This window comes from Arachis hypogaea, chromosome 15 (assembly GCF_003086295.3).
Source record: "Arachis hypogaea cultivar Tifrunner chromosome 15, arahy.Tifrunner.gnm2.J5K5, whole genome shotgun sequence".
NCBI classification, from domain to species: domain Eukaryota; kingdom Viridiplantae; phylum Streptophyta; class Magnoliopsida; order Fabales; family Fabaceae; genus Arachis; species Arachis hypogaea.
Window position 1 is genome coordinate 9,896,122 of NC_092050.1, and position 72,089 is coordinate 9,968,210.

A 72,089-nucleotide genomic window follows, 5' to 3' on the forward strand; every position below is an offset into this window, starting at 1 on the left:
TGTATGTCCTTGAAACCTCCATCACAACAAATAATCCATTTCCTACTCATACAATAAACACCACTCATTCAACACCCATTACACCTTTCAATTTATGGCATTTTCGTTTAGGACATCTTTCTGGACAAAAATTAAAATTTTTACATAAACAATTTCCCTTTATTTCTATGCCTCATGATGAGCCTTGTGATGTTTGTCATTTTTCCAAGCAAAAGAAACTTTCATTCTCTCCAAGTTTTAATAAAACTAATATAATTTTTGAATTATTGCATTTTGATATATGGGATCGTTTCGACAAAATTCAATCCATAATCATAAATATTTTTTAACTATTGTTGATGATTTCAGTCGTTTCACTTGGGTAGTTTTATTGCAATCAAAAAGCGAAGTACAAAACCATGTCAAGAATTTTATTGCATTGGTCGAAACGCAATTTAACTCCAAAGTTAAGTATATACGTTCCGACAATGAATCGGAATTTCTCTTACATGATTTCTTTTCTTCAAAGGGCATAATTCATCAACGTAGTTGTGTTGAAACACCTGAACAAAATGGGAGAGTGGAACGTAAGCACCAACATATTTTAAATGTGGCTCGTGCTCTCATATTTCAATTTAATTTACCTCTATCATTTTGGTCCTATGCTATCAATCATGCAGTTTATCTAATTAACCGAGTCCCTTCTTCTGTAAATAATTTTAAAACTCCTTTTGAAATTTTATTTAATAAGTCTCCTAATTATAATGATATAAAGGTTTTTGGTTGCTTATGCTATGTATCAACTCTCATGGCTAATCGTTCTAAATTTGATCCAAGGGCAAAGAAAGCTGTTTTTCTTGGTTTTAAGAATGGAATTAAAGGGGACGTCGTTTACACTTTGGAAAATAAAAAGTTTGAAATGTACAGAAACATTGTTTTCTATGAAATGGTAATACCTTTTGCCACTAGTACTAAATCTATTTTAAACATACCAAACCCACACATGTCCGAAACAGAAACACCAACCGAACAACCCATTTTCCTTCCCATTTGGGCCTGAACCATTACCCATTAACCCACCCATACTTCATCCTCAACATAATACACCTCAGTTCATCTCTTCCCCTCCTTCACAATCCTTAACCTCGTCTCCTGCTTCCTAATCAGACATAAACTCTCCTACATCGTTCTCAACCATTCATCCTACCATCCGTCACAGTCTCTGTCAAAGACATCCCCCCCAATCATCTCGCTGACTACATTTGCGGCTCTTCTCTCACTACTCCAACTCCATCATCTTCAACTTGTAGGTATCCTATTTCTTCTGTTCTGTCTCTGACCTCTCTTTCCCCTTCTCATCAAAAATTCATTTTATCCTTGCATTCTGAAATTGAACCAAAGTCTTTTCAAGACGCTAATAAATATTCTCATTGGCGCAATGCTATGAAAGATGAACTTGTTGCTCTGGATTTGAACCAAACTTGGTCTGTTGTTGATTGTTCTCCTGGTGTAAAACCCATTGGCTGTAGATGGGTGTATCCGATCAAGCGTTGTCCCGATGGTTCTGTGGAACGCTATAAGGCTCGTCTTGTAGCAAAAGGATTCACACAAACAGAAGGGGTGGATTTCTTGGAAACTTTTTCTCCGGTAGTAAAACCAGCTACAATTTGACTTGTATTAGCTCTGGCTTCCATGAAGAGGTGGCCTATCTATCAACTAGATGTTAACAATGCTTTTTTGCATGGAGATTCTGAAGATGTATACATGACTTTGCCTCCTGGAATCAGTTTTAGTCATCCAAATCAGTGTTGTAAACTGCTGAAATCACTGTACGATTTGCGCCAATCAAGTCGTATGTGGTATGAAAAACTATCCAAACTTTTAATTTCTTGTGGGTATCAGCAGACTCTATCTAATTATAGTCTTTTTGTCAAATTTATTGGTGCTGAAGTTTCCGTCTTATTGGTGTATGTTAATGATATTGTTCTCACTGGCAATTCTATTTCTGAGATGGCTACCATTAAATCTATTTTAAATCAGCATTTCAAAATCAAAGATTTGGGTACCCTTAAATACTTTTTGGGTATTGAAGTTGCTCATTCTGCTCAAGAAATTTCTTTATCTCAAAGAAAGTATTGTGTTGATTTATTGGAAGATTCTGGCTTGTTGGGTGCTAAACCAGCATCTGTTTCCATGGACAGTTCTACAAAGCTACATCTGATTTATGGTCGTCTTGTTGGCCGCCTCCTCTACCTTACTACTACCCGGCCTGACATTACATATGCTACACAGCAGCTTAGCCAATTCATGGTTTCTCCTACTGAATCCCATTTTTGTGCAGCAAATCGAGTTTTGAGATACTTGAAGTCTAACCCAGGCAGAGGTCTTTTCTTTTCCCGTGACTCTTCTGTTAATATATGTGGATTCAGCGATTCTGATAGGGCGGGTTGTCCAGATACTCGTCGTTCTTTAACTGGTTATTGTTTCTTTTTGGGAAAATCTCTGATCTCTTGGAAAATAAAGAAGCAATCCACTGTTGCCATGTCTTCAACAGAAGCAGAATATAAGGCTCTTGCAAACAGCACCTATGAGCTCCAATGGTTGATCAATATGCTGCATTTTCTTCAAATTCCAACTGATCGCACTCCTATTTTTTTTTGTGATAATCAGAGTGCTCTACACATTGCAGCAAATCCTATTTTTCATGAGCGAATTAAACACTTGGAAGTTGATTGTCATGTGGTCCGTCAAAAGGCTCAAGCTGGAATGATGAAACTTCTTCCTATCTTTACTAAGCCATTGTCCCCTCATCTCTTTCATCTTAATCTATCAAAACTAGGAGTTCTTGATATTTTTCATCCTCCAGCTTGTGGGGCGTATTAGAACAATAACAAGTAGTTGTGTTAGAGTAATAAATAAGTAGTTGAGAGTTAGTAGTTGGTAGCTAAATATTTATGAGGTTAGTTCAAAATATGCTTATAAATAGCATGACTCTTTTTTTTTTTTACCGAAGATATAGAGACTCGAACCCGCAACCTCTTAATTGAGTATGGGGAGATTATGCCATTTAAGCTATTGCTTCTTGTCAACGAGTAATAGCTCAAATGGCATAGTCTCCTCATACTTAATTAAGAGGTTGCGGATTCGAGTTTTCTATCTTTAGTAAAAAAAAAAAACATGACTCTTTATCGTGTAAACAACAACTTTAATATATATATTTTATTTTCATATTTTTATTTTCTTGTTAGGCTTCTTTGTAATGGAATATAAGAGAGGTTGTAGTTACTAGCAAGTTGTTACCCTTCTCATGGTTATGTTTGCATGAAAATGTACATTACAAAGCTAGACTACCTCCGGGCCCGAAGAAGTTTTATAAAGCCTCCACGGGCAGGGAAGAGAGTTTGGCATTGAAGAGATTTTGTCACAGTGACTTGAGCTTCAAGAAACACAGAGAGTTCGAACAAGATCGGAAAATTAGCAGTCGGAGTTTTGTGATTGAATGAAAAACAGAAACTTGCATTACTCAAAGGAGGTGATGCACAAAGTATTCATATCAGAATTCTAACTAATCTAAGTTCACACCCTTAGCACATTATATATATTGGCTGAACTCAACTGACTACCCTTCCCTAAAACAGAAACATAACCTCTCTAAGCTAACAGTTAATGAATCTTGTTTTTCTTGCTCAACTAATTAATTCTTGAACAATTTCTTTATCTACACTTGTCTTCACCAAAACCATAAGAACAAATTATAGTCTCTCCCCTGAACCAAAGGAAGGTGTGAACAAATTTTTGTTGTACTCTTATTACAAATTGATTTAATATTATTCAAATGAAAAACTACATGATATATCTTTAAGATGAAAAATATAAAATTATTATCATTGCTTTAAGCTTTAAACTTAATTTACTACAAATCAAACTTTCTAATTAAATCATTATTCCTATACGTGTTACTTTCTTCTTGGCTAGTCAATATATAGCTATAGCCCCCATAGCCATCTATTAGTAGCTATTGTAAACATAACCTTTTGAATTCTCACCTATTTTTCTTCTCCAAAATCCAAATATATCCTTATGGCCAAATCCGTTTGAAAAGTATACCGTCTGATATAGTCAGATTTATTAATGGTTCTTAATGAAAATTGAAACAATAATCTTACGAGAAGTCAGGCAACGTTTGGTTTGAAAGATACAGGTTCAGAGACACGTACACATTAATACATGTTTATTATTTGTTTGTTAAGACACAAATTTTTTATGAACACATTAGTATATAAATATACACATAATATAGGATAATTTACATAAATAAATTATTTATTTCTCAAATTTACGTAATTGCATTGTTTTAAATATGAAGACGTAAATACATTGTTTTATATATATATAGAAACCGCTATTACCAGTAGCGGTTTACCGAAACACATAATCCGCTGTAACCAGCAGGCAGATTACATGTGAATGGGAGAACACAGAAACTGCTAGAGGGCTAAAGGCTGTCGCGGTTTCTGTTTGTTGATGCTTGGCCATAAACTGTTACTGCAGGCAGCGGTTTAGTTGAGTATATATTTTTTGCAATCATATGATTTATATGGATAAAAAATGAAGTAATTTTTAAAGAAAAAATGTATACTTTAGTGAATTTTTTACTAAAAATAAATTATTTTATCATTCATGAGTTTTAGATGGGATGAAGATAAAAAAAAATTAGTCTTAGTTTATATATTTTAGTACTTTATGAGTATTCACTCTTTGATTTGCTATTTAGTCTCATCTTAATAATAAATATAAATAAAAAATTATTATATACATATTTATATTTTCTATTTTATTCATCAAAATTATGATGCTATCACTATTATTTATCCAATGAATCAACTATAAAATACAAATAGTTTTTATTTTTTAAAATCTTAGAAAATATAAATGCAATGACCTTTTGAGTTATATGACTAAAGTTTAAAGATGATTTTTTAAATACATATTAATTGATAAAATTTTATATTCTTATGAATTATTTTTATAAATTAAAAAAATAAAATTACTAATATCTATCAGAATAATTATACCTCTCTATCAACATAGATTTAATAAATATATAAAAATTTATATTTTAAAATTTAAAATTTAAAATTTAAAATTTAAAATTAATTTTATTTTAATCTTTTAAATATTTAAATAAAATATAATTTTAACAAAAGGCTTCTACAATTACAGAAAATATATATTTTTTGGTCTTGGTTTATAAATTTTAAAAGAGATGAGAATAAAAAAAATTAGTCTTAGTTTATATAATTTAATATTTTGAGTATTGTATTTTTTTATTTGTAATTTGGTCTCACTTTTAATAATAAATACAAATAAAAAATTTATTACATGCATATTTATATTTTTTAAATTATACTATGAAATGATAAATTACATTTTTTATTTATGATATTATTTAAATAGTATATACCATTAATTATTTGTTTTGTAATTATTTTTTTAGATAAATATTAGTTTTACTATTTGTTTTCATACTCAACGATAAACCGTTGCTGCCTCCAGCGGTTTACGCACATGTCCCAATACACATAAACCGTTACTGTCAGTAGCAGTTTATGGCCAAGCATCAATAAATAGAAACCGCGACCGCCTCTAGCGATTTCTGTGTTTTCCATTCACATGTAATCCCTATAGCGAATTATGTGTTTTGGTAAACTGCTACTGCTACTATATGAAACAATGTATTTGCGTCTTCATATTTAAAACAATGTAATTACGTAAATTTGAGGGACAAACAATTTATTTATGTAAATTACCCTTATTATGTAAGTAGTGTATTTTTAATATGTTGAGACAATTAATTAAACATAATTTTTTATACTTTATTCTTTATTAACTTTTACACAATTAATTTTTATACTTTTATTTTTTTATCAATCTTTGAAATTTTTATCTCTTATAATTTTTTTTATTTTTATCTTTTATTAACTTTTACAAAATATAGACTTTTTTCTAATTTTATTATGTCTTATTCAATATTTTACCAAATATAATATATATACGCCGTGTTCATATCTTTAGTGTTTATGTTTTTATGTCTCTGTCTTAAGAAAGACATAAACCTAACGCCGCCTCATTGAATATTGCATCAACTATCATGTCATCTCACAACACATGTTAATTTTTCAATTAAAAAAAATTTAAAAATTAAAAAATTTTATTAATAATAATCTTAACTTATAACAGCAGTTGAATTATCTGGTTATGTTCAGGATTCCATAAATAAGACCCTTCATCTATATAGAAACGAACACATGAGATCCAACTATCTAAAGTAACATGGAATCTGAATCCTACTTCTTATTAGTGCTTATTATCATTATATTCTTACTGTTAATGCTCATCATGCATGTTCTTAATTATAACCTCACTCAGAAACTGCCACCTGGCCCAAGAAAGTTACCCATCATTGGGAACCTTCACCAGCTTGCAGCAGCAGGTTCACTTCCACCCCGTTCTTTCAGAGAACTAGCCAAAAAATATGGACCCATCATGCACCTCAAGCTCGGTGAAAACCCTACGGTGGTTATATCCTCCCCGGAGCTTGCCATGGAGATACTCAAAACCCATGACTCGTGTTTTCTGAAGCGCCCACGTATTCTTGCTGCTGAGAGTTTCAGCTTTGGTTCTTCAGATATTGCTTTCGCTCCGTGCGGTGAAATGTGGAGACAACTGAGAAAGATATGTACGTTGGAGCTTCTAAGTGTTGAAAGGGTTCGGTCTCTCTCTCGTGTCAGAGAAGAAGAGTCAGTTAAATTCATCGAATCGATTCGGGAGTCCTCAGGTTCAGCAGTGAATCTCAAAACCATGATTTTTTCGTTGATAAGTGCTTCTGTTTACAGATCTGCATTTGGAAAGATACCCGAAGACAAGAATGAGATTGACGAGTTTGTAAGTCTGATAAGGAAGGCGATAGAAATGGGGAGTGGGTTTTATTTGTGTGATTTGTTTCCTTCCGTCAAGCCTCTGTATTATGTGACTGGGATGAAGTTCAAAGTGGAGAGGATGAAGAAGAAGCTTGAGAAGATCTTCGAGAACATAATTACGGAGCATCAGCACAAGCAAGTGAACGTTGGTGGTGATAATGCAAAGGAGGAGGAAGATCTTGTTGATGTTCTTTTGAGACTCCACAAAAATAGCAGTACCACTCACCAGTTTCACATAACAACCAACACCATCAAAGCTGTGATTATGGTTAGTTAGTAAAGGTTTAATTACCTTGTAATTTCGTCAAATTTACAATTAGATCTTAATACTTTTTTCCTTTCGATTCTGTGTTAAAGAATATTCTTTTCAAAATATAATTGGTCATCAAAATGGTTTGTTTATTGTTCAGGACATATTTGCTGCTGGAACTGATACTTCAGCATCAACGTTAGAGTGGGCTATGTCTGAAATGGTTAGGAATCCAAGAGTGATGGCGAAGTCACAAGCGGAGGTAAGAGAAGCATTTAGAGGAAAGCAAAGAATCCATGAAAGTGATGTGGATAAACTAAGTTACTTAAAGTCAGTGATAAAAGAAACACTGAGGTTACACCCACCTACACCTTTGTTGATCCCTAGAGAATGCACAGAGAGAAACACGATTGGAGGGTATGAAATAGGTGTGGGGACAAGAGTAATGGTGAACGCGTGGGCCATGGGAAGAGACCCAGAGTATTGGCATGATGCAGAGAAGTTTATCCCAGAGAGGTTTGATGGCAATTGTTCTATTGGTTTCAGAAGGACTAGCTTTGAGTATTTACCATTTGGTGCTGGAAGGAGAATATGCCCTGGCATAGCATTTGGTTTAGCCACCATTATGTTCCCTTTGGCTCTCTTACTCTATCACTTCAACTGGGAACTCCCTAGTGCCATGAAACCTGAGGATTTGGACATGACTGAACACTTTGGATTAGCAATGGAAAGGAAAAATGACTTGTGCTTGATTCCTTCTCTTGTTATGTAATAAATAAGAACCAAGTTTATATCCGCGGTCAAGAAATAAAATATTTAGAATAAAGTCATAAACCATCTAAATCGATAGTTCTGGTTTTCAATAAATTTTTAGAATTATTCTTATAGTATACTCAATATTTTTTAAAATATTCAATAAAATATTTTTTGTTGAATATATATACTCAAATATTTATTATTAAACCTTTCTTTTTGTTTTCAATGGTATCTCCCAACCAGACAAGTTACGGATTAATTCGCAGCGGTATTGAACTCCATGTCTCCATTTAAGAGTTTATTGCTAGCTAATGGGTTGCTGCATGCATAAGGCGAGATTTGAAGTCTCAAACGAACTAGTGAGCTAACTATTAGACTAACCCAATTTGGTTATTATTGAACTTCTTTATTTATTGGACTTTGATGTGGCCCGGTAGTAAACTCAAGCCTAACAAAAAAAAAGAGTAAAATGGTTCTGAATTAATCCAATCCTATCACAGAGACACCCAGTGTCTTGTTCCAAGTCCTCAAAAAAAAAAAAAAAAAAAACACCCAGTGTCTTGTTCCAGATGCGCGCACACCAGGTGTTTGATTCTTTGCCTCACCCAGTTAATGACCATGCGGTTCAGGATCTTGTTCTTCTGCAAGGTTAACCTCGCCAACAGGTTAACCCTGCAATTGCAACAAGTTCGTTCCTATGCCCGCAATCCCTTTCCCAACAGAGTCTCTCACTACCTCTACCGTGCCAAGCTCATTGACTCCATTCGACTCTCTCTGCGCTCGAGCAACCCCAACTCACTCTCCACTCTCCTGAACGATCGTCTTCTTGATTCCTTCGTTATCACTCAGGCCCTGCGTTCTGCTCCTTCCGCCGACTCTGCTATCTCTTTTCTCAATGCCCTTCAGGAAAGTCCCCGTTTTTCGCATACCCAACACACCCTTCATGCTCTTGCTACTGTTCTTGCCAGGTCTGGTCGAACCTCTGAGCTCAACTCCCTCATTGATGCTATTCGTGCCAAACAGTTCGGCAATGTTAAGATCAGCTTCATGAATCTCATGAACTGGCATGCTGCTGCTGGGGACCTTGATTCTGTTCTTGCTGTTTGGGATGAGTATAGGCTTGCCAACAACCGTGTCTGCACCGAGTCTTATAACATTGTCATGGCTCTTTCTGCGCAAATGGGGAAGGACTATGAAGTTGTAAGATCATTCTATAGGATGATTGATGAAGGATTGCTTCCTAATTGCAGAAGCTATAGTATAGTAATTGAGCACCTTGTAAAATCTGGAAAAGTATTGGAAGCATTGGAGGTTTTTAAAATGCTGCCTTCAATGAGGATCAAACGCACTTTGAAACAGTACACTGTTCTGATTGACTGTTTCATTGCCTGCAAACGGTTTGATGAAGTGAAAACCTTGCTTGATGAAATGCAAATTGATGGAATACTGCCAAGTCGAGCAATGTGTTTGTTACTTCAGAAGATGCAGGAGGAAGGATTTCTCAAGGAGAGTGACTTATTGTTCAGGGAAACTCTGCAAGATGAAAGAATAAAGAATGTGATATATTCTGTAGAAAGATGTGTTGATGATGAGGAAGAGGATGAGGATGAAAATGTAAGCCATGCTAGTCAATGTGATCATACTGATGAGGTTCAGTTAAAACCATGGATGGATCCACATGCTTTGGCTAGTGCCTTACAGAATTGGAGTCCTGATGAGGTATCGGCACTTGAGGGTGCAAACTTTGTGTGGACAACCAGGTTGGTCTGCAAGATACTTAGAAGTTTCAAGTCACCAGAAACCGCATGGAATTTCTTCTGTTGGGTTGCTTGTCAACCGGGTTTCACACATGATATATACACAGTACAAAGAATTATGACCCTTCTAGCACGCCATGGTCGTACTGAATTGGTTGATAGACTCATCTCCAAAATCAGAATGGAGGAAATGAGACTGCCATTCAGCACCATCAGGCTAATCATCGAATTTTATGGGATTTCAAAAAATGCTGATGCTGCTCTAAAGGTTTTCAATGATGTTCGAATACTTTGTGGGCCCATATCAAAATCTAATCTGATGCTTTTGTATTCTTCTCTCTTAAGAACATTAACCAAATGTGGAAGGAATTCCGATGCCCTGGATATACTCGATCAGATGATCTTGAATGATATTTGCCCTGATATGCAAACCTTTTCAGGACTAATGCACTATTTTTCGAACCTTGGGGATATAAAAACAGTGCAGAGACTCTTTGCAATGGTTAGGCAGAGTGGTGTGGAGCCAGATGCTTATCTCTATAAGGTGCTTATCCAAGGTTACTGCAAGTCAAAAAGAGCTGCACTAGCATGGAGGCTATTTGAAGATATGAGGAATTCAGGTCTGATGCCTGATTCTGCCACAAAAGAATTGCTAGTGAAAAGCCTCTGGAAAGAAGGGAGACGAAGAGAAGCTGCAGCTATTGAAGAGAGTTGTGAGGAAGTAAATGTGGTACTTCCGCATGCATTGCGTGGTCATGAATGGACTGTCAGCTCTGCTGATCTCTCGAAAGTTTATAATCTTTATTCCGATTGTTTTGCTTCAAATGGTGGCTAGAGTTATAGACGGGGTCTGATATGATAGATTTTTGGTTTCTTCGTTTATCAAACTTCAGCACACACTCTAACAGGTATGAAACATACAGAATCCCTTAACTTGGGATTTGAAGGGAGGAGGTGGTAAGGGATGCAAAATATTGTTTAAAATTTCAGTTTTCAGTAAATATTTGTGTTCTGCAAACTTGTTTTGACCAGAGCATCAGTTAATATTCAAAAGTGAGCCCTTGTTGTACTGGCTAGTGTAGGTTTCTTTGTATGTAATTACTTATTAGTCAAGTGCCTGAAATTAACTTTGCTTAATCATAATTAATGAATGACTAGTTGATATGTGGAGAACCACATTCAAACACGGTTGCTGACTTTTAAATTTGTAGTACATTATTTGTTGCAATTTTTATTGACGTTGATTATCATGTTGCAAGTTTCTTTTGCTTATCTTTCTCTTAACAGTAGTAGCTAGATTACAGAATCTCTTATTCTATTGTTTTCGATTAGATTAGATGGAATCACGTATATGAACCGACACCGTGAAGCATGAAAGCCGCACTCAAATATTCAAGAAGGCTATTTCAAAAATATGAAACCAGGGAAAAAATGCAAGTGTAAAATAATGCTTATGAAAAATTGTATGCAGTGTAGGTAGTAATTCTTATAAAATTCATTAGACCCGAATACTTTTAGCACGTATAAATCTTGTGGAGACACTACATTTTAAGGCGTGGTCTAGTGATAGATAGACATGGAATTGGCATCAGAATTTTCTCTTATGATGTCTCAAATTGGAGATTCTTTGCATATAAGTTAAAAATGACCATCCTGGAATCTTCATTGGCATTTTATTATACTCTGCTGTGCGCATGAATAGCATACTATTGATATATGTAAAGTCAATGTTTTCCTTAACATATAATCTTAGACTTACTTGGAAATTTGATATCACTGCATAAATAATTAGGAATAGATATGGTAAAACAGTATACCAATAACTCTTCTGTTAAACCAAAGGGTATTTTATTGACAAAGAATCCTCCATATCACCAAAAATCCTGAGTGTCTTTGACTTCTGATAATAAAAGTTTCCTTTATGTTCTTTCCCTCCTTCTCAACTTCAGAAAAATGGCTTTCTTTCTACCCTCTCTCTCAAGTAGTATTTTTCTTGTATTCATGTTCTCCATCACCAGCATCCCAACTCAATCACAACAGGTTAATGGAACAGACTTTTCATGCCCAGTGGATTCACCTTCTTCCTGTGGAACATATGTGACATACATCGCTAAATCTCCAAACTTCTTGAGCCTTTCTAACATATCTGACATATTTGACACCAGCCCTTTATCCATTGCAAGAGCAAGTAACATAAAGAATGAGGGTGACAAGCTGGTTCCAGGCCAAGTCTTACTGATACCTGTCACTTGTGGTTGCACTCAAAACCAATCTTTCGCCAATATCACCTATGAGCTAAGGCAGGGTGATATGTACGACTTTGTCTCAAAAACAACATATGAGAATCTCACAAATTGGCGTGCTGTCAACGATTCAAACCCAGATTTGAATCCAGTTCTGCTGCCAGTAGGTGTGAAAGTATTGTTCCCTTTATTCTGCAGGTGCCCTTCTAAGAAGCAGTTACAAAAAGGGATAGAATATATGATCACCTATGTGTGGCAGAACAATGACAATGTTTCCTCTGTAGCAGCCAAGTTTGGTGCATCGGCAGTGGACATATTGTCCGAAAACAACTATGGTGGAAACTTCACAGCTGCAACCTATCTTCCGGTTTTGATTCCTGTGACGAAGTTGCCGGTTCTTACTCAACCCGAGCCTTCACATGGAAGAAAGAGAAGCATTCAAATCCCTGTTATAATCAGTATTAGCCTGGGGTTCACCCTTGTTGTTGCTGTTATAGTAATATCAATGGTTTATGCTTATCTTTATCAGAGAAAGAGGACTTTGAATAGGAGAGACTCATCTGCTGGGACAGCAGATAAGCTACTCTCTGGAGTCTCAGGCTACGTGAGTAAGCCAACCGTGTATGAAGCCAATGAGGTTATCAAAGCCACCATGAATCTCAGCGAACAGTGCAAGCTTGGGGGCACAGTTTACAAGGCCAAAATAGAAGGGCAGGTCTTGGCAGTGAAAAAAGTGAATCAAGTAGTTTCTGAGGAGCTGAATATTCTGCAGAAGGTGAATCATGGAAACCTGGTGAAACTGATGGGTGTATCTTCAGACAGTGATGGAAACCATTTCCTGGTTTATGAGTATGCTGATAACGGGTCCCTTGATGGGTGGCTCTTCTCCAAGTTGTCTTTGAAGGCCTCGCTTACATGGTATCAGAGGATTAACATAGCATTGGATGTTGCCATGGGTCTGCAATACTTGCATGAGCACACTTATCCAAGAATAGTCCATAGGGACATCACAACAAGTAACATCCTTCTTGACTCCAACTTCAAGGCCAAGATAGGGAACTTCTCCATGGTCAGAACTACTACAAATCCCATGATTTCCAAGATCGATGTCTTTGCTTTCGGGGTTGTTCTGATTGAGTTGCTTACAGGCAGGAAAGCCATGACAACAAAGGCAGATGGTGAGGTAGTAATGCTGTGGAAGGATATTAGGAAGATGTTTGAAGTGGAAGATGAAAAGGAAAAGGAGGAATGTCTGAGAAGATGGATGGATCCTAAGCTAGAGTGCCTTTACCCTGTGGATTATGCTCTCAGCTTGGCCACGTTGGCCGCGAATTGCACGGCGGATGTATCATTGTCTAGACCAACCATGGCAGAAGTTGTTCTTGGCCTCTCCCTTCTCACTCAACCATCTCAAGCTGCACTAGAGAGATCATTGACTTCTTCTGCGTTGGAAGCAGAGGTTACTCATGTGGCTACTCCCATAGCAGCACGTTAATTGGTGACGAAAGTAATTCAGTTTCTCAGGTTCAAGAGAGTGTTTTCTTCACATGACTACTGCCTATAAGCTTTGTTAATAAGTGTCCAAGTTTATTGTCGCTTTAAAGTTTCTTTGTTTCATCCCTTATATTCTTTATCTGTTTGTAGTCGAGGAATGACTGCTTATTTCTCTCAAGTTGACATATATGATATATATAACAAAAAGAATATTTTGAGTTTCCTTTCTCGTAATCAATAACTAGCGGCTAGCCACATTAATAACAACTATCTGTGTTTTTTGAACTAGTAATGTTTAGCTTTGATTACATTGTTTGGTTCACATAATTAAACACTATTAGAAAGTTACAACGATGTAAATTTGTTACTGAATCTCAAGAATCCATTTCAAGTCATGGTAATACACTGCCACATGCTCAACATTGAACATGTTTAAGACATGTCTTACATTTCCTTGAAGACAGATATATGAAATAAATTCTTATTCAAGCATTTCATCCATCTATATAACATACATGCTTATATCTAAAGAAACCTTGCTTAACACACGCACTGACGAACTAAAAAGTCTATATAGCACATTGATAAATGACATAGAGGCCATTATTAACACATCAAAAGCTTTGGGATGCTGAGATGCTCACTGAGGTTTCCCAATTCAATGAAGAGTTCAATATTCTGGACAGAGATGCAACAATCTCCTGCATCTGTGGTCTATTTTCTGGCTCTTTCTCTACACAATTATGAATCATTCCAATCACAACCGTAGCAAGTTCTGATGGATAATTCCCATGAAGAGAAGCATACATAAACTCCTTCACCCTCTCCTTGCCACTTTCCTCACTAAGAATAACACTCAAAACATTTGAAAACCCCTTATTGTTATTGTCATCTTCATTCAAGATTTCAGCAACCTCTTTTCCAGTGAGGATTTCTAGCACCAGAACTCCAAATGCATACACATCAATCTTTGTGGATACAACACCATTCTCCAAATACTCAGGAGCCATGTAACCCCTTGTCCCTACAATATGCCTTGTCATTGGAAATTGACCATTTTCTCCTTCCACAGACCTTGCAAGGCTAAAGTTTGCAACCTTTGCCCTTAACTCACTGTCCAAAAGAATGTTGCTACACTTGAGATCCTTGTGAATATATGAAGGAGAAGTGAAGCTGTGAAGATAGTCAAGTCCTGTAGCCACATCCAAAGCAATCTGAATCCTCTGCCTCCAACTTAGAAACTCGCCATCAACGTTGTCCATGTAGATCCAATCACTCAAGGCTCCATTAGCAGCATACTCATAAACAAGATACCTGTGTTGTCGCACCGGAACAGGCATGAGCATTAGATTATGATACGATATATAATTGCAACAATTTTATCCATAAAAAGTAGTATACTTAAGAGACAAGTTACCATTGGCCTTGGTAGAAGCTGACACCGGAGAGGCGTATAACATTGGAATGGTTGACTTTATTCAGAACTTGAATCTCCTTTGAGATATCTCCTTCTACCTTCTTGATTGCAGCAAGATCACCATTGATAACTCCGCGATAAACCGATCCTTTGATCAAGCAACTTGTGCTAAAGTTGTCCGTTGCACGCTGCAGTTCCTCAAAATCATACACTTTGAAAGATTGAGCCATGCTAGCTATGATCTCTGACAATTTTCCAGATTCTTGCTCCATTATCTTCCCTTCTGGTTTCTCAATTGCCTCAAAACTCTTAGAAACTGCAACAACCTCTTGATTCCTTTTAGTTTTGCGAGTGTGTGTGAAGAAAATGACAGCACAAGTAACAAATATTAAGGCAAAGCCACCAACAACTCCAACAACAACATAAACCCATGTTTTCTTTGAGCTTTTATCTGTTGAACTAGAATCAGAAGAAGAAGGTGGTTGAGATGATGGCGAAGAAGCTTGAAGTTTGAGGGGCTTATCATGAAGAGGGACTAGCATAGTGGTAAAGGGATAGATGACAGAACTCATAGTAAGGGAATTAGCATCAAGAGTGATCTGAGTAGTGACGTTGAACATTTGACTAATGAAAGAAACAGAATCACCCCAATCAACAAGGTAACTCAAGAGGTACCTAACACCTTTGAGAGTTTGATTCTTTGTGGGACAAGCACATCTAAGAGGAACAGCAAGTTGTCTTCCAGGGTATAGGTTAGAAAGGTTAGCATTCTGGTGCATCATAGCTTGACACGTGGTGAGTCCTTGGAAGGTGTTGTTGGCAATTAAGAAGTAGGTTTCAGCATTGTGGTAAACATAGGATGTGTTTGATTGGTAATACTCGGAGGCACAGGAGCAGTTAACGGGAACAATGACAAGCGTGTTTGGTTCGAAGGTGTCGTTTAAAGAAACGGAGTTGATGAGAGCGAGTTGTGAAGGGTCAGAGTTTAACAGAGAAGAGATTGTAGAGACAGAACTGTAGAGTGGTTGGGATCTGAATGTGAGGTAAGCTTGGCAACTGTGGTTTAAACCGTTGCAAGTGTAGCCTCGGATTGATTTTGCGTTACCCCTTCGAGGACATGCTACTGTCCCTAAACCAATGTAAGGTTGCTGTCCCTTTATCAGAGACAAGTTGGTGATGGTGATGATGATGATGAAGAGAAAAAAGAGACGCATTATTGCAGAGGACTTGAATTGAAGGAAGGACACAAATTGAGGAGATAGATAGTTGCAGAGACTGGAGAGGAGAGGATTAATTGAGTAGTGTTTGGTTAGTGTTTTTCTTGTTCAAATACAATGAAATCACTCTGTCTCAAAAATTTATGCAGATGAAAAAAGACAATATATAGTTATATTTTTAATATTCTTCTTTAATTAAGGATTTTTTTGAATTTGTTTTATTTTTGTATAATTTTTTTATTTATCTTATATTATTTTTTTACTTTAGAATTCACCAATAATTAAATTCTAGACCTTTCAGACATAGAATTCTGATACTATATTATGAAATTACTCATTCTAAAAACTTAAATAAACAAGAAGAGATAATATAAATAATTATATTTTTAACAAAAAATTATTATTTTAATTATTTGATTCAATAATGGTCATAGTTTAAAAGGAACACAACTTCGGAGAAGATACATTTAGTCTAGTGATAGCTTCTTGAGGTTGAATAAGAGGTTAAAATATTCTGCATCTGGTTGAATTTAGGCATTGTTTATGACCAGATATCATCATTCGGATACATATGTATCTCAAATTCTCAATGCATGCTTGCATTGCAAGTCTTCTCGTTTACTTGACTCTATGCCTTATCACTTTGTAGGATTAAGGATTATTATTCTATTCAAACTAAATAAACACTCTGTTATACACGAAAACTTATGTCTTTTGTGATATAGGTCGAGGTTCAAATAATTTAATCTTAATCATATTTACAATGATGCAACATTGTATATATCATATGAAAAAATGTGTAATTGATTGGCGGTGCAGTAAACAACTAAGTGCTGGAGCTTGATTAGTAACTATAGTTCAATAAATAACTATAGTAGTGGACATTAATTATTAATTACTGCACAACTCAAACGAGTGTACCTCATCATACTTCAAACGAATTTTGTTATTGAGACGTCCATATCGAAATTTTATTTCATTAACCAAATCGGAGGTCACATTTCAGTTACATACTTTTCATCCAACAAATAAAATAATATAATCACTTCATTTCATAACTACTCTAGAAAACGATACTAAAAGGAATCCAAGTCAACACGCTACATCGGAATTTAGAGGAGTGTTTTTAGTTTATCCATGTAAAAAAAGAAACAAATATGTAGCTTCCATTTAAAAAAGAGACAAGAATTGAGAGATAAATATTAAGAAATTTAGATTAAATTAAATTTTTATATTATATTTATTATAAAATATATAAAATTGGGTTATATTTTAATATTTTATTTAATTTAAATTAAATATGAGAATAAAATAAAAATATTTATTAAAATATTTTAATTATTAAAAAATATTATTTAAAATTTTAATTTTTGTTTTTAAAATTTTCAATTTATTATATTTTTTTTATAAATACTAAAAAAATTAAAATTTTATATTTTAAATTAAAATTTTAATTTTAATTTTTAATCATCAAATATAATACTAAATCTCAATATTTTAGTTTGAATTTGGATTTGTAAAAACAAACACTACCGAAAAGAATTTCTCATCACTATATGGTTTATATGTTATTTTATTGGAGATATCTTGTAAAGAACATATAATAGTTCTCCAACACTATTTATTCCATATTAAAATTCAAACTAATCTAATATGTTAATGAATCATCCTAGCTATTTATTAATATTTGTGCCACTTCGAAGCAAATTCCCTGTGAGCATGATTTTATATATGTTTTTAAGTGAAAAAATCGTGAGTGAGGAAGGGCAACACTACAACATTATCTATTTGTCAACCGGTCAACTGGTCAACTTCATTGCAAAGTCGTTAATTAAGTCGTGTAAAAAAAACTGAAATTAAGACTTACAAACAAACTAAATTAAATTTTTATATTATATTTAATATAAAAGATACTGAATTAATTTATATATTATATTATATTTAATTTAAAATAAATATAAAAATTAAGAAGCAAAATTAAAATTTAAAAATTTAAATAAAATATTTAAAAAAATATTATTAAAATTTTAGTTTTTATTTTAAAAAATTTTAATTTTTATATTTTTATTTTTTAAAATATTAAAATAATTAAAATTTTATATTCCAGTATTAAAATTGGAAAAGTATAAGTAGACAATGAAAATAGTAAACAATATGAATAATAGATGTATCGGATGTTTAATTCACTAGGTATGCGGATGGTTATCTTAATATTAAGATTTAGGTGAGTAATTTAGAGTGTAGTGTGTTTTTACTTTATTGGGCCAATTTTAGAATCCATTATTCACATTGTTCACAAAAACCATTGTCTACCTAACAAAATCTATTAAAATTTTATCAAACACAATACTAAGACTTAGTTTGATAAAATTTTTTGAAGAGATACTTGTACTTTAACTTTTAAAAATACAAACTCTTCATTTTGTGTTTAGTAAATAAAAAGGACCATATTTTTATATTTATAGCTTTTAAAAGATCGAAATACTTTTGAAAGTATCTAAGGTAAAATTTTTCAAAATTAATTTGTAATTTTTAAAATTTAAAAGTCTAATATAATTTTATATATTAACTAATTTTTAAATTTAACGCTTAAATTTATGTCTTTTATAATATTTTTAAATTTTAAAAATTATTTTATCAATCATAATTGTATTACTTATATTTATTAAATTTTTTTAAATTTAATTTATCAAATATAAATACTACACTTCTTTAAAAAACAAAAACTTTGCCAAATTATGTCTAAATTCTAATCTCTCGTTCTCACGCTACCTCAGTTCACACTTGAATGATTGATATGTAGTAAAGTTCACAGCGGTACGTATACTACACTTAGGTTCTTGGCTTCATAGTCAAAATCAATAACAGTACTTAAAAAACGTAAGAGAATGCGACAACCATTCCATCCAATTTGTCAAAGAGACGCGTATGTATAAATACACCGCAATAATATACCTTGGGAGCTTGCAAGTATGGCTTTCCGCGTTCCATCCACTTTCGCTGTTTCGCATAGCATGCAATTCGCACATATTTATGATGCATTTAGTTTTTAAAATAAGACAAAATAAAACACTACAAATAAAACACAAAGAACAAGATACATCTATGCATTTGGTTCTCATAATTGAGTCGAGCAATACTATTTTTATTGCCTTCTCCTAAAAGTAAAAATATATTGAGCTGAACTAAACTTTAGCTTTAACAAATTTAATCTATATTATAAATAGGTAATTTAAGTCTAACTATATTATTTTTTATGTGTTTTTCTTTTCGAATTTAAATCCAACTTGTTTAAAGTTAAATAATTTGACGAGTCTATTTAAAAACATGTTTTGTAAATTAGAAATTAAAACAATAAATTCAAAATTTTTAAATTAATATTAAATATATTCAAAAATTTATAATATAATTTATAAAATATAATTTATTTATATATCAATTATTAGTCACATATCATAAATATATTTACAATTTATGAAATTTTTTAAATAAAAAAATTACAATCTTAATTAGTCTTAACTATTAATTTTTTTAATTTTATTTTGTGTTTAAGTTAATAGTTGAAAGTTTAAGATAAGAATAATTTATTTTTATAAAAAAATATTTTGACGAGTCGGTCCAACCAACTTTGTAGAATTTTTTTTAAACTACAATTTAATTTTTTAACTAATAAATTTTACAAAAAACTCAAACTTGACTTATATAATAAAATAAGCCGAGTCACGAACCTTTGTCGAATAGCCCGACACACTTTCACTCCTATCTTCTACAAAATGGATGTTTTTGTAGTACATTTAAAGTATATCTCGTTACATTAAGGAGAGAGATGTCGTCCTGTCTATTTCATAAAAAAAGTATACACCAGACTCCAATAAATATTAGACGGGATAAATATTTGTAAAAAGTGCTTCGATGCTAAGTTAACAATAATTTAAAAAAAAATGAGAGTGACTTAAATGAGTATTAGATTTTTAAATATCTTTTATTTTCTATTTTATTTACCTTATATATAGACTATCATCTAATGGTATAATCATTATGTGGTGTAATTCAGTTTTTAAATTATATGTAACAATTTCAATAACAACTACTAAATATAATGTTGATTTTTTCAATTGATCTTTGATTGATTCTTTGAGATATTAGTAAATACATGTGTAAAGATCAGTGATATTATGCTAGAAGTTTTAAAGTTTATTTTGACTATTTCCATAAATTATAAAATATAACCGACGAATTATAAATATAACGATCAAATTATGCGTAATAATATTAGTGGTAGTTATTTATAAATCATAAAAATTCTAATACTTTTTTTCAACTTAATCTTCGAATTATAGATTTTTTTTTTTTTTACTAAAGATATGAGACTCGAATCCACAACCTTTTAATTGAGTATGGAGAGACTATACTATTTGAACTATTACTCACTGGCATCTTCGAATTATAGGTTGTGATGGCCAAATTACAACGCCTATATTAGGATGAAATACCTAAAGCAATATTATAAACAAGAAAAATATTTCTAAAGCCTTTCCGGAGCTAGCTAAGACTTATTATATATGGCCCAACTTGGCAAACTATTTCGGTTAGGCCACAAGAACACTTTAATTTGCCATTGCTCCAAGTCCAAAAAAAAAAATTGCCATTGCTAAATTACCTGTCAGGCAGTCCATGGTTTGCTCCCTTATAGCAGTTGGGCAACTATTTAAAAGAAAAGGAAATCACAATTCAGATCCCAAAACAATGAGGCATTGTCATTGATCCTTAATATATTTAATATAAAAATTATGCTAGGTAACCAATAATTTTTTTGATTAATATAAATAATTACTAATTAAATAAAAACACACTACACTTTTAAATTATCCATCTAAATCTTAATATTAGAATAACCATTCGTACACTTTATGAAATGAACATTTGATATATCTATTATTCATATTATTTAGTATTTTCATTGTTACCTATACTTTTCCTTTAATATAATCAGTTAAAAAAGTGGGTCTAATCACTTTATAGCATTAAGTAATTGAGTACATTTCTCTTCCGTAATATATGTAAATTATAAGGTACTTATAAATTAGTCCTCAATTCATCATAACTCACAAGGCTCATTGAATACATTTCAGAGAGGAATTCAGCAAATAGATTTGTTGTTGGTAATGTGAGGTAAATTACAGAGAGTAATTTAGCAAATAGATTTTTTGTTGGTGCATCGTAGTACGCCAGAGGATTTTGTCAAAAATCTAACAGACTTAGCATCAAGAACCTTAAAACGTTGTTCCTCACTATAATTGGGTTTTGGCACACGTCCTCCTTCTGTTGCCGTGAAAGACGCTCCATTTTCAAAAACATCCCCTACTGAATGGAATTCCCATCTGTCCCCATTTTCGTTACTGCCTTTTCTCCATGTCACCTGCACTTACAACACACAGTAATTTATTATTGCTTATCTTGTAAATTGAATTGAACTTACTAGAACTAATTATTTACCTCCTTGTTCCCGGATTTGGGTGCTATGAAGAGGTTAGATTGGCTTTTGAGACTGGGTTCTTTGCTTCCACCAATAGCATATTGCATCCATCCCTGGTAAAGATTGTTCGCTACATGTGCATATCCATGACGGATCCTATTTTATTACAAATTAATTAATCGATATGATCTTATATATTTTATATATATATATATTATTCATCTTATTAATTATGTACTTAATTACCTTGGCATGCGTTGGTTGCAATTCGGTCCAAAATGATTGTAGACAACGGTAACTTTCATGTTCCGGTCTCTAATATATCCATCGTCATGGCCAAGAAGCATAACCTTATCTTGGTTTCGGAACCAGTTGTTAGAGATAGTGACATCAGTGGAACCTCGTGTAACATCAAGAAGACCATCTTCGCAATCATGAAGTGTATTATGATCAATCCAAATCTTTGAGGCAGTGACTAGTCTGATTGCATCGCCATCAACTTGACCCAATGAAATTACCTTTCCATTTGGACCCACCACCAACCCAGGAGCTTGTGATTTACAATGATGGATTCGAATGCTGTGGATTATTACATTCGTTGCCTTCGAAAAAACACAAAATAATTAATTAAGCCTTGATGAATGCATGTCAATTAAATTAATGGCTGGCTTTGGTTGGTTAATTACCTTAAAGATCATGAAGCATGCATTATTAGCAACGTGGACATTGGTGCCACGACCATCAATGGCGGTAAAGCTACTAATGAGAAGGGGTTTGGCCAATGTGATTTTCATGTCGCTTTTAAATGTAATCCAAACTTTTTGTTGAATCATAGAAGCTCCATATCGCAAGGTACCAGGCTTAGGGTTTATGGGGTCATCACTAGGGTCAGTAACTTCATAATAGACGAGGTCATTGCCAATGTTGTTCATCATCTTGCCCGCATAGCCAATGGAGCAGTTGGCGAGTTGCGATCGATGGCTCCTCCATTGGGGATTCAATCTCCAACATTGATCAATCACATTCATTTTCATGCCAGTTATTTTGGATTGCTTGGCGCAAGAAATAGGGTTTGCAGTGAAAAGGGTGGCAATCACAATGGCCAAAAGGATAGTAGCCATGTTGATTGTGTGTTGGATATAATGAATATGTTTAGGAGAAGGAGAAGTAGGGAATATCTTAAAATGTTTGCTAGTTTTATTTGGAGTAGTACATATAGTAGCATAAGGAATTGATTATATATATAAGTTAGGGTGGTGAGGAATTGCTCCAAGTTTGTTGAAGCTGTTGTGCGAAGCAACGGCCAAAGGAATGTCGGATGTGAGAGACAGAGCCATGAATAGTAATTGGGGAAGGTCAGGCTCGCCTAACTAGGTATTATAGTGTAAATTAGCTACGCTTAACTTCAATTACCACTGTTAGCTAAATTTGAGCAATAACGAACTATGTTAATGGAATTAAAGGACCAAGGTCTTCTATCTAACTAGAAGAAAGTTGTAGTATAGTACTTTCACATTTTTGTCGTTATATATGAATGGAAAATATAGACTCTATGAAACATTTCGTTTTAATTCAGAAAAATAAATAAATATTTAATCATTAATTTCTAATTTGTCCTAGTTTATTTTGGTAGGTAAAAGTAAGGTATAAAATTTATGATAAAAATGTTATTTGCATGTAAAAATCAGTCACAATGTATTTATATATAAACGTATTATTTAACTTATTTTTAATATATATTTTATATTAGTGATTAATTTTATTATAAATGTAGTATAGTTATATTTATGATATATACAACATTTTTAAATAAATAAAAATTTACATACAGTTATTTTAATATAAAATTAATAATTAAAAATTATTAAATAATAATTTAGTTAAATATATTAAATTATTTTATAATTTTTAACTATCAATTTTATATATATACAAATTTTGACCGTTTAAATATTAAACTAAAAATATGACGTTTAATTATTCAAATAACTACCACACTTGCATTTGGTCTCGCAATATATAAACAAAAAATCATAATTATACAAAAAGATATATATAGTTATTTGTTGAATTTTTTACATATATTATTAGTAATATCAAAAATATTATTTATATATTAAATTAAAATTATTTATTAAAATTAATCATCAATATATTTATATATAAATATATATAATTTAATTTATTTTTAAAATATATTTATATTTTAATATATATTTTATACTAATAATTAATTTTTGTGATTAATTTTTACTGTACATATACATATAGTTTGATTGCAGTAATATTGACTATATTGGAATCATATGGTGTATATATATTGAACTATTATTAGCCACGCCACTAGCCTCCATTTATGATTATATTGTACAAAATAAAGGACATATATAGGTGTTTATTTAATTTTTACATAAATACATAGAGACATATATACACGCATATATATATAATTGAAATCATATGGGGTATATATATATTTTGAGCTATTATTATTCACTGGCCTCCATATTTAGTATTTACACACATATAACGATAAAAGGGCGATGAGAACAGAAGAGTGATGATGTAAGACGAAAAAGTAATTAATTAGGATATCATCATCATGTGGTGAAACTCGTTGAAATCAAGGACACCGTTATGATCAGTGTCGAAGGCAGCAATCATGGCGACTCAATCATCATATGAGCTTTCAAGACCAAGTCGCTGCAGCATCCGTTGCAAACCCTTCGGGGTGATACTACCTGACGATGACGATGAAACCTCCGTGTTTTCCTTCTCCCACGCGAACATCTCAAAAGCTTTCCTCAGATCATCATCGTTGTTCATGCTCATGAGCTTCATGAAATCCTCAAAGTCCAACAAATGGTCGCCATCGGAGTCCAGGTCTTGGATGAGCCCTTGAGCTTCGTCGGGGGACAAGTAGTCTCCAATGGATCCGAAATAGGACCTGAGCTCAAAGGCAGAGATTTTTCCATCTCCGTTAGCATCAAAGTGACGGAAAACCTCCCTCATGGCTTCATTTTCTGTGTCTCTAGTAGTAGTTGGAGTTGTGCTTAGGTTTAGCGCCGTTAATGATGTTCGGTGGAGGCTACTACTACTTTTCTTGGAGAACCACTTGGATGGTTTCAGAATTCTTCTACTACTCTCGGCTGTTGCCATATAACTTGGAATTAAAGAAACTAAACTAGAGCTTTACTTTGAGGAGACTATTAGCTACAAATTGCATTCCTGACCAGAAAAGCAATCGTCCCTATATATATAGATATATAGATAAAATAGATGTCTCGACAAAGATTACGCAACTTTGCTACATAGTGGGATCGAAGGAAACTGCATGGTTCCTTCCTGCGGAGGTCCCACTAATAATTAATAATAAGTGGTGGATATATATGGATACAAAAATGTTAGGTAACAAAATTAAATATCAATAAAAAATTGTCAAAATTTATTATTTTTTATTTTATTTAATGTATTTTATAATAAATAAATATTAAATAAAATAAATTTAAATTATTTGAACTAATTATTTTTTGTTTTTCTTATATTATATATATGGATATTTTCTGAAATTTAGTATGATTATGTTATATGTTATGGTAATTATCTAAAATTAAAGTTATTTTTTTATAATTTAATAATTTTTTTAAGTAATATTTTAAAAAAATACTATTTAATAATAAAAATATATTATTTTAATTTTAGTTGTATTTTTAAAATATTATAATTATTGTATCATAATTATACTAAAAATTATTATTAAAAATGTTATTTGTATTTTAAAAAATAATTATTATATATTTATATATAAAATATATAATTAAATTTATTTTTAATATATATTTTATATTTTAATATGTATTATATATTAATAATTAATTTTAATAATTAATTTTACTGTATATATAAAAGATTTAATGTGGATAAGGATTACCCTTCGTCAACTACACTACACTAGTCTTCGTATTTGGTCTAACCCAATTACCGCTGCATGCTGATAGTTTTTAAGCCAACATTTTTGTTTTTGTTTCTACCAGACACAATAGAACAAGATAAAACAAGAGTTGAGATGGAACACATTTCGAAAAAATAAGGAAGATAATATTTTAATTTACTGAAATAGTTTCATGATATCATCCATTGTTAAAAACTTTTTCTTTAATTTCAAATTGTTTGCCCATGGAATTTTTTTTCCATAATATCTTCTAATGATACGGAAATAAAAGATAAATAAGAAAATAAGGATTCAAACGGAATAAAAAGATATATTGAAATTAAAATAAGAACAAAAAAGATAAGTTGAAATTGAGTACAAAGAGAATCACTCTACTTTCTATCCAATTTCTTGACGCAACAAGAAAGGGACTCCTCAACCTAACTTGTCAACGCCATAGTTTGGAAATTGAATCGAAGGGACTCCTCAACCTTCTATTCAATTCCCCGATGTAACAAGAGAGGGACTCCTCAACCTCAATTGTCCACACCATGGTTTCATCACGAAACCAAAAAGGGGTTTTCAAACCTCTAAAAATTCTATTCTACGACTACAATAGCTAAAGAGGTATTTATAACCTCTTATTAGGTTAAAACAAAGAAAACCCTAAAGCCCATAAACATAAGGCCCAATCTAGTAATTAAATAAACAAAATCAAAATACATTAAATAAAATATTCTAAAAATGTAAACTAAAATATCTTCTAAATAACTCTTGAACTCTTCATATCACGAACATTTGTAGCACGTATCATTCTCCTCCTCTTCAAAAAAGATTCGTCCTCGAATCTTGTAGGTGGAAAAAAATAATATATGAAAAGGACAATAATTACAAGGAAGATATTCTTTTTTTTTTTTGTTTTTTTTCACTTTATGCTTTTTTTTTTTAAACAATAATGAAATGCAAACGAAAACAAGAACTTAAAGAAAGACGCAACATACACTGGACTCTTTTTTTTATGATAAAAGAAGAACAAATATAGATTAATAAGAATTAATCTAATACCTGAGCTCTGATACCAAATGATACGGAAATAAAAGATAAATAAGAAAATAAGGATTCAAACGGAATAAAAAGATATATTGAAATTAAAATAAGAACAAAAAAGATAAGTTGAAATTGAGTACAAAGAGAATCACTCTACTTTCTATCCAATTTCTTGACGCAACAAGAAAGGGACTCCTCAACCTAACTTGTCAACGCCATAGTTTGGAAATTGAATCGAAGGGACTCCTCAACCTTCTATTCAATTCCCCGATGTAACAAGAGAGGGACTCCTCAACCTCAATTGTCCACACCATGGTTTCATCACGAAACCAAAAAGGGGTTTTCAAACCTCTAAAAATTCTATTCTACGACTACAATAGCTAAAGAGGTATTTATAACCTCTTATTAGGTTAAAACAAAGAAAACCCTAAAGCCCATAAACATAAGGCCCAATCTAGTAATTAAATAAACAAAATCAAAATACATTAAATAAAATATTCTAAAAATGTAAACTAAAATATCTTCTAAATAACTCTTGAACTCTTCATATCACGAACATTTGTAGCACGTATCATCTAATATGACAAGATTAAATTAAAAATTAATTTACTTTGAATCAAGATTTTTATTTAAGGGTTAAAAAGATAGTCTCTTTTTAGGAAGAGTCATTCCGATGAACAATAATTTTACTGTGAATTCCAATACTAAAAATAGAGTATACGTACAAATAGATCTTTAAAAAAATTTTATATTAGATGTTTTTGTCTCAAATTTTTTTTATTATATTAAAATTTTTTAATTTTATAAAAATAAAATATATAAATTTTATGATAAAAATTTATATATTTTATTTTTATAAAAATTAAAAATCTCAATGTAATAAAAAAATTTAACACGAAAACGTTAAACTTTCCTTAAAAAATCTGTTTGAATATATTTCCTGTATATTTGGCCCACGGTTTTTATTTCTGTCAGAACCAAAAATTTCAGGCTGAAGTTTCGAAGCAGTTCTCAATGGGCCTGGGACGGTGACATTTTGGCGGTGTTTGTTTATTGAGATAGGATAGTTATGTTATTAAATAGAAAGTATTTATTACTGTTATTTTTTTTATTTTTATTTTTTTTATTCGTTATTTTATTGGATAACTAATCAATTCAACTCTTTCTTCAAAAAAAAAAGGGGGATAACAACAAGAAAATATCTTTCACAACCACTCTTTCTAAATTTGGCATCTAATTGAATTGGAGAAATAAAATAAGAGAATCTATGTCATGAATTATCAAAAATAAATACAAGTCAGTCTATGGGAGTCACAATTTAATTGATCTTCAGTTTGTAATCCGAAACTAATATTGAATATATATTAATTAATAACATGTGGAGAACCTTTATTTTATACTATAAAAATTTATTAGACTTGTTACGGCCTGGCCCAAACTCACGCGGGTTAACCCGACCCGAGTTCCTGCCGGCCCAATAGTACGCCCTTCATCCGACCCGGACACGCGTCCCGTACGGCTTGCACGCGGCCATGAGACAGCGTCTTCGAGGGAATGGGCCTGACCACCGAAAGGGCCCACTACTGACATGTATATAAGGGGGAGACTGGCTCTCCCCCCAAGGTACGTCACATTCTTACACTATTCCCCCCCCCCCCACTTGCGCACATTCTGACAAGGGCGTCGGAGTGTCTTTGCAGGTGGTCCCCCTCCTCTACACGCGAAGTGCTCGGGACCTCGTATGCCCGGAACTAGGGAAGCACGACCAGACGAGCCTCTCCACCATACCCAGCATTGACCCCGGGTCCCAACCCGAACCGCTCGGTACCCGACCTACCGAACATTGGCGCCGTCTGTGGGGAACGCTCATGGATTTCGTGCTGGTCCAGACTGGGACAGGTTCCGAGGTAGCGCCTCCCATACTCGGGGGAGGCGCCGTCGCGACGGAATCCCGGCAACAGCAACGGTCACCCCCGAGGGATGCGACACAGACTCACGAGAGACGCCCCTTCGGGGGGACGGGTGACAACCACGCCAGGATAATGCAAGAACTACGCCATAGAATGCAGGATTTAGAGCGCCGGCTAGCAGAAAGAGAGCGCGACCAACGCTCCCCAGAACGGAGCCCCACCCGTTTTCGTTCGAGGAGCCGCTCGAGGCGCACGCCGAGCCCCCAGTAAGAGTCAGAGAGCACTGGGGGGCGAGTACGCCCCAGAAGGAGAAGTCGCGACCCCATCATCTACGCCCGACACGAAAGGCGGCGCGCGTCAAACAGGGGCGACGAGGAAGCCCACCGCGAGAACAATGAGTCGAGAAGAACTGCCCGAGGACCCGTCATAATAGGAGTGACCCCTTTCCACCGCTCTGTACTCGAGGTCCGACTACCAAAACACTTCGACAAACCGACAGACATGAAATATGACGGAACGCAAGACCCCCTGGAACACTTGACGGCCTTTGAGGCCAGGATGAACCTAGAAGGGGTGGGAGATGAGGTCAGATGCCGCGCCTTCCCAGTCACCTTAGCGGGCCCAGCAATACGGTGGTTTAACAACCTCCCGCAAGGCTCGGTGACCCAATTTTCCGACATCAGCCACGCCTTCTTGGCTCAGTTCACAACCAGGATTGTCAAAGCCAAACACCCAATTAATTTGCTGGGGGTAACACAGAGACCCGGAGAGCCGACCAGGAAGTACCTGGACCGTTTTAATGACGAGTGCTTGGAAATTGACGGTCTGACGGACTCGGTGGCAAGTTTGTGTTTAACGAACGGACTCTCGAATGAGGACTTCAGGAAACACCTCACCACAAAGCCCGTCTGGACAATGCAAGAGATCCAGTGCGTGGCCAAAGAATACATTAACGACGAGGAAGTCAGCCGGGTTGTGGCTGCCAATAAACGGCAGCCCGCCTACAACCAATCCCGGCACTTCGAAGCCAAAGAAAGACCAAAGGAACACGCCAGGGACGGCGGTCCGAGTAAACCACCCAAACCGTTCCCCCGAGTTGGGAAGTTCACCAACTACACCCCCCTCACGGCATCGATCACTGAAGTTTACCAACAGATAGCAGGAAAGGGGATACTGTCGAAGCCCCAACCACTGAAGGACAGGACGGGAGGAAACAAGAACCTCTACTGCGAGTATCACAAGGGTTACGGGCACAAGACCCAAGACTGCTTTGACCTAAAGGATGCCCTCGAGCAAGCTATCAGGGATGGCAAACTCGCCGACTTCTCCCACCTTATAAGAGAACCAAGGAGACGCAACCGGGACAACGACAACGAAGACAGATCCCGACCAACAAGACGACGGCAAGAACCAGAGGGTGACGACCACGGTCTCACGGTGGTAAACGTGGTGACGGCCAGGAATACCGCCCCGAGGTCGAAATCGGCGCAGAAGAAAGATGCCAAGGTCCTAGCGGTCTCCACCTCACCTGTTAGAAGTCTTAAGGGTCTCCCACCTATCTCTTTCGGCCCGGAGGACCAATGGTTTGACGAGGTGCCGGAAAGTCCGCCCACGTGGTAGGGTTTAGGAGACCACTTCATCAAGCCGGACGGAATCATCACACTCCCGACCTCTGTGGGACAAGGGCAGAGACGGAGGACAATCATGGCAGACTTTGTAATATTACGAGATTCGACGGCTTATAACATCATCCTGGGGAGAAAGACCATTAACGACCTGGGGGCAGCTATCAGTACGAAACTACTGGTGATGAAGTTCATCACTGATGATGGATCTGTGGGATCCCTCCGGGGCGACTTGGAAACGGCGGTCGCTTGCGACCACGCCAGCCTCTCTCTCAGGAAAAAATCCAAGGAAGCGTCTGGGGTTTTCCTGGCCGACCTGGACGCCAGGGTAGACGACAAACCCAGACCAGAGCCAGAAGGAGACTTGGAAAAGTTCAGAGTCGGCGAGGAGGACAATAAATTCACATTCATAAACAGAAACCTCCCGCACGAAATAAAGGAGCCTTTGATGGAGATGATCAAGGCTAATGCCGACCTCTTTGCCTGGACACCCGCCGACATGCCAGGGATAGACCCCCAGCTCATGTCGCATCACCTGGCCGTAAAGGCAGGAGCCAAACCAGTGGCCCAGAGAAGGAGGAAAATGTCGCAGGAAAGGGCGGACGAGGTAGCCAAGCAAACGGCCAGCCTCTTAGAAGCGGGATTCATTCGGGAACTGGACTACTCGACTTGGTTGTCGAATGTGGTTCTGGTTAAAAAACACAACGGGAGGTGGAGAATGTGTGTGGACTACTCTGACCTCAACAAGGCTTGTCCCAAGGACTGCTACCCCCTACCTAATATTGATGCGCTTGTCGACGCGGCGGCAGGGTACAGATACCTGAGCTTCATGGATGCCTACTCAGGGTACAATCAGATACCGATGCACCGACCCGACGAGGAAAAAACGGCGTTCATAACGCCAGGGGGCATCTATTGTTATAAGGTAATGCCGTTCGGTCTAAAAAATGCCGGAGCCACATACCAAAGGTTGATGAACAAGATATTCAGCAAACTCATGGGCAAAACAGTAGAAGTCTATGTGGATGACATACTAGCAAAGACCGCACGACCGGACGATCTCCTGGACGACCTTAACGGCGTCTTCTCGTCCCTACGACAACACGGCATGAGGCTTAACCTGCTTAAATGCGCGTTCGCCATGGAGGCCGGAAAGTTCCTTGGCTTCATGATCACTCAGAGAGGAGTGGAAGCCAATCCGGAAAAATGCCAAGCGGTCCTTCAAATGAAGAGTCCGGGTTGCCTCAAAGACGTCCAGAGACTTGCCGGGAGATTGACAGCTTTGTCCCGCTTCCTCGGCGCATCGGCGGCAAGGGCCCTACCTTTCTTCAATTTAATGAGAAAGGGAATGACATTCGAATGGACCCCAGCATGCGAAGAGGCATTCAACCACTTCAAGCAAATCTTGGCGGCACCACCAGTCCTCGGGAAACCCAGAGCCGGAGAACCGCTCTACCTCTACCTATCAGTAACCGAGGAAGCGCTCGCCGCGGTCCTCGTTACAGAAGAAGCAAAGACACAACAACCCGTCTACTTCGTGAGCAGGGCACTCCAGGGACCAGAGCTGAGGTATAGCAAACTGGAAAGACTGGCGCTGGCGCTCCTAGTGTCCTCCCGAAGGTTAAGACAATACTTCCAGAGTCACCGTATAGTTGTGAGGACAGATCAGGCGATTCGGCAAATACTGCAAAAACCTGATTTGGCTGGTAGGATGATGACCTGGGCCATCGAGCTCTCACAATATGACCTACAGTATGAGCCTCGACACGCAATCAAAGCCCAGGCGATGGCAGACTTCTTGGTGGAGGTAACGGGCGACCCTCCCGAGGAAACGGGCACACGGTGGAGGCTTCATGTGGACGGAGCCTCCAACCAAACGTCCGGAGGAGCATGGGTCATCTTGGAAAGCCCAGCAGGGGTCATCTATGAGCAATCGACCAAGTTCGAGTTCCCAGTGTCGAACAACCAAGCAGAATATGAGGCTCTCCTAGGCGGACTAATGCTGGCTCGGGAAGTCGGGGCGACGAGGGTCGAAGTATGCAGCGACTCCCAAGTCGTCACCTCGCAGATAAACGGAAGCTACCAAGCCCGGGACCCCCTCCTCCAAAAGTACTTGGAAAAGGTTAAGCAAATGACAAGCCAGTTCCAGGAGGTCATCATCCAGCACGTTCCAAGAGAAAAGAACACACGAGCAGACCTTTTGTCGAAGCTTGCGAGCACAAAGCCGGGATCGGGTAACCGGTCGCTCATCCAGGGTATGGTGAAGGAACCAACGGTCGCCCTCCACCTGACGGAGTCGAGCCCCTCATGGCTGGACCCCATTACCAACTTCCTGGAACTCGGCAAGTTGCCTGAAGATGAGAAAGCAGCCAAAGCTTTAAGAAGGGAGGCGGCCAGATACGCAATCATACAGGGACAACTATTCAAAAAGGGACTCAGCCAGCCCCTGTTGAAGTGTTTGCATCCCGACCAAACGGACTACGTGCTTAGAGAAGTCCACGAAGGGTGTTGCGGACACCACATCGGGGGCAAAGCCCTAGCAAGGAAGCTCATCCGAGCAGGATACTACTGGCCAACAATGATGAAGGATTCAAAGGAATTTGTCAGAAAATGCACGAAGTGTCAACAAAACGCCAACTTCCACAAGGCACCAGCCTCCGAGCTAAGCTCGCTAACGACTGATGACAAGTCATCTTAGCCCATTTTAGCTAGTCTTTTTCTTTTGTTTTCATTAGAATTATGCACTTTCTTGAGCTACAAGCAAGCTAATTGAGTAGATTTTCATGTTTCCCTTGATTGAACCAACCATATGTGAATTCATGCCATTTCATGAGGTTTTGAACTATATTTGTTGCATATTGTGGAAGATTGAATACCTCATGATTTTGAGCAAAACTTTGATTAGTTTGGTTGATCAATGATAGGTGAAGAAGGCTTGGAGAAAGGTTGAAGCAAAGAGGAATGGCTAGGAGTGAAGAGAGGACAATGGAATAAGTGAAAATTGAACCGGGTTGCATGAAGTTAGCCCCAACGTTAGCCCCCTAACTTGGAGGCTAACGTTGGGCATATGAATCACTCTTTGGAAGTAGCCAACGTTAGCTCCAACGTTAGCCCCCTAACTTGGAGGCTAACGTTGGAACTTGAGAGTTTCTCCCTGGGCTACCAACGTTTGCGCCAACGTTAGCCCCCTAACTTGGAGGCTAACGTTGGCACTTAAATCACAATGGGGGAGTAGGCAACGTTTGCGCCAACGTTAGCCCCCTAACGTGGAGGCTAACGTTGGCACCAATCACACCAAGCAAGGCCAACGTTAGGGTCAAAGTTAGACCCCTAACGTTGGCGCCAACGTCTAAACCAGAAGAATGTGGTTTGCTGATATGAAAAGTTAGGGTCAAAGTTAGACCCCTAACTTTGACCCTAACGTTGAAGACCAACGTTGGCTAACTCCATTTCCGGTTCAATTGGTTCACTTCGGTTCTTCTTCAATCTTCAAGAGCAATCAACCAAGGCCTCTTTCAACCCAATTCCACCAAGAACAAAGGCCCAACTCAAGGCTTGAAGATCATTTTGGAAAGTGTATAAATAGGATAGAATTCAATTTGTTTAGAGAGCTTTTTCGGGAGAGTTTTCTTTTAGAGCTTTCTTTTTAGAATTTTCATAATAGTTTTCGAAGAGCTTTTGAACTTGAGTGAACTTTAATTTCTTGCTTTCATTGCTTTCAATTTCATTTGACTTTTGTCTTGGATCTTGGATTGGAGAATTGAAGAAATTCTGTTTCAATCTCAATCTTGGATCTCTCTGTTTCCTTTACTGTTAATTGAATTAGCATTTCTGTTTCTGTTACTTGATCTTCATCTCTTTTCTTTGCAATTTACAATTTCCTTGCTATTGTTCTTGTGGGATCTAGGAAGGCATTGAGATCTAGACTTGGTTTTCTAGTCTCTGGGTCCTGAGATCTAAATTCTCATTTCAATTCTCTGTTTAATGCTTTCATTGTTCATTTACTTTGCTGTTATAAGATCCGGTTCAATCCCAACTCCCTTTTCCTCTTCTGTTTGATGCAATTTAGTTTTCCCTTGTTTAAATTCTGCAAATCCTCATCCCAATCCCCTTTACTTTTCAAGCAATTTACATTTCTTGCACTTTAAGATTCTGCAATTTACATTTCTTGCACTTTAAGTTTCTGTCATTTAATTTCTTGTCCTTTAAGTTTCAGCAATTTACTTTCCCGCTCTCTTTAATTTCATGCAATTTACATTCTGCAAATCACAAATCACCCAACCAACACTTGATTCGCTTGACTAAATCAACCACTAAACTAAAATTGCTCAATCCTTCAATCCCTGTGGGATCGACCTCACTTCCGTGAGTTTTTATTACTTGATACGACCCGGTACACTTGCCGGTTAGTTTTGGGTGTTTTGGTAGAAATTCGTTTCTCATCAAAATATCTCATCAAGTTTTTGGCGCCGTTGCCGGGGATTGAATAGATTGACAATGATTAAGTGAGGTGGTGATCTAGATCAAGCATTTTTTCTTTTCTGTTTCTTTAATTTTTGACTTGCACACTAACTGTTTGAGACTTTGTCTCTACTAACCCCCACTGCACTCAAGCTACAGAATGCTCTGTGCATCTTTGCTGTTTTGGTTGTATGACATGAACTAAGAGAGAGTTCTCCATCTCTGGAATTTCTGAAGAAGGGCACCAAGAAATGGAGGAGACAGTAAGGAAGTCCATAGTGAGAGGAGAAAAGCTGAGGCACTATGATTTTCAGCCTCCATGATCAAAGAATGAAGGATGTCAAGCTAGTGACAATAAAGAAGCGCTTTGTTGGGAGGCAACCCAACCTGAGGTAGTTTTCTTTTCATAGCTATTTTAATAAAAAGGTTAATTAGTTTTATCTATATTGCAAGAAGCTAAGTTTGGTGTTGCACACCAAAACAATCTAAGGGAGAATGAAAGATTCTAAGTTTGGTGTTTCACCAAAATCCCATCATAAAACACATTCTCAATTTCTGCATAATGCTGGCTTCAAGCATGTTGTATAAACTAGTTAACTATTCTGCTGTTTCCTAGTTTTCAGTTTTGTCATTTTTGAAAAAGAAAAAGAGTTTTACACATGGTTAATCTAATGCATTGGCAAGGTACTAAGTTTGGTGTGCCCACACCAAAGTAAGTACAAAAGCCACAAATAAATCATGCAAGCTAACCATTTTTCAAGTGCTTGGGGAACAAGCAACTTTCAATATCATTGCAGAGGTCCATACAAACTGTTGGAAGGATTAAGCATCATCAACCAAAGAAACAAAAGATGAACATGAAGGCCAGCAATGATGATGATGAGAAGAAGGAAAGAAAGTAAACTTCAACAGGTTGTATTGTTAAGTCATTGTTTTGCATTAAATATTGCTGTGATTGAGAGTTGGATTGTATCCTGATCTACCCTGCCTGTCTGCATAGTATAGTTTCTTTTCTATTTACCCCTGCCTGCATACATAGTATAATTTCTTTCTTTATAATTCAATAAGCAAGATGTTTGATCATTCACAACATTCTTATCTTCAAAACTTGTTTGCACTCAATTTCCAAGAAATGCATCACATGAAAGTTCTTTGAAAAGAAGGATTGAGGAATTAAACAATTTTGAGGCAAGCAAAAGATTAGGAGAAGTGGTGGTTCTGGTTATACGATTTTGTACTGAGGTTGCATGCTTGTGAAAACTTGCATGGGAGCTCATAGGCGGGACATGAAGTTCAAAGAAGTATTGTGGAGATTCTCAAAAATCTATTGATCCAAGAAGCAGCAAACAAAACAAAAGAAAGAAAAGAAAATACAAAAACAAAAAGAACATGGTCCAAGGCTCTGAGCATCAATTACTAGGCAGAAAAGAAAGAAGAAACAATGACTCAAAGAGTTGTTAGCCTAGTAAAATGCTTGTGGTTGAAGTGTGTCAAGGAAAGAGGCTTGAGCAAGTAAATCCTTAGGGGTGCTTTAACACCTAATACCTTAAAACCAACTGGTTTAGGAGTATTGATTGAAAGCTTATCTAAAGAGCCGCTTTGAGACATGATACTTAGAGTCGAGACCAAGGCACAGAAACTATAAGCTGCTTCAAGGTGATTACACATAAAGAGATCTCCATGGTACCATTTGGATGAAAATCCTAAGACCTACGACTCCCAATATGTAAGGACTAGTGAGCACTGAAACCCTTGCATGAGCATATGATTTAGAGTTCACCCCACTGATACTTGATCACTTCACTCACTGCACTTTACAAGTGTTCCTCAATCCATCTTAATTGAAAGAACCTTGGAGCATAAATCTATTTCTTGCTTGGGGACAAGCAAGCTTTAAGTTTGGTGTTGTGATGACAAGTCATCTTAGCCCATTTTAGCTAGTCTTTTTCTTTAGTTTTCACTAGAATTATGCACTTTCTTGAGCTACAAGCAAGCTAATTGAGTAGATTTTCATGTTTCCCTTGATTGAACCAACCATATGTGAATTCATGCCATTTCATGAGGTTTTGTGCTATATTTGTTGCATATTGTGGAAGATTGAATACCTCATGATTTTGAGCAAAGCTTTGATTAGTTTGGTTGATCAATGATAGGTGAAGAAGGCTTGGAGAAAGGTTGAAGTAAAGAGGAATGGCTAGGAGTGAAGAGAGGACAAGGGAATAAGTGAAAATTGAACCGGGTTGCATGAAGTTAGCCCCAACGTTAGCCCCCTAACTTGGAGGCTAACGTTGGGCATGAAAATCACTCCCTGGGCTCCCACGTTTGAGCCAACGTTAGCCCCCTAACTTGGAGGCTAACGTTGGCACATGACATTGCAAAGAGGTGGCCAACGTTTGAGCCAACGTTAGCCCCCTAACTTGGAGGCTAACGTTGGAACTTGAGAGTTTCTCCCCTGGGCACTAACGTTGGCACTTGAATCACAAAGGAGGAAGGCCAACGTTTGCGCCAACGTTAGCCCCCTAACTTGGAGGCTAACGTTGGCGCCACTAGCAATAAGCATTGCCAACGTTAGGGTCAAAGTTAGACCCCTAACGTTGGCACCAACGTCCAAACCAGGAAATCAAGCTTGCTGCTATGAAAAGTTAGGGGCAAAGTTAGACCCCTAACTTTGACCCTAACGTTGAGACTAACTTTGGCCAACTTCAAAAACCGGTTCAATTGGTTCACTTCGGTTCTTCTTCAATCTTCAAGAGCAATCAACCAAGGCCTCTTTCAACCCAATTCCACCAAGAACAAAGGCCCAACTCAAGGCTTGAAGATCATTTTGGAAAGTGTATAAATAGGATAGAATTCAAGTTATTAAGAGAGCTTTCCTTTTGGAATTTTCATAATAGTTTTTGAAGAGCTTTTGAACTTGAGTGAACTTTAATTTCTTGCTTTCATTGCTTTCAATTTCATTTGACTTTTGTCTTGGATCTTGGATTGGAGAATTGAAGAAATTCTGTTTCAATCTCAATCTTGGATCTCTCTGTTTCCTTTACTGTTAATTGAATTAGCATTTCTGTTTCTGTTACTTGATCTTCATCTCTTTTCTTTGCAATTTACAATTTCCTTGCTATTGTTCTTGTGGGATCTAGGAAGGCATTGAGATCTAGACTTGGTTTTCTAGTCTCTGGGTCCTGAGATCTAAATTCTCATTTCAATTCTCTGTTTAATGCTTTCATTGTTCATTTACTTTGCTGTTATAAGATCCGGTTCAATCCCAACTCCCTTTTCCTCTTCTGTTTGATGCAATTTAGTTTTCCCTTGTTTAAATTCTGCAAATCCTCATCCCAATCCCCTTTACTTTTCAAGCAATTTACATTTCTTGCACTTTAAGATTCTGCAATTTACATTTCTTGCACTTTAAGTTTCTGTCATTTAATTTCTTGTCCTTTAAGTTTCAGCAATTTACTTTCCCGCTCTCTTTAATTTCATGCAATTTACATTCTGCAAATCACAAATCACCCAACCAACACTTGATTCGCTTGACTAAATCAACCACTAAACTAAAATTGCTCAATCCTTCAATCCCTGTGGGATCGACCTCACTTCCGTGAGTTTTTATTACTTGATACGACCCGGTACACTTGCCGGTTAGTTTTGGGTGTTTTGGTAGAAATTCGTTTCTCATCAAAATATCTCATCAACGACTACACGTCCTTTTGCACAATGGGGAGTCGACCTCTTGGGACCCTTCCCGGTCGGCCCAGGACAAGTCAAATACCTCATTGTAGCCATTGACTACTATACCAAATGGATAGAGGCTGAACCGCTAGCCACAATATCGTCCTCCAACTGCCGGAAGTTCATGTGGAGGCAGGTGATAGCCCGTTTCGGCATCCCGGAGGTCGTTATCTCGGACAATGGGACCCAGTTCACCGACAAGAAGTTCATGGAATTCCTCTCTGGCCTGGGGATAAAGCAAAAGTTCTCCTCAATAGAACACCCCCAAACAAACGGGCAGGTAGAGGCCGCAAACAAAGTCATCCTTCTTGGTCTAAAGAAGCGCCTAGACAGTAAGAAGGGAAACTGGGCTGACGAACTCCCCTCCGTCTTATGGTCCTACCGGACAACCGAACAAAGCGCCACGGGGGAAACCCCCTTTCGCCTAACATACGGGGTCGACGCGGTGATACCAGTCGAAATCGGCGAACCAAGCCCCCGACTACTACTCGCGGGCATGAGCGAAGCGGTCGAGAAAGACCTGATCGAGGAAACAAGGGAGATGGCTCACCTAACAGAAACGGCGTTGAAACAAAGAATAGCCCTGCGTTACAACGCAAAAGTCCTCAAACGAGACTTCGAAGAAAGGGACCTCGTCCTGCGACGCAACGACATCGGCGTCCCGACCCCAGGGGAAGGCAAGCTGGCGGTAAATTGGGAAGGTCCCTACAGGGTAAGGGAGGTACTCGGCAAGGGTGCTTACAAACTCGAAAAACTTGACGGCAAGGAAATACCCAGAACATGGAACGCAGGTAATCTAAAGAGGTTCTACTCCTGACCCACCGGCTCACCGACCAGGGAGCCTAGCCAGATAGTTAATACTTGCCCTGTCCACATGATTAATTCATCTTGTTTACTTACTTTGTCAAATACTTGCCCAACTGACGAGTAATTTTCACTTGTTCAAATTTTTTACTTGTTAAAACTTTCTTACTTCATATCTGTTTCTCATGACAAAAACCTAAAACGGCACCCCGGGATTGATCACCCCGGGAGCCAGACGGCTCATAGGCCTCAACCAATTCGACGACTACGCGACCAAATCGGTCCGAACTGCTACCAAATACGAAAACGGCGAGATGGGCACAAGAAATAAGCCCGCCCAGAATAAACGGTAACACGATAACGGCAACACGACAAAATAACGAAACAAGCAGAAATCATAGCAATCAAACGACGATAACTTATAAAGCGTCAAAATACGGAACGGACAAGAAAATTGTTCAGGTCAAACAAAACGACAAATATCAACAGGTTGTTCAGCAAATGCATTACAAAATATCCTAAGTTACAAGACTTCACTTCCTCGGCATATCAACAATTTTCCCGTCCTGGATAGTCTTGAAAACACCTATTGACGACGTCTCGAAATCAGGAGCAGCAATCCTCAGCTGAGCCTTCAGGGCATCTTCGGTCATCAAGATGGCATTCTTCCCTTGCTCCTTGGCCACTTTAAGCTTCTTCTTAAGCTCAGCGGCCTCTGCTTTAGCGGCCTTCGCCTCCGAGACGGCCTGCTCTCTTTCCTTTTCCAAGGCGACAACCCGACCCTGAGCAGCGTTCAGTTGACCCTCCAATGTCATCTCACGCTCAAGAAGCCGGGCCACAGTCTCGTCGGACGCCTTCAACCTTTCTGCAACAAATGACGACTTCTCCTCAGCAGCATTAAGCTTTCCCCCCATCTCGGACAGCTGACCCTGGAGGAGTTCAACTTGAGCCTTAAAGTCATTGTTCGCCTTAACAGAAGACTCAAGCTTCCTCCGAAGCGCCTCCATACCGGATAACTCAAACTCGGCCTTCCGAGCTATCACGGCCCCACGAAGCAAGGTGCGATACATCCACCTCGCCTGCCCGGACAGTTCGGTTTCATGAAAATGCTCTTCTGTCCCGGGTAACAGTTGGGAGTCAATGAACTTGGTAGCATCAAAATTCCTCTCCATTATGGTAAGGGCCCCTTCCGGGATGGAAGACATCTTTCGCTTCTTGGGAGTGTGGATAAGCTCCACGTCGCTATCCGGATGAGGGGTGAGAGTCACGCGCCCGTCAGCGCCCCCTTCCTCATGGACAGGAGAAGCCTGACCCCCTGCAGCCTGTTTTCCCGGCGTTTCGGTTTCCCGGACAGGAGAAGCCTGACCCTCTTTCTCTCCTGAAGGACCCTCCGACTTGCCGACATCCTTCTCTTCGGCATTCTCATCATCACTTATCTCAAAAAAGGTCTTCATCAGATTCTCAAGACCGGTCACGGTGGCAGACATTTCCACTGCGACAAACAACAAGAACGTTAGTCGTCAAACCAGAAGTAAGAAGAACAACGACAAAGAAACATAGACAAACAAGAAAACAACTCACGAATATAGCTCCTGGCGGCCTCCCGTTCACCCATAAGAAGGTGGGGGTTCACGGGATTCTTTTCAAAGATAGCAAGAAGAACGTTCGCTATCTGCTTATCTACAGCCGACAACCTTTTGTACGACACTTTCACAAAAGGATTCGACCCCGCGCCAAAGCTCCAGTAAGTCTGGATAAGGCGCTCCCCCTCTAACGACAACTAGAAGGGGTGGCGGCCCTTGACGGGACGAACCTTGAAATACTTATCCTTAAAACCATGGTAGGAATCCTCAAAAAGGCTAAAAATCTTCCTACCCTGGGCAGCACGAAAAGAAAGAAACCCTTTTCTCGCCTTCCCCTGTTTGGAAGGGTTGGTAAGGTTGAAATAAAAGAGAAAAACGTCCACCGACGCCGGTAGCTCCAAGTACTCGCAGACCATCTCGAAGCAGCGGATCGAAGCCCAGCTGTTCGGATGAAGTTGAGACGGAGGGACGGATATCCGGTTCAGCAGCGCCATTTGGAACTCGGAGAACGGTATCCGAACACCAACTTGCGTGAACATGGACTTATAAAACCAGATCCAATCGGGGACGCGGGGGGAATGGAAATTGAGCTCGTAAATACGCTCATGAGGAGCAGGGACAATGGCCTCGTAGTTGGCCTCCTCGTCAGTACCCCCACACAAGTAGCCGGCTTGCCGGAACTCCGTCAATTCCCCCAAGTCCATCTAGTTGGGTGAACTCCTTATATCGTCAGTCACCCAAGCATACGGGTCGTAAGCCGCAGCAGATCCGGAAGACCGGGAGACAACGCGAGGCATACCTACAGCGGGGTACCACTCCGTTAGTCTATGAGGTCGGGAGCCCGAAAAAAACTCAGAAACTACACCTTTTCAACTCAATCATGACCAGATACGGCTAAAAACCACGCCTACCTCACAAACCACCCAAAAAAGCCTATCCTGGAATGGTACCCCTTCCCTAACTCACCTATCCCAGCACTGAAAAAACCTCTCAACAAAAATAAACCAGCCATGCAACAAATGCAAACAGTAATCACACAACAGCGAAACATAACACAGATACCAGAAGAAAGAAACCAGAAGATTACCTGGAACGATGAAGAAAATCTGGGCTGGAAGTTGAAGCAAGAAGAAGTTCGCGCAGGAAGCTTTGGATGTTAGGGAGAGAAGAAGTTGGAAATGATAAGAGTGGGAGGTGGATAGGGAGAAAACTGTTTAAAAACCACCCCCAAAAGCGCGAAAGGAAGCAAGGGCAAAATGGTCTTTGCGCACGGGTTTTTTCAAATCATTATGAGCATTAAATACCCAGCACGGAGAACGAAACGGCAAACAGATGCCACAGCAGATCAAGAGACACGCGCGCAGGAGACGCGTCCCTCCCACGATCAGCCGACCCGGCGACAACGTGCGAGCGTAGAGATCACGCGCCACCCATGGCCTTCACGACCATCGCTGACGCGTCGGGGGCACTGTTACGGCCTGGCCCAAACTCACGCGGGTTAACCCGACCCGAGTTCCTGCCGGCCCAATAGTACGCCCTTCATCTGACCCGGACACGCGTCCCGTACGGCTTGCACGCGGCCATGAGACAGCGTCTTCGAGGGAATGGGCCTGACCACCGAAAGGGCCCACTACTGACATGTATATAAGGGGGAGACTGGCTCTCCCCCCAAGGTACGTCGCATTCTTACACTATTCCCCCCCACTTGCGCACATTCTGACAAGGGCGTCGGAGTGTCTTTGCAGGTGGTCCCCCTCCTCTACACGCGAAGTGCTCGGGACCTCGTATGCCCGGAACCAGGGAAGCACGACCAGACGAGCCTCTCCACCATACCCAGCATTGACCCCGGGTCCCAACCCGAACCGCTCGGTACCCGACCTACCGAACAAGACTCTTAAATTTTGCAGAATTTTGTATTGAGTACAATGCACAAAAATATAAAGACACAAAATCGTATTTGACAGAAGAGATATGGATAAAGATAATGTATTCAGAAATATTGAATTAGTGTATTTTGTATCTATCTTGATAGGAAGAACATGGAGACACTAACAAGGGACACAACTTATTTTTCATTTTCTTTCATTATTCTTGTTAATTTTTTATAATTATATTTTTTATTATTATATTTTTCGTCTCAAATTTTTTGAATGAAAAAAAAAATAAATTAAATTTTTATAATTTATTCTAGTTTATCACTAAACAAGATACAAAAATATAAAATTTTATGTCTCTATTCTTTATCTCTTATTTTCAATGTCTTATCTTATTCTATTCTCAAAAAACTTTTGAAAATTGAGAGTTGCTGCTGCATGTGAATTGCCACACTGTTTATCAATAATGTGAAATAAAATAATAGAAAAACTAAGTTTTGATCAAAATGGTGCTAAATAAGGTAAGGAGAAAATTTTACTATTCTTCTTTTAAAGATGTTAAAATGATATTTTTTTATTCTTTATTTGTAAAATATATTTTTTCTTTCCTTATAACTTTTAAAGAATTTTTTTGTTAATTTATTTTAAATTTTTTGTGTTAACTAATGTTAATTTTATTCATTTTTCAAGAAAAATAAATTATTTTTTATAAAAATACTTTTTAGTAAAAAATTTATTTTTTTTCATTAAATTTTGCTTACTCAAATATTTTTTAATAAATTAATTTTTTATGAATTAAATTGTATTTTACCAAAATATTTTTTTTAAAAAAACTAATAATTAAATTATTTTTTCTAAGATAATTCAATAATTTTTAATTATTAAATTGTGATTTTATTAAAAAAAATTTTAACAATTATTTTATATTTTACTATTAATTTTCTAATATCAATATATATTATTTTAATATTAAATAAAAAAATCTTGGTAAAATTATTTTTCAATATCAGTATATATTAATTGTTATACATATTAATAGTGGTAAGATTTTTTATTTAGTGTTAAGATAATATATATTGATATCGAAAAATTAATAGTAAAATATAAAAATAATTGTTAATAAAAATTTTGGTAAAATTATAATTTAATAATTAAAAAATTATTGACATGTATTTTAGAAGAAAATAATTTAATTATTAATTTTTTAAAAATATTTTAGTAAAAATATAATTTAATTAATAAAAAAATAATTTATTAAAAATATTTTAATAAACAAAAATTAATTACAAAAAAATAAATTTTTGTTAAAAGATATTTTTTTAAAAAATATTTTTTTTAAAATATATAAAGTTAACATTAATTAACACAAAAAATTTAAAATAGATTAAAGAAGAGGTTTTTTAAAAATTATAAAAAAGAGAAATGTACATTTTACAAATAAAGGGAAGGAGAATGTCATTTTAGCAACTCTTAAAAGAAGAGAGCAGAATTTTCTCGAAGTTAAATACTTAAATGTTAATACATTAATATTTATACTATCATCTAATTATATTCATATATTTAGATATACTTTAATTAGTAAATTTAAAAATTAATTATTTTGTTAATATAACCTGATATACAATAATTGAATATTTATATAAAATCTTTTTATATTGTTGCAAATTAAATACTTAAAAATATTATGAATTTAATTGGTACTCCCCTACTTCTATATATCAATGATCAAATCAATTTCAGTGTCTAAGAAAGAAAAATGCGCCTCTACGGATAATTTGTTGTTCAAACTTCAAACAAAAATCATCATGCCAAATTGAATTGCCACTAAATCTTCGTTTAGGCTCGTACATTACATAGACGAAAACAATGCGGTAAAAATAATACTATAATATCGACACTTTCTTGTCATATCCCGTACCCATTTTCATATTTTCCCATCTCCCAACAAAAAGTAAAAAATTCAAAAGATAGAAAGGGACAAACAAAATTGTGTTTTAAAAATGAAGTTGATGCAATTGAATTCTTTGATGTTTGGTAAAATATCAACATGCAATGATAATGGAGAATTGGGGATCATTCATTTCCATATCTCTTTCCTTTGCATGATCATTATGATCTCTTCTTGGTCATGGAAAATCTGACAGTAGCAGTAATAACAATCTAATTGAGGAGCAAATTTCTTTGCTCAGTTAATAATTGGTTTTAAAAAATAATTAAATGTAACTCTTTTATTAGTTGACAAGAGAGATAAAGGAATCAGAAAAAAGTAACAAAGTTAGGTGAGTTATGAGTACTACTTGAAAAATGTTGCATGTAACAATGTGTGTTTTTTTTACAGTAGTGCTACGGAAATAATAACTCATCAACAATAAAAGAAAATATTTTAAATGATGAATTTAATTTTGATGTATTATGAGTGTAAATTAAAATAATTTTACACGTGTATCTAATTACATAACGTTACATCAATAAAAATAATTATTTTTTATATTAACTGTATAAATGATCATTTAAAAAAATAAATATGATTACATGACTATATAAAATATTTTACATTGTTTGCATCAAAATTAAACTCCTAAAAAATACTCACATAAAAAAGCGTACTATCACATTCCATGATTCGAAAATAACTTGATGCATTTTCTCTTTTATTATAATGACTGATTCAATTAAATTATACCACATCAAATTTCAGATTTTGTACTATTACATCTAAAAAATTTCCATTTACATTCTTTTTTATTATGTCCATAACTATTTAATTTTTTCAAATAGATATCACAATTTTCAAACCACAACCTACACAAAAAATAACAAAATCTCAAAATTAAATTTTACAAATCTTGAGAGCATTCACTCATAGTAAAAATTCATCTACGTCAAGTGAAAAATGAGATTAATCACGTATCTAAGACATGCGACATCATCAATATGGATGAATGTAGGTGGAAAAAACTGTAACACGGAACAAAGAAGCTGAATGAACTAGATGTAACATAAAACAGATCAGACAATTAAGGTTAGACATTAGAACCGATCAAATAAAGCATCTTGATTTAGAATAAGAAGACATGAATGATGATGATGAGGGGTTGATGGTGAACAAAAGAGAAGAAAAGAATATTTTTTTTTTAAGAAAATGACAAATAGGTCCTTAACCTTTTGGCCAGCAGACATTTAAGTTTTCGAAAATTTAAAAACATACCAATAAAGTATCGTTTTTATCTCCAACGTTTGGGGTAAATTCTATTTGTGTTCCTAACGTTTAAATCGTCCTATTTGTATCTCTAACGTTTGTAAAAGTAATTCAATGTTATCCTGTCGTCAATTATACATCATGAGCGCTTTAGTTTGAGTTTAAAAAATCTCTCTTGAAGTTAGAATACAGGAATAGAATCAATGATCTATTCCGAAAAATAGCTCATCAAATGTTGAAACTAATTCCTACAATATTTACATAATTCACTTTTCTATGGATATAATTGAATCTAAACACAAATAGTGGGTATAATATTAAAATATAACACATCCAAGTGAGACCTAATTGAGAATGAATACATCCAAGTGAGAATAATTGAAAAATATAATCTGATTTGTTAGTATAATTGATAGTAGGATAACATTGAATCACTTTTATAAATGTTAAGGATACAAATAGGACGATTTAAACGTTAGGGATACAAATAGAACTTACCCCAAACATTAGGGACAAAAACGATACTTTACTCAAAATATACATTTAAGTCATTGATCTTCCCAAAATCTGGACACATTAATTTCTCTTGTTCACTTGGATCTGTCAAACCCAACAAAAAAGTCAAACTTAGCTCCCGTTGTACTAATCTCAATACGGATGCACACACGGGAGAATTTTTTAAATTGGACAAATTAAACACAGGGTTTGGTGTGTCCAAATTTTAAGAAGGTCAGATATTTAAATATATTTTTAAATTGTCAAAAATTTAAATGTCCACAGAACAAAAAATAAAAATCAATTTATCATTTTTTTCTTTTTTTTTTTTTAGAATTTGTTCTTTCAATTTCATTATATTTTTATTTTTTTCCGTTTCCATTATTAATTTAAATTTCTACGTGCATAAAATTAATAACATACAATTATTCATTGTTTTTATTTGGATTTAATTTTGAATTACACTTTGTTTCATGTTTTTGTATCTTTTCCCACCTATAACGCTTATAAATTCAATTATAAAAACGCTTTGTTTTTGTTTAATTTATATATAATATTATATTATTTGATTATTTAAATAGATATTATATAAAATTATAAATACTATATATATAAAATTATAAATGTTATAAATGTTATATATATTTAAATACATGTACAATTATATATATATATATATATATATATATATATATATTATAGATGTTATATACATAAAATTATGAATGTTATATATAATTCAATTGAATTATGGACAATTTTTTCATTATATAAGTTCAAGAATTGTTAAAAATTTTTATTGAAGAAATAAATGAGTAATTTTCTCCATAAAAAAATGCCAAGTACAAAGATGCCATTAAAATTGAATTTTTTTTTTCTAAAAAGAACACTCAATACATATAATTATTACTAATTAAATTTCTCATTCAAACAAACAAATTATTTTCCTAAAATAACACTAAACATATAACTGATATTACCATTAATGTGTGAATAAAAAATCATAATAATATCATTACATACCAATGCATGCAAAGAGATTTATTGTTGTACGTTTATGAAGGTTTCATTGAGTCCTTAACAAAAATAAATTAGTATTAATGCGAATTAAAAATATTATCTTATTAGTTTTTATTACAATTAGTGTATTAAAAATCAAATAATTAATGACAACCCAATGTGTGATAGGGCATGAGTATTAAAAGAAAAAATGTATGGAAGTAATTTAAATGAAGCTAAATAATGTTGTGATATATACAAATGGATGCCATTTAATGTATCGTGATTTTTTTTTTACAATATTGAGCGGCTAGCTTTTTTAATATAGAAGTTCATCAGTTCTTTAAGAAAGACTAAACTTTATGAAATCTTGAAAAGGAATTTTTTGTATATGTATAAATAATAGTAAGATCTGAGACATATGACACAAGCAATAGAAACAAAAATACTCTTCTCTCTCGTACAAACGAACACTCTTTCTTCTCTCTTTTGAGTATACGTTACTACATATATAATACTAGTAAATATATTAATTACTTATATTATTATAGTGAGATAATTATATTGGTAAATATCAATACTAGAGTTTTCTATTTACACTTTTTTATTTTATATTTATTATATTTTCCTTATTTATTTTACAACACGTTATCAGTACGAGACTCAGATCAAATTTTAGGAAGACTCAGGTAATAAATTTTTATTATGTCAAAGCTTTCTCATCTTGAATTTAATGCTCTTGATATATCTGGAAACAACTATTTATCATAGATACTAGATACTGAAATCCATCTTGATTCAATGGATCTTGAAGATACCATTAAGGCTGAAAATAATACATCCCAAAAGGATAAAGCCAAAGCCATGATTTTTCTTCGTCGTCATCTTGACGAAGGATTGAAAAATGAATATCTCACATTAAAAGATGCTGCAGATCTGTGGAAAGATCTTGAAGAAAGGTATAATCATAAAAAAACGGTGATACTTCCTCAAGCCCAATATGAATGGACGCACTTGCGTCTACAGGATTTTAAATCCATAAATGAATATAATTCAGCAATGTTTCGAATCACCTCACGAATGAAATTATGTGGGAAAAAGATAACTGATAATGACATGTTAGAGAAAACTTTCTCGACCTTCCATGCCTCGAATGTGCTCATGCAGCAGCAGTATCGAGAAAAAGTGTTTAAAAAATATTCTGAGTTAATTTCTTGCCTTCTTGTTGCTGAACGCAACAATGAGTTGCTCTTAAAAAATCATGAAATGCGCCCAGCTGGCGCTGCCCCATTTCCTGAAGCAAATGCGGCAAATCATTATCCCAGAAGAGGTAAATGGAAAGGTTTTAGTCACAAGAAAAATTATGGAAAAAAAAAAAGAATTATCTTCACAAGAAAGGATCTCATCAGAAGTGAGATAAAGAAAGAAATATTGGGCAAAATAAATCAACAGAGGATAAATGTTTCCGTTGTGGTAGAAAGGGACATTGGTCACGTACCTGTCGTACCCCCAAGGCACCTAGTCGATCTTTATCAAATATCTTTGAAAAAGGACGACAAAGGAAAGGAAACGAATTTTGTTTCAAATGATGCTGAAAATTTCACCACTCATTATGATGTGTCATATTTCTTTGAGGATCCTGAAGGAAATATTGGTCATTTGATCAATGATAGAATAGTTTAATATGTGAAATTGTTAAGTTTTCATGTAAATAAATAATGTAAGAAATTTATTGTTAAGTTTTATTTTCTATACATTTAAGTTTCAAATATTATGTATATAAATAATGAAATATTAATGTTTATGTTTAAGAATTCTAGAAATCATTAAATGTGCCAAGTTTTAAAAAATAATAATAAAAATAGTGATAACAATAAAATTTTAGTCTATGATATTATTTTTATGTACAGTGTTTTTAAGAAAAATAATTTCAATCAAGAATTCAATTTAACTGTGCATGTACTATTACTCATTTTATTATTATTACTTGTCTTTGAAGAAAATAACAAGGATATATAATGAAGATGTATGCCTTACGATAGGGGTGTTCGGTTTACAGTAGTTCAATTTTTTGATAAAAAATTATCCGATCCAATGTTATCTTAATTATGCGGTTTGATTTGATTCGATTTTTTTATTAAAATCATCCAAACCAAACCAAATCAATTAATATCGGTTTAGTTTAATTTGATTTTTTCAATTTTTCAATTAATTTCAGAAAAAAAAAAAGAGTCTAAAAATTGCATGAACAGTTAGAGTCATGACTCTGTACACTTCCGTTCAACACATTCCTAACTTCATGTATTGAATGGAATTGGAATATAATTCTGTTCACAATGAACACAACACATAAAAATATAATATTTCTGAATGTAGCACTTATGATTTATGAGTAGTTACTATTCATATATCTCATAGTCTTTCAAGTTACAGTATTTTTCATCATCTAAATTATAAGAGCAAAATACATTTTAGGAGGGAAAATACATTCAACAAATATATTTGTTGGGAATAAGGAGTATGACCACAATCCAATCAATCATGTGTCAAATAATTTATTATTATTATTATATTAAAATGTTAATATAATAAGGTCTTTGATTAAATTTAGAGATTTATCATTATGATAGTGATCATAATATTGAGAGATAAATCTTTTATAATTTAATCTAAATTGTTCTTGGTCATAAGATTATTAAAAAGGACATTAATAATCCGAAAAGATCAATATATATATAATGGTCTTCATTGGATGAAGATTAATAGATCTCATTTATTAAATTATATATATAGATGGTGCATATAGAGATATGACCATTGAACTGACTCACTTTGAGAATTTCTAATGGTTATAATTACCGTATATTTGTCAAATAGGATATTCTCAAGATGAACATAGTAATAGAGTTTCCTTTGACCTGCGACTATCATAGTAATTAACAATGTATTTATTATACTTTGATTCCGGACACCTAATACCCTAGGGTGCTAATTGAATGGATATTGGGTATGATTTAAATACTTGTAGAATTAATGATTAGTTAATAAGGAATCCGTCAACTCTCGGTAAAGAGTTTGAGCTCTATGATTATAATGACTGAGATGAATAAAACCTTAGTCAAGTGGATTGAATGAATGAAGAAATGAGTTTCTTAAGTCATTCAGAGTTCATTATAATAATGGTAACAAGTTGGAGTTTGACAATTAAACTATACTCTAAGGGTTAACCAAGAGCTGGAAAGATGGAAGGAATTATACTTTGTTCTTCTGAGGTTTTTAGTAAAAATATATTACTTCATACTATCGGGTTGTTGAGGAATGTTGCTAGACACCAACCTTAATTAGTAAATTTAGTATGACTAATTTACTACCCGCTTAGTATTGAACCTATGGGGTCACACACTAACGAGTGTTCTAATCTTTGCTATAGAATTATTTAATTATTATTTTGATTTGATCAAATAAATAATTATATTAATTCAAATGGAATATTATTATATTCTTTGATAGCACCAAGAATATAATAATAATATGATAATTGAGAATATTAAATGAGATTTGAGAATAATTAGTTATTCTATTTCTGAATTTGAATTATAAATTTGGATGAGATCCAAATCGATTATGTTTTAAATTGTTGTGATATGATTCATAAAATTTAAATGATTCAGATTTAGAATTTCAAAGATATGATTTAAATTTGAATTGAGAATCAAATTTAAAATCAGTAACAAATCTCATACTATATATATGTTTGCCAAGAGTAGAGAAATCACAGACGAGAATAACAAGAGTTTTATTCCGTGACCTCTACACACATAAACGTATGTGAGCCTGATTCTTGGAGAAGAATTTTATGGCGTCCAAAGAGTTGTAAGAGGTTTCTCAATTTAGATCAGATATCCATTGGTCAAAGAGTTGACAACAAAGGTTGGTCTCGGTGTGGATACGCATAGCGCCTTCGTACCATCGAAGGAGAAAAATATTTTTACTAGCGTACTCAAGTATTTAGATCTGATCTACTATAAATTACATTATTGGAATAAAATTTAAGCATAAAAATAAATCTTTAGGATTGCTTTCTTTTCTTCCGCTGCGTGTTATGAACATATGGTAATCCTACAATATTCAACAAATCCATTCAACAAATATATTCAATAATCAATAAGCCAATAACTATTTCACAGTCATAACATTGCAGATTAAATAATAATCATATATATTGAACAATAATCAAATAAAATAGATTAAACAAAAGTACAACAAATTAAAATTATTAACAATTTTGTAGCAAAAACAGCAGGAACAGATAGAACAATAATCAACCTGAACTGAATCAAGAGGAATCAAGAAATACAACCAAATTAATTTCAAAAATTTTGCAAAAATGGTGCACCAATTCCAAACTGAGTAAAGAAATAAAACCATACAGAATCAGTAATACAACCAAATTAATTCTAAAATTTTTTATGTTGTGCACCAATTTCATAGATTCTTTCTCTTTCACCTTTTCCTTTCCTGCATTAACATTGAATAAACAAAAAGTTCAGAATCAACCCTAAACCAGAATTACCTTAAATTAAACAGAACAAAAGGTTCAGAATTAAAAAACAAAATCAGAATCAACAACTCAACCATAGAATCAAGAACAAGCCTTGTTCATTATAAATTAGAATCAATTAGAAGATTAAACCAGAACAAAAAAAATCAACCTGAGACTTAGGCTCCATTACAAAGGATAACAGAGGTGCAGGATGGTGAGACGACGGCGGCGATGAACCAAAAACCAGAAATGAAAGGACAACACTACTTCAATGACGGAGAAGAAGAGACTGGACAGACGACATGGCTTCAACGACGAACGAGAGACGGGCGACGAACGGCGGGGGCTTCAGCTGCGTCTGGTGCGTGCTGTTGCGGTTTGTCGAGGACGACGACGTCTGCTGGTTTGTGGAGGAGATGGCTGCTGGAGACATGGTGTGTGGAGCCGTTGAGGATAAGGGAGAGAGAGAAGCGTTGCGAGCCTACAAGGAAGGGAGAGGGAGAGGAAAGGGCGGCGCCGCAGTGATGGTGTTGCTCGGCGTCGTGGATGGCGGAGATGAAGGAGGAGGTTCGGTGCTGAGATTTGGCGCTAGAGAGGCTCAGAGAGGGCTTGAGGGAGTTAGGATTCCTGGTAGGGGTGGCTGAGGCTTGTTTAGGGGAATTGTGAAGAGAGGCTGCTTTTATATTAGGTTTTTTTATAAAACCGGTTCGGTTCGGTTCGGTCAGGATTTTCTCTATCAAAACCGAAAATCAAACCGAACCACAAAAAACTGCAAAAATTCAAAATTTTCAATTTATTCGGTTTTCGATTTGTTCAGTTATCAGTTTTTTTGGTTCGGTTGATCGGTTTTGTTCGGATTGGATCTATTTTGAACACCCCTACCTAACGGATAGTGCAAGTTCGCACACCATTCTCAAAAGTAATATATACTTTACCAATCTTGTGCCAAAAGAAGAATATGTTAATACTATTATTGACTCAATTAATGTGATAGAAGGCTCCGGAAGAGCTATAATTTTATTTCTTGGAGGAACAAAATTCATAATAAATAATGCACTATTGTCTACTAAGTCTCTAAGGAACTTATTGAGTTTCAAAGATATTTGCCGAAATAGATATCATATTGAAACAATGAATGAGGAAAATCATGAGTACTTATGTATCACAACCCATGATTCAAATAAAAAGGTTATATTGGAAAAGTTACCCTCACTTTCATCTGGGTTATATTATACCAAGATTAGTGCAATTGAATCACATGCCATTGTAAACCAGAAGTTTACTAGCTCAAATAAATTTATAACTTGGCATGATAGATTGGGTCATCCGGGAATAACCATGATGCGAATATTTATTAAAAACTCCCATGGACATTCACTAAAGAACCAAAAGATTCTTAAATATAGTGAATTTTGTTGTGCTGCATGTTATCAAGGAAAGCTAATTTTAAGACCATCACCAGTAAAGATTGGATTTGAGTCCCCTGAATTCCTAGAAAGGATTCAAGGCGATATATGTGGACCTATTCATCCACCATGTGGATTTTTTAGATATTTTATGGTCCTAATAGACGCATCTTCGAGATGGTCACATGTGTGCTTATTGTCTTCTCGCAACCTGGCGTTTGCGAGATTACTTGCTCAAATTATTCGATTAAAAATACAGTTTCCAGAAAATCCAATCAAAGCAATTCGTCTTGATAATACTGGTGAATTTACTTTCCAAACCTTTGATGCTTATTGTATGGCTAATGGAATAAGTGTTGAACATCCAGTAGCTCATGTTTAGACAAAATAGGTTAGCAGAATCACTTATTAAACTCCTCTAGTTAATTGCTAGACCCTTACTTATGAGAACAAATCTCCCAACTTCGGCTTGGGGGCATGCTATTTTATATGCCGCAACACTTATTCATTTGAGGCCAACAAGTTATCATCAGTTCTCTCCTATGTAATTAGCTTTTGGCCAGCAGCCAAATGTTTCCTATTTAAGAATATTCGGGTGTGCGATATATGTTCTCATTGCACCACCTTTCGCACCAAAATGGGACCCCAGAGAAAATTGAGGATATATGTTGGATATGATTCTTCCTCTATAGTGAGGTATCTTGAGATACAAATTGGAGATGTATTTAAAGCCAGATTTGCAGATTGTCATTTTGATGAATCAAAATTTTCAACATTAGGGGGAAGAGAATAAGCTTCCTGAAAAGGAACTTAATTGGAATGCATCATCTTTGATGCGTTTGGATTCTCGATCAGGGTAATGTGAACTAGAAGTTCAAAAGATTATACATTTATAAAGAATAGAAAATGAATTGCCTGATACATTTTCTGATACAAAAAGGATAACCAAACCTTATATACCAGCTGAAAATGTTCCAATTCGAATTGATGTCCTAGTCAGACAAGTGGTCACTGAAACAAATCCACGTCAGAAGCGTGGTAGACCTGTCAATTCCAAAGACAAAAATCCTCGGAAAAGAAAAGAGATAAATATTATTTCTGTTGGAAAAGATATAGTAGAGACACCTACAATTGTCCAAAATTCTAATATAATTTTAATGCCAGAAGACGTTCAGGTACCTGAAAATTCTGAAAATGATGAGATCTCGATAAATTATGTCTTTACAAGAGAAAAATGAGACCGAAATAAGACAATTGTCGATAAAATATTTGCTTATAATGTGGCATTAAATATCATGCATGAAAGTAAGGATCTTGAGCCAAGATAAGTCGAAGAATGTCAACAAAGAAATGATTGGCCAAAATGGGAAGAAGCCATGAAGGCTGAGTTTGACTCGCTCGCAAAACTTGAAGTCTTTGGACTTGTAGTCCGTACACCAGAAGATGTAAGACCTGTTGTATACCGATGGGTATTTGTGAGAAAACGAAATGAGAAAAATGAAGTTGTACGCTATAAAACTCGGATTGTGGCACAAGATTTTTCACAAAGGCTCGGTATAGATTATGAAGAAACATATTCCCCTATAGTGGATGCAATAACATTGCGTTATTTGATCAGTTTATCCGCATATCATAAACTACATATGCATTTAATGGATGTGGTAACAGCCTACTTATACGGCTCATTAGATCGTGATATCTATATGAAAATCTCTGAAGGACTAAAGATATCTAAACCATCCAATGAATATTCACAAGGGTTATACTCAGTCAAATTGCAAAGATCTTTATATAGTCTAAAGCAATCTAGACGAATGTGGTATAATAATTTTACTGAGTATCTGGCCAAAAACAGATTTAAGAATGATGATATCTACCCATGTGTTTTCATAAAGAAATCTGCATTTGGATTCATTATAATTGCTGTGTACGTTGACAATTTAAATATCACTGGAACTCCTGAAGAGATTCTAACAATTATGAAAACTCTAAAAGAAGAGTTTGAGATGAAAGATCTTGGAAAGACTAAATTTTGTCTCGACCTCCAGATCGAGCATACAAAAAATGGGATCTTTATTCATCAAACAACATACACAGAAAAGATCTTAAAGAGATTTTATATGGATAAGTTACATCTATTAAGTGATCGTAAGATCTTTGGATGTGGAAAAGGATCAACTCTGTCCTAAAGAAGAAAATGAAGATATCCTTAGTCCTGAAGTACCATATCTTAGTGCCATTGGAGCGCTAATGTATCTTGCTAATAATACACGACCCGATATATCATTTGCTGTGAATTTACTAGCAAGGTATAGTTCCTCTCCAACCAGAAGACATTGGAATGGAATCAAACAAATCTTTCGATATCTTCATGGAATGGTTGATATGGGATTGTTTTACCCATATGGATCTAAGTCACAATTAGTTGGCTATGCTGATGCTGGATACTTGTCTGATCCACATAAAGGGAGATCTCAAACAGGATACCTGTTCACATATGGTGGTACAGCTATATCATGGAGGCCCACAAAACAGTCGATTGCAGCAACATCCTCTAATCACACTGAAATACTAGCGATTCATGAAGCTAGTCGCGAGTGTTTTTGGCTCAGGAGTTTGATCCAATATATTCTGTCATCATGTGGACTGATTGATCATAAGATAGCTCCAACTATCCTGTTTGAAGATAATACAGCATGTATTGCTCAACTTAAGGGTGGATACATTAAAGGTGATAGAACAAAGTATATTTCTCCCAAGTTCTTCTTCACTCATGATCTTCAAAATCAATGAACAATTGATGTCCAACAAATCCGCTCAAGCAATAATCTGGCAGATTTGTTTACAAAGTCACTCCCAAAATCCTTCTTTGAAAGATTGGTACATCAGATTGGAATGCGCCGATTCCAAGATATTAAATAATGTCGACAAGTGGGGGAGACTGTACTCTTTTTTCCTTAATTAGGTTTTTTTTCCATTGGGTTTTTCTTGACAAGGTTTTTAATGAGGCAGTCCCTATCACAAAGGATATTATACTCTTTTTCCTTCACTAATTTTTTTTTCCCTTGGATTTTTCTTTAGTAAAGTTTTAACGAGGCATAATCCTAAATGGTCATCTAAGGGGGAGTGTTATGATATACATTAATGGATGCCCATTTAATACATTATGACTTTCTTCACAATGTTGGGCGGCTAGCTTTTCCAATAGAAAAGTTAAGTTCTTCAAGAAAGACTAAACTTTATGAAGTCTTGAAAAGGAATTCTTTGTACGTGTATAAATAGTAGTAAGATCTGAGACATATGACACAAGCAATAGAAACAAAAATACTCTTCTCTCTCGTACAAACTCTCTTTCTTCTCTCTTTTGAGTATACGTTACTACATATATATATATATAATACTAGTAAATATATTAATTACTTCTATTATTATAGTGAAATAATTATATTGGTAAATATCAATACTATAATTTTTTATTTACACTTTTTTACGAGGAGTGTTAGGGGGCTAGCAACTTTTGTGATTTGTAGCCATCAAGTAGCCATCAATAATGTTTTTAATGGTGTGAGATTTCATCCAATGGTATGAGATTACTCACTTTTATTTTGTTAGTTAAATACTGACCAAAATTTAATAAAGTTGCTACCCCTAGACTTACTCCTTTTTTATTTAATATTTATTATATCTTTTTTATTTATTTTACAACAAATAAAGAAATTTTTGGTACTTTTAGGCTGAAATTTTTTTTTCCAAACATTTTCCTTTTTATTGGTTGACTGCATGTAAAATGTGTTCAGTAATAAAGGAAAGAATTAATAAGGATCAAAACAGAATCAATTACAAAGAAACGAATCAAATCTTAACAGATTTAACTACTTGAAGAAGGCTTGGTCAGTGTAATGGAATTAATTGACAAATTAACATGCTTTTATTACCTTCTCAGCAAACCTACTTAACATAGTAACATTGATGGTTTTGTCTGGCTCACAATTTTGATTATGCACTTTAATTTCCAAAAAAATATTTTATAATATGCATAGAGTCGTCAGTGAGTCACAGAAGAGAAGAATATTATGCCCCACACATGGTCGCATGTTCTGCTCAATAATATTCATTCATTGCATTATTTGTATGTACACTTGTACAGTTCAAAAGGACAATACAATCCAACAGGCTCATCACTAATTGATTCACTTTATTAGCATTCTCTTTTTTTAATTTTCCCAAAGTAGTCTCGCTTAGCTTCGTTCCTTGTATATATATCAACCTACTTTCCATCAAATAAAAATGACTTGCTCATTATATATCAGAGAAAATGTCGCAGTCTTACTGCATGACGGAGGGGAAATCATACGCATGCGTGGGTTGGGTTGAGAAATACTTCAACGATTGTCTTTGTAATATTAAAGATGAGATATCATTCGGGTTTGGTTTCATGAGTCTAATATGTTGGGGTGTAGCAGACATTCCTCAGATAATAACCAATTTTCACACTAAGTCAAGCCATGGAGTCTCCCTAGCCTTTCTCCTCACTTGGGTTGCAGGGTAATTTGCTTGCATTCTCTCCTCTTATATTTTTTCTTTTATACTACTTTATAAATTGTAATTACTAGTTTAATTTGATTCCATCATGATTGTTGGTCTGTTAATTAAACAATTTAGATATTAATATACGTATATGACTTTGCAGTGATATATTCAACCTCGTGGGTTGTCTCCTGGAGCCAGCTACGGTATGCTATGCTACCAACCATAATGCTTTAATTTCTTGTGGTTATAGCTCTAATTTAGCTCGTTTTGATATTTTGTTGCACTCTCTTCTTGTAATTTGAATGGCTCGTGGAAACCAACACAGTTGCCCACACAATACTACACAGCTCTGGTAATAATTAATAATTAATATGAAAGTATCAATTTTAATTTTTCTTAGTGTCCATTGTATTATTCCGATAATGTTAGAAGGACAAAAAAAAGTCTAAACTTATTATATTTAATATTTAATTATTAATTCTAGAAATAATTAATAAATATTAAATAAGACAAATTTTAACTGTTTTTAACTTTTTTTTTTTTTGTTACCAAATATTTCTATATCCATCAATACACACATTACTGTTCTGATTTGTTATTTAACACTTTAGATATCTGAATATTTGGTAATAAGTGAATGAATGAAACATTTTGAAACCTGGATCCTCAATAAAATCTGAATATTTCACGATTATTGAGATGTAAATAGAGAGCTGGTCCAATATGCTACAAACTAGTTTACAGGTTAGAATAAGGGTCACTCTATGAATCAAGGATAATAAAGTAAATGTCAGTATCAAACGAAAGTAACCATAGAGCTAGAAATAAACAAATGTTAGTGTTTAAGAAGGAAAAGGTAGTAAAGTAAGTTGGTTTTTTATTTGTAATTTTGTACACAGCTTTACACAGTGACAACAATCGTATTAGTTGTGCAAAGCTTGTACTATGACTATATCTATAGATGGCGAATGCGTCATCGTCAGAAGATGAACAACGACAAGGTACTAGATTTACATTTACATACATAAATGTATTCTCATAGTTGAAAGCAAATTTGATTATTGATATGCAATAACAAGTAGGTGGATGAAGAAGAGAAGAAAGCAGGGCACGACTGTGGGATTTCAATAAAACCAAACGGCACAGACATGACCATGAAGGCAACACCGAGAAGAACGCAACCAGAACAACTGTATTATACGTAGGTTCATCAACTTGTTGCCAAATTTAGTAATCGAAAATATTTGGTAACAAAAAAAAAATCAGAAATTTAACCTTCATTAGTTCTAACAATAATTAATGATACTAAATAAGGTAAATTCTAACTTTCTTTTTTTTCCTTCTAGCATTACACTAGTAATGAGTAGTATTGTATATAAGAATTGGCATGTTAATGAGTTAATATTAATAATAATTAGGTCAGCTCGATCAATGGCTGGAAGTTTTACTCCTCCATTTAGAGGAGGGTACCTGAGCGGCGATGATTGTTGTTCTGATGAGGATGAGGCAGCAGCAACCAGCAGAAGACGCTTCCCTGCTACATGGACATCGATGTCCCTCCCTGTAACAGCATCGCTTAACTTGCCCTTCCTCCACCGGGGTAATGCTTTCAGATTTCATCATGAAAATGAGAATCAGATACGAGAGAGTGCAGTGGTGGGTCAATGCCTAGGCTGGCTCATGGCTGCAATATATATGGGTGGTCGTCTCCCTCAGATTTTCTTGAACGTACGCTTTTCTTTTCTCTAATCATCCTAATTAATATTCTTTATAACCCTTAGCTTATTGTATTAGTAGTTACTCATAAAGTTTTGGTGTACGTGGCCAGATTAAAAGAGGCAGTGTAGAGGTAACCTTAATTATTTAAAATATTGCCTTTAATTAATTTCAATATAGCTAATTGTCTTTCCACTTACAATAATTTATTGTTTGTATGTATATGTAGGGACTAAATCCTCTCATGTTCATCTTTGCACTCATCGCTAATGCCACTTACGTGGGAAGGTTGCATTCCAATCTTGTATGGATGAATTCAACTAGAGAGCCAAATAAATATGTTCCTTGATTCTATTGTTGTGAATGCAGTATTGTTGTACGAAGCAGCGAATGGGAAAGCATCAAAGCAAATATGCCATGGTTGTTGGACGCCATAGTCTGCGTGGCCTTGGACCTATTTGTATCCTCCTATACGCTCGCACATTTTTAATTTAACCTATGCCTATCGATATATCTAATTATGTATAACCCTTAACTAGTATGTTTCAAAGATAATATTGCAGTACACCTACTATAGATACTTCCGGAGGCCAACAATTGATCATGAAGCTGATTATGGATTCTACCAAGAAGCCAGAAAAGTTGCCGCAGCCTCTTGATTACCTTTCCCCAAATTGAACCAAAATTAAGGTCTTCTACTCCACTCTGATGTGGATGTTTTTTTTTTTTTTGTAGTGTGCACTGTTAGCTAAAATAAATGAAATAAAAATAGTAGAATTATTTTTGGGATTTGCTAAGGTGGAAATTTCTTTGGACTACCAAAGGACATCATGCTTGGGCTCTTTCTATTTTCTTATTAAAATAGAGGCCCTTTATGAATATTGGGCTAGCCCATGGACAACATGTTTCCTCTCAGGAGCGAAAACAAGTAAAAAAAAAAGGGAAAAAGAAAAGAACAATCCCCAGTGAAAAAGGAAGGTAGGCAACAATCCAAAATGATGCCGGCAATAATCAACGCAATTATATTAGACCTTTGCTGTTTGGTAATGTTTATGTGTTTTTCATCTATCTTTGAGTGGAACTTCAACTCCCATATTGAAGTCGTTTAAAACTAAAAAAAAATCCAGCACAAAGAAACAACTACAACCAAAATAAAAGGTTAAAAAACAAGAAAATACTATTATTAGCTTCCAACCCATCACACAAATCAATAGACAAAGTCGAATTTAAAATGATAATAATAATAATAGAAAAAGAAAAAAAATATTTGTATTGTATTCTTCTTTCTTTTATTATTTTTCTCTTGAATTAATCTTCATGTGATGCAAAGAATTTCGAATAATATTTGTCCAAACGTTATAGGGTGCATTAATTAAGTTCGAAGCGGAATTTTAGGGGAGTTTGTTCATCTCCATGGATACAACGCTTTCGCTTTTGTTTTCTTTGTTCCCTCCTCCCATGTTATTTGTTATCTACGCTATATATTACTGAGTACTGATTCAATGCTAATTGCTACCCCCTTCACCTTCATGTATTATTATTGTTTTATCTATTTTTCTATACCTTCTGAAAAGAAACAATGGTAAATTCTTAGTTCGTAATTAGTTTCTTACTCTTCTATTCAATACATATTTATGGAGCCAATTAGCCAAATGTCTAATTTGATGACCATGTAACATTTTTTTAATTTGATAAAATAGTGCAATTATTTTATATAATTAATTTCACAAAACCATTGTAAACCGCGTTACCCCACGTTCTACAAGCCTGCGTATCATCGCGCAGAAATAATTTTAATTCATTATTTGACTACGATACGCCTAATACTTGTGCTAATTGATTTAATGTCCCTACTTTCAAGTGTTTGGACATCTGGTATTTTAATTTAATACGATTTTATAATGTCGGGTTGCTGAAATTGGCATGCTACTCATGGCCATGCACATCTAGGATCTCGCCCGAAGAAAATACCTAACTTCTATTCTATTCCATATGGGTTCCTCGGAATTCCCTTCAAATTCGGTATATATATATATATATTGATTGACTTGAGAAATGTTTGTTATTATAATATTTTCTGATACTAGTATCAAATTAATTAAATAGCCCTCCTCTAAAACAATCCACGGCAACACATGTCGTTAAATATTTAATAACAAAGTAAGTTAGAATAGTAACACTAATAATCCAATGAATTATGGAGCTTCGGGCCAGAGGCGGAGCTACATTGTAGCAAAGGGGCGATGACCTCCTAATTTTAATTTTTTACATGTAAATTATATGTAAATTTTATTTTAGTCTTATTTTATTATATAAATATTTTTTATCCCCTCTAATCTTTCATCTAGCTCCGCTCCTGCTTCGGATTATGTCTTCTCATGTGAAATTTTTGTGTAGATCGAGTTTTTAAGATAACTTAGAATGCAAGTTCATTTCTGCAAGTGCGTGAGTAACAAAAGGAATGCATATAAATAATTACTGCCGGGAGGTTAATTTTAAGTTAGACTTTTTGGTGCCAGACAGTGTTAATAGGAGCAAGTAGGTGCCTTTAAATAACTGAGTCATGTTATTCATCAACGTGGCACTACACATGTGTTAAATTGGAGAATATACACATATTGTAAGGTTACTTTTCCATGTGCTTCCACATTTTAAGTGGCTTTGCAGTAAAATAAATACTTGAGGAGTGTATAGGTTGGACTTGGAGCGTTGGAGTGTTGGATATCTTATTAATGACGAATTAAAATTTACGTACAATCTGACAATGAACTCCCAGAAATCCGCATTAATTCAACCTGTAAATTTTGATTTTCATTTACATATAAGTATTATTATTATTTTTTTTTTGCCTTTCTAGTATTATTGTAAAATATAACACGTATATATAAAAAATTAATCATCAAATTAAATATTATGTATTTATATATAGTTATATATATTATTTAATTTATTTTTAATATATTTTTATATTTTAATATATATTTTATACTAATAATTAATTTAGTAACTAATTTTTTATATACACCTAACATGGTTGTTTATATATATATATAATAGTGTAGTTGGACTAGCAGCATATCTTGACTCTGGTGGTTTCCATATTTTTCACATTTATTCACCTATGTACGATTTAGCAATAGGCCTATGAACATTAATACGACTGAAAGTAAGATGCATGATTAACAATGCATGAAGGTTTGGTAGGAAAAAAAAAAAGAGGACCAATTAATTGCACATACACGTTTATTATTCATGTTAACTATTTAAAAAAAATAAAAGTAAAATACGTTGATATATTGTAAAGGAAGATATTACAAGGACAAGAAAATGCAAAAATGAGATGGGACCAGAAAGCTCTAAGGTATACATACACACTCAACCAAATATGTAACAACAATATAATTTAAGATAATAACTTAATAAGCATAGTGTGTGGTTCTTTTCCTTCTTTTAGCTTTTTATTTTTGTAGTGTTTGTTGCTTGTTGGTGGTTAATTAAAGTGTAGATTAGTTTAATCTTTTTATTTATTTTAGTCTTAGTGCTCTTAATTAAAAATAAGCTAAACCTAGTACAGTGGATTCATTTAATTTCCATGTGATAGACTTGTTTCTAAAAATAGACTCCTTTTGAAAGGAGTACAAGTATTGGAATGGGTTTTGATTGAATTCAAACTCAAAATTAAGAAGGTACTGTATGAATGATGATGAATGGAGTCAAAATCTAATAAAGTGACATGTTTGGCTTTGGCCAGACAAAGAGAGTCATGATGGATAAAGAACTTATGCGAAGACGACGACTAGTAACTAAATAAAAAAATCCCTTTCAGACACAAACCCAATTACCTCACCGACAATAGAACACAGCAACCCCTTCCTCCCTCCATGCAAATCATTTAAGATAGAATATATAAAAGCTTTGATATTGGATTGAATGCACTGTATGTTAATTAATTAATTACTATAGTAAGAGACAAGTAGGGAACGTATATGTACCTGGCTGTACAAAAGTAAAAGAGCATAGCTAGCTAGCCAGGAGCGACTACAGCGCCAACTCCCTAATACAAGCCATTTTACACCCTTACTGATAATTCAAAAATTACTACTTCCACCATTTTTTTAAGGGAAAAAAAAAGAAGAAAGAAATAAAGGGGGAAAAAAGACAGTTTATTTATGGAAACAGAGGAAATATTAAAATAAAAATAAAGGTAAGACCCATAATTAATGTGGCGGGCTTGGGCTTGGGGTTGGGCTTAGGCCTCGAGCGCGAAAGGTGTCTGGAGGAGGTCATAGGGAGTCCATAAGGCGTCCAACGGGCAAGGGCGATTGGCGTCGAGCCTGGCCCAGGGCTTCCCTTTCCCGCTCCAATGCAGTAGGCTTACCGGGCCCGGATGCAAGTCCCTGCAAAGCCCGCGAAAGTTGTCCCCGCCAAGACCGTGCTGGTTCCACCTATGATCCACCGGGCCTATGTTCCCGGCGAAAACCAAAAGAAACGGCGGCAAAGACCCGAGCTCGTAGATCCGCATCCTCTTCTGAAGCTCCATCCACTCCTCGATCTTGGTGGTGTAGTCGCCGGCACGCCACCGCTCGAGATCGATGACCATGACGCCAGTGTTGAAGTAGCAGGGCCTTCGGGAGGCGAATGTGAGCGACAGGGAAGGGTTGGACCAGAACGATGGAGTGAAGTATGCGCTGAAGTTTGCGTTACAGTACTCCGGTGCGGCGAGGACGGCGTCGTTCGGGAGTGGCGTGGCGGCGAGCTTGGAGATGTCGTCGACCAGGACGAGGTCGGAGTCAAGGTAGACGATACGGCGGACGCAGGAGGGGAGGAGGTTGGCGAGGTAGTTGCGGGCGTAGTTGAGAGGACAGTCGAGGGCGGAGCGGATGGAGGTGGAAATGAGGCCAGCGACGGCGGCGTCATGGAAAGGGTAGATTTGGAACTTGAGGTAGGGGAAGGAAGAGGAGAGGGTGGTGTTAAGGAACGACGTGGAGGAGGAGGCGGCGGTGACGAAGTGGAAGAGGATATTCTCAGGGCAGGATGAGTGCTGGAGGACGGAGAGGATGGCGGCCATGGAACCCCGGAGGTAGGTGGCGTCGAGTGTCATTGCGACGTGCACTGCGTCATCGGAGCACTTGTCTGATTGCTGAATGGCGGGACAGTTTGGGGAGTTGTAGAATTTGGGAGCTTCTTTGAAGCGCTGTTGAGTGGTGGTGGTTGTTGCATTTATTGTTGATGAGTAGAGGATCATAATAAAGAAGAGGAGGACTGTAGTAGTAATGGCGGCCATGGAGGCCATGCTGCTGCTGCTATATATGTGTGATGTGAAGTTCAATGTTCAATGAATGGTTCTTAAATACTTGATCCAATGTATGTATGATCTAAAACCATCTATGTCATGGGATCGGAATTTGGAATCAGCGGCTGCTGCTTCCGCTCCCTCTTCTCTTCTCTTTATTTTCTTCTGCCTAAATTGCTTCAAATATAGCTGCCAAGTCAATGATCTCAAATATTATTCACCATATTATCCACGCCCACTCTCTTACTCACTATGCTTCTCTCTCTACCTCACAAAAACATTGTGTTTTTTGGTTTCTTTATTCTTCTTCTTATAAGCTGTTAACTAATTGCTTTGCTTCTAGATCTGATTATACTGCTGCAGTACTTGTTTGACTTTTTGAATAAAATAAACTTACTATTCAATAGAATATATATTTTCAAAACTAATTAATTAAGATCTTCTTTTTCGAGGAACCTTGGATTTATGTACAATATAATGAGATGAGACATATTATCCAACTTGTACCGTTAAAAGTTAAAAAATAACAACTCTTACCAGTCATTTTTAATATTTTTTTTGTTATTGTTTAATCAATATAAAAATAAAGTTGATAGTGAAAAATTATTAAATAATTTGATTGAGTTGACTAAATTTTTATTTAATAATTTTTAATTACTAATTTTACGTGAAGTTGACTGTACTTGAATTTCTATCCAATATAAATAATTAATTATTTTTAACAAATAAATTTTATTAATTTATGTGTGTAAATTTAAAAAAATATGATTCTAAACTGTATTAATTTATATATACAAAATTTTAGTAAATATAAAATAAATTATATATTTTTTGTGTGTAAAATATTATAAATATAAGTACAAAATACTTGACTAAATATTGATAAAAAATAATATTTACTGATTATGTAATATTATTTATATACTAAAATTAACTACTAAATTAATTATATATATGTATATATTATTTAATTTATTTTTAATATATATTTTATATTTTAATTATAATTAATTTTAATATACATGTATCGTGATTGTACAAATTAATATTACGCATTAGTTGAGACATGCAATCTAAATTATTATATTTGCTTATGCAATTACCATATTTAACCTGATTTTATTATTTTTAATTACATTATATAATAAATAATAAATCTGGTTAACCATATTATTTTTAACCATATTATTTTATTTAACTCCTTATAATTTTTATTATTTTTAATTACATTATTTTTAACCATATTATTTTATTTAACTCCTTATAATTTTCTTTCGCATGTATGCACAGAAAAGTAAAAAAGTGCATACATAATATCCACGATTAGCGCGAAATAAGAAATGTCTTGTTTTTTCTCTCCCCTATAGTCACAGCTATGAATTTTACGATATACATAAAATATAATGTGGAACGATATCAATCAAATTTTAAACATATAGTATACTAGTTTATTAAGAGGATTTATTACTTTTTGTTTATAACGCTACTAATAGGATTATCATTTCATTTCCTCTTGTTCCTTTCTATTTTCTGCTTATTAGTTGAGCAATCACATCGGTGCAAATCTTCAGCAAAGCGTTTACGAATAATATCTTAGATCTCAAACCAACAATAGTTTTGGTAAGATTTAGGAGAGGGGAAATAAACTGATGTGTTTCATTTAAATAGACCTACATGCATACTATATAGCGTATATGTGAAATTAAATAATAAAATAAACGAAAATCTCATAATAGCAATGAAATAAAAAATCCATTCATCATAACTATATTATTCTGTAAAAATTTAATAAACCAATAGATGGTGGAGTTGCTCTCTGCTTGCATGTGCCTCTTTAAGAAATCGCAAATAAAGGACTAAAGACTTTTTGTAGCACTACTATATATACTGAATATACGTATATAATTATAATAATAAATGTTGGAATTGATAGAGAAAATAATCCATTTGATTGGTGAAAGAGAGACAGAGAGGGCATGGTGGGACACTTGGTAATTCATTGAGCAGAAAATATATGTGTGAAGACAAACGGAAACAACGTAACTAACTTTATATTTAATTGATGGTGCAAGAAACTACTAGCCACGTTGCGTTAAGGACGGTCCTTGTAATGGCAAAGGTGAAGTATCATGCAAAACTGAAAAAAGCTAGAAGGGGTGAAAATGAAAAATGGGGTGTTGTGGCACTTTGGTCGAAAGGGACGTCGAAGCTACATAGAGACATGGACATGGCAGGGGATTCACTACTCTACAGTGACATGTTATCTGTTCATCCTTTCTCATTCTTCTGCTCCTATCACCACTCTATCGTGACTTCACGTAATTTTCACTTTTCAGATATTTTTGCTCATGCATTTATCTTCAATTTTATTTATTTTATGCAATTAACAAATTAATTGCTACAAATCGTTAAGTTGGCCTTTCTTAGCTTTATCATTTTAGTTAGTCTAATATAATAATATTCATTCAATTTTCTTTAATTTAGTTAATGACTTGTATTATCAATTTATATCTATTTGCTGATGTTACGTTTTCGGATGATTTAGCTTTTTTAATTAAAATACCCAAGTCATTTGCGTCATTCAATAAAGGTGATTAGTGGACCTATATATAATAATTCATCTTTTTATTTATTTAATTTAAATTTTTATTCCTAAGTAAGCCTATAATTAAATGAACTTTTAAGCCAGGGGCAAGGAAAGTACCTTAATTAAAAAGAGACAGGCTTTGATAAATAAATTAATCAATAAAGACCATCATTTAGGAAACAAGGCACACTACTTAGTTATTGCAAAAGTCTAACTTGACCTAACATGACTAATTTCTTCTTCTTCTTCTTTTTAATTAAGCAAAAATTTAGGTGGATTTATGACCATACTATCTACTAAAATAAAACAGTAGTATTAGAAAGACAAAAAAAAATAAATTTATTTTATTTAATATTTTTTAATTTTAATCATAATTAATAATATTAAATAAGATAAACTTTAACTATTTTTTATTAATTTTTTTTATTATCAAACATTTTTGAAATCCAAATATGTCAAGTACTTATTGATAGCTTATTAACCCTTGTTAATTAAATTAAATTAAAAGAAGCTTCGCCCAATGACGATGTTTAAGGAATGAAAGAGAAGAGACAACAGAATGTGTTATTTAATTATATTATTAGGTTTTAAGCCAACCGGTTGTTCAGTGGTCGGCATTACAACATGCTTGAGATTGAAATAATTAAGATTAGAACTTCATATTTAGAAAATAATAGTAAAATAGATTAGAACTTTAAACAGTATCGTATTTTTTCATATAGCCCAAGTAGATCGGAGGTCCTTTAACCTAGGCTTATATGTTATTATCCGTTCTGCTGTCCGACTTAGTGTCCGACTTAGTTAACGAACCTAATAATAACCACCTCTTTATGGTAGTGTTTGACGGATAGACAGAAATCGAAAGACAAAGATTGAAAATTTGTTTGGAATGCTAGGAATTAAAATTCATTTAAGAGTTGAATTTTGATTCTTGTTTTGGAACAACTAAAAATAAATTATTTGAATTCCTTTGAGAATTTTAATTCTTATTTTTCCTTCATTTGTAAATCAGACCAAAAAGGGTCTGATTTCCAAATCAGCTCTCACACTCTTTAAACTTGAATTCTATTCCATTAATATATTATAGTTATTCCAAATCATGAAATTAAATTTCAAATAGAAATGAATTCTTTTCTTAAAGTAAATAGAATTCTTTTCTCATGTTAAATTTCCCAACAAGCTCTGAGAGATAGAGATTAAGAGACAGAGACAGAAATAAATCTATTCTGTTTGGTACAAAGTGGGAGATAGAAATTGAAATAAAAATGAAGCTCTAATTTAATTTGTATAAAGGATAAAATTAAAATTAATTAATTGAAATGAGGGTATTTTAGGTATAAAATGTTATTAAAGTTCCATCTTTGTCTTTAAAAATTTCAGTCTCCTGTGTCCCCACTTTTTGAAAGTACTAAAATACTAAAATTTTGGAGACGGAGACAAATTTTAATATCAGTCTCTGAGCCAACAAACATGATATTGAGTCTCAATCTCTCAATCTCTATCCCAGTACCTCAAAACAAACCCTACCTATAAGATCATAACTAACTCTCACTCTCTACACCTTTGAAATGTTCACTTTTGATTACTATGTTATCATAGTACTTGATCTGATAATAAGATTACTCTAAAGGCAATAAAATCATGAGTATCTTCTCACAAATTAAGAAATAAAAGATAGCTTTCCATGCATATATATATATTTATAGTTCCAACCTGCTATATGATGATATGTATAGTAGTAGTAAGTTATCTTCAATGGATTTCGAGATTTTGAGTGAGTGAGATTAAATAAATTGAGTAGCATGTATGGCCTCACATGTTTCATCAAATTGTTTGCTTCTAAGAACAAAAATTGCGCGATGACACAACAGCTAGCTCCATTATCATTTATCTGGGCTTTTCTTGTTTCGAAGACTGCATCTTTGGACATGATCCCAGCATGTGCTACACATGACAAAGCTTTAATTTCCTCAATTATTGCATTCGAGTTTGAGGATTATATATATTTGCTTTATAACTTTTTTTTTTCATATAATTATGCGAGATGAAAAAATGTTTTATATATTTTTTGGCGCATTTGTTTAAGAAAAGGATTAAAGGACACATACAAAAAATATAAAAGAATTAAATATCATTTATAAAAAATGTTAGAGGATAAATATTTTTTAGTTAATATTTTATTTTTATATTATTAAGATTAGAATTTAAAATTTATGATTTAGAATTTAGTAATTAGAACTTCAAATATTAGTAAAATTAATAAATTTTGTTAGTCATGTAATATTATTTATCTTTTATTTTAACTACATTTATTAATATTCTTTTCTCTTTTTTATAATGGAAATTCTTTTTTCCTTCACAACATTTAAATTTGAAAATGAAGGCAAACCTTATGCATGTGGACCGTTAATGCTCCTATAATCCTAAGCCTCTTCGCAACAATCATGAACGTGCTGTCTCCTACTTTATAATTTTATATATAATATATACTAAATTAAGTTGCTGTCGTAATAAATTTTCCTCTTTCTAAAATCTTGTTTAATTTTCGTTTTGATTTGTTCCTAGTCTTTTGTTTCCAATGGTGTGTGTACATTATTTATGTAATGCAAAATAGTTATGATGGGATGATATACATTTCTTGAATTTTTATGTAATGCAAAATAGTTATGATAGGATGATATACATTTCTTGAATTTTATAATCTCCAAAAATTTATGTTGCAAGTTAATTTAGAGCCTAAAAAAATACAAATGTGAGCTACCAATAAAAATTAAAATTTGTTAAGGATTACATATGAGTAAAGAACTATTTTTTATAATAAAAGATTTAGATACTGATAAAATTGACAATAATAAATTTAAATATATTTGATAACCATCAAATTTTTTTTATTTGACAAAATTAATAAAATATTAACTATTAAAATTATTTTGTAAATATTTCTTTTTTTTATTCTTTATTTTTCTTCCATTAATTTGTTCTATTTTTTTTTTATCATTATTATCATCACTATTATCTCCAACATTTCATCCACGCAACTAACCCCATCTCTATTGTAAAGTTTATCGTCTCACCTGAATCTCTATCTTTTGTGGCTGTCGTTCTTTTTAGCCATCACTATTTTTTTTAACCTCGCTGCACAAATTCTCATCCCTTCTTGCTAAAGACCCTTCCCTTATTCACTCTCTTATTCTTTTGTAATTTGAGATTATTGCACTTACAAATCCTTTAATTACTCCATTTCCAAAACTCTAACTTCTGATTCAATCCTTTCTCTGCGTTATACAAATTTACGTTCTACAAGATCGACCTCGATCTCCTGATCTCATAGCTCTTTTAGATTGTGAAGTCCGCCAAGCCAGTGATTTGGCTGGACTTAAACATCGATAACAGCATGGGATGATTTGCCGTGACGATAAAGTTTTGCAACATGACGATTGTTACGACGACGATGAGTGTAATGATGCAAATTTTTTAACCCACAAACTACCGACAAGTGCACCGAATCGTATCAAGTAATACTATAGGAGTAGTAGGTTATCGTTCCGACGAGAATTAACGGATTAAGCAAGCAATAGTCAATTGATTATTCTAATCAGACAAGTAAAAATGAGGATTTTCAATAGTAAATAACATGAAAGTAGAAAATTAAACAAGAACAAACTAAAATTGGTTAAGAAAATAATACGATAAAGATAGTTAAGGTATCAGAGATATTTAAATTTCCAGATTAATAATCATATTTATCTATTTTGATCATGCAAAGATATAGTTCGTGCCAAACTCTAAGTAATTGAACTCCAATTGCTTGGCAATTCAATTTCTCCTAACCTAATCAACCGTTAATTTCTTGATCAATTAATTGTGTTATGAGGTTAATCCAAATTTTGGTTCAAAGGCCACACAATTCTTAAGAACCCAAAAAAAATTGGATTATATGTCACGTATCAAATTAAATATAGGTAATTGAAGAATTATAAGAAAGAGTTTCTAACCTAATTCCAATGATTTTAACTTTTTCAAGATTCAGAGGAATTCAATTCAGAGAAGAGTTATTTTTCAATACACTATAATCCTTAAGATGAAGAACAAAATTCAATTCTTGAATAACAGTCAGTATATTAATCAAAATAGAAGAACAATTATATTAATCCATCAAAATAAATAGAGGTTCTAACTTTAACAATTTAGGTTTAGTAGCCCATAGTGCAAAGAAATTGAAATCCTAATCTAATGTGTAAAACCTAAAACTAAAAAGAATGAAAGACGGAAGGGAAGAGAAGAGAGCCGGAAGAAGAATGATGCCCAGAGGGCAAATCTCTCCTCTTTTATATCAAATCCTAAATTATTCAAACTCAAATTAAAATTAAACCTAATCATATCTTTTTTATTTATTTATTTATTTTATTTAAATTCAAAATTAAAATTAAACCTAATCATATCTTTTGATAATGGAGTTTGATATGACCAGTAAACATCGGTTACGAGTTATAGCTCGGAAACGTAAAATTGCTAGTCATAACCGACGTATTAACGATGGTCATAACTGTTCTTTATTCTATAACGTCGGTTAAGCAATTAATCCTTTCCCTAGGCGTTACAAATCCAGGGAAATGGTCGACCACCTCTACTCAGGTATAAAAAAGGTCGAGGAAAGTTAAGAAGGTATGTTATCCTCTCCAAGATAAGAACCTCTCTCATTATTCCCATTGACTAACTTGAGCGTCGGAGTGCTCTTTGCAGGTGCCTCCCCTCTCGTTTCACCTGGTGGCCGGAGTACATCGTGATTCA

The 72,089-nt window shown here is 34.6% G+C and overlaps 7 protein-coding genes and 1 pseudogene across 7 annotated transcripts; 4 read left to right on the top strand and 4 right to left on the bottom strand.

Annotated features, from left to right (window-relative positions):
- Window positions 1–6,241: 6,241 nt before the first annotated feature.
- LOC112748914 (cytochrome P450 71D8-like) lies at window positions 6,242–8,052 on the top strand. Its single transcript, XM_025797170.2, has 2 exons — window positions 6,242–7,227; window positions 7,370–8,052. Exons 1-2 carry the CDS (start codon window positions 6,313–6,315, stop codon window positions 7,979–7,981), a joined length of 1,527 nt encoding a protein of 508 aa, XP_025652955.1. The 5' UTR covers window positions 6,242–6,312; the 3' UTR covers window positions 7,982–8,052.
- Window positions 8,053–8,292: 240 nt separating this feature from the next.
- On the top strand, window positions 8,293–10,908 carry LOC112748915 (pentatricopeptide repeat-containing protein At5g66631). Its single transcript, XM_025797171.3, has one exon. The coding sequence runs from the start codon at window positions 8,578–8,580 to the stop codon at window positions 10,555–10,557; it is 1,980 nt and encodes a 659-aa protein (XP_025652956.1). The 5' UTR covers window positions 8,293–8,577; the 3' UTR covers window positions 10,558–10,908.
- A 767-nt stretch (window positions 10,909–11,675) lies between these two features.
- On the top strand, window positions 11,676–13,746 carry LOC112748917 (serine/threonine receptor-like kinase NFP). The gene has a single exon (XM_025797173.3). It carries the CDS (start codon window positions 11,676–11,678, stop codon window positions 13,458–13,460), a length of 1,785 nt encoding a protein of 594 aa, XP_025652958.1. The 3' UTR covers window positions 13,461–13,746.
- Window positions 13,717–16,407, bottom strand: LOC112748916 (lysM domain receptor-like kinase 4). Its single transcript, XM_025797172.3, has 2 exons — window positions 14,877–16,407; window positions 13,717–14,773 (listed from the first exon to the last, which is right to left on the bottom strand). Exons 1-2 carry the CDS (start codon window positions 16,088–16,090, stop codon window positions 14,074–14,076), a joined length of 1,914 nt encoding a protein of 637 aa, XP_025652957.1. The 5' UTR covers window positions 16,091–16,407; the 3' UTR covers window positions 13,717–14,073.
- Window positions 16,408–21,140: 4,733 nt separating this feature from the next.
- Window positions 21,141–22,752, bottom strand: LOC112746870 (probable pectate lyase 4). The gene is made up of 4 exons (XM_025794994.3): window positions 22,256–22,752; window positions 21,816–22,171; window positions 21,590–21,725; window positions 21,141–21,512 (listed from the first exon to the last, which is right to left on the bottom strand). Exons 1-4 carry the CDS (start codon window positions 22,688–22,690, stop codon window positions 21,285–21,287), a joined length of 1,155 nt encoding a protein of 384 aa, XP_025650779.1. The 5' UTR covers window positions 22,691–22,752; the 3' UTR covers window positions 21,141–21,284.
- Window positions 22,753–23,934: 1,182 nt separating this feature from the next.
- Window positions 23,935–24,853, bottom strand: LOC112748920 (probable calcium-binding protein CML41; annotated as a pseudogene).
- A 32,535-nt stretch (window positions 24,854–57,388) lies between these two features.
- Window positions 57,389–60,214, top strand: LOC112746871 (vacuolar lysine transporter YPQ1-like). Its single transcript, XM_025794995.3, has 10 exons — window positions 57,389–57,717; window positions 57,863–57,905; window positions 58,028–58,054; window positions 58,602–58,703; window positions 58,785–58,903; window positions 59,121–59,430; window positions 59,531–59,551; window positions 59,648–59,706; window positions 59,788–59,878; window positions 59,970–60,214. Exons 1-10 carry the CDS (start codon window positions 57,488–57,490, stop codon window positions 60,075–60,077), a joined length of 1,110 nt encoding a protein of 369 aa, XP_025650780.1. The 5' UTR covers window positions 57,389–57,487; the 3' UTR covers window positions 60,078–60,214.
- Window positions 60,215–63,323: 3,109 nt separating this feature from the next.
- Window positions 63,324–65,040, bottom strand: LOC112748941 (probable galacturonosyltransferase-like 1). Its single transcript, XM_025797191.3, has one exon. The coding sequence runs from the start codon at window positions 64,709–64,711 to the stop codon at window positions 63,668–63,670; it is 1,044 nt and encodes a 347-aa protein (XP_025652976.1). The 5' UTR covers window positions 64,712–65,040; the 3' UTR covers window positions 63,324–63,667.
- Between the last annotated feature and the right edge of the window lie 7,049 nt (window positions 65,041–72,089).

Bases quoted from the DNA above. Each gene is read 5' to 3' on its own strand.
- LOC112748914 (XM_025797170.2), top strand. From the start codon at position 6,313: ATGGAATCTGAATCCTACTTCTTATTAGTGCTTATTATCATTATATTC. The intron at 7,228-7,369 runs GTTAGTTAGTAA...TTTATTGTTCAG, and splicing joins CCATCAAAGCTGTGATTATG to GACATATTTGCTGCTGGAAC.
- LOC112748917 (XM_025797173.3), top strand. From the start codon at position 11,676: ATGGCTTTCTTTCTACCCTCTCTCTCAAGTAGTATTTTTCTTGTATTC.
- LOC112746871 (XM_025794995.3), top strand. From the start codon at position 57,488: ATGTCGCAGTCTTACTGCATGACGGAGGGGAAATCATACGCATGCGTG. The intron at 57,718-57,862 runs GTAATTTGCTTG...ATGACTTTGCAG, and splicing joins CTCCTCACTTGGGTTGCAGG to TGATATATTCAACCTCGTGG. The intron at 59,707-59,787 runs GTTGCATTCCAA...TTGTGAATGCAG, and splicing joins AATGCCACTTACGTGGGAAG to TATTGTTGTACGAAGCAGCG.
- LOC112746870 (XM_025794994.3), bottom strand. From the start codon at position 22,690: ATGGCTACTATCCTTTTGGCCATTGTGATTGCCACCCTTTTCACTGCA. The intron at 22,172-22,255 runs GTAATTAACCAA...GTTTTTTCGAAG, and splicing joins CATGCTTCATGATCTTTAAG to GCAACGAATGTAATAATCCA. The intron at 21,513-21,589 runs GTAAATAATTAG...TTGTAAGTGCAG, and splicing joins CCAAATCCGGGAACAAGGAG to GTGACATGGAGAAAAGGCAG.
- LOC112748941 (XM_025797191.3), bottom strand. From the start codon at position 64,711: ATGGCCTCCATGGCCGCCATTACTACTACAGTCCTCCTCTTCTTTATT.
- LOC112748916 (XM_025797172.3), bottom strand. From the start codon at position 16,090: ATGCGTCTCTTTTTTCTCTTCATCATCATCATCACCATCACCAACTTG. The intron at 14,774-14,876 runs GTAACTTGTCTC...GCGACAACACAG, and splicing joins AGCTTCTACCAAGGCCAATG to GTATCTTGTTTATGAGTATG.
- LOC112748915 (XM_025797171.3), top strand. From the start codon at position 8,578: ATGACCATGCGGTTCAGGATCTTGTTCTTCTGCAAGGTTAACCTCGCC.